Source organism: Jaculus jaculus, chromosome 18 (genome assembly GCF_020740685.1).
Source record: "Jaculus jaculus isolate mJacJac1 chromosome 18, mJacJac1.mat.Y.cur, whole genome shotgun sequence".
NCBI lineage: Eukaryota > Metazoa > Chordata > Mammalia > Rodentia > Dipodidae > Jaculus > Jaculus jaculus.
Window position 1 is genome coordinate 2,615,971 of NC_059119.1, and position 72,089 is coordinate 2,688,059.

Genomic DNA, 72,089 nt, shown 5'->3' on the forward strand with positions numbered 1-72,089 from the left:
ACACGCATCTTCTCGAAGAAGGGGGCATCCCTCCAACCAGACCTGGGAGAGGAAATTAGAGCTTTACAGAAGTCGAGTTTTCACCCAAATTTCCTTGTTTTTCCCCAATCAAATGGGGACACATATGTGGTCTATGTGCCTGCAGGAGCAAGGAAGATCCAGGCCAGGAGTTCCGTGCTCATCCTCCTGGACCACTCCCAAGCCCAGATACCTCCAGCGCTCTCCCAGCCCTGCCTGACGTCATGGCACATAAGCAAGACAGGCCCAAGTGTGAAGACTTCCACATCTACTCCTGTCTTCACAGCCTATTGCCCTTCTGGGGGAAGGGGATCTGGGACCGCTTTTTCTTCTCCACATTGTGGAAGCCCGGAATATGGATCCCCCCACTTGTGAATGTTTTAGAATGGTCTAGGGATTAAAGGATATTATTTTAAAGGTAATCTTTGATTTTATTACCTTAAATATAGGGATCCTACCCTTTGTTGATATTAGAGAAAGAGACAGGTAAGAAAGAGCATGTCAGGGTTTCTAGCTGATACAAACTCTAGACACATGTGCCATCATATGCATCTCATTTGCCTGAGTGGTGGGAAATAGAACATAGGTCTTTAGGCTTCCCAGGCAAGCACCTTAATTGCTAAGCCATCATTTACTTGATGTCTTTTTTTTTCTTTTTCTTTTTTTTTTTTTTTTTTGAGGTAGGGTCTCACTCTGGTCCAGGCTGACCTGGAATTAACTCTGTAGTCTCAGGGTGGCCTTGAACTCACGGCGATCCTCCTACCTCTGCCTCCCAAGTGCTGGGATTAAAGGCGTGTGCCACCATGCCTGGCTTGATGTCTTTTATCTTATCTTCTTATACCCTGATATACAGTTTAGGTAAGTCTGATGTTTCTTATGAAAGGAGTTTGTAATCTGGTCAAGTACCTTGATTCAGTTTACCTATTTGGCCTTTTGTTTAGTGAGAAATCTTATCTAGCAGATATGACTTTAGGTGTTCAAAAGAGATGAACTATAAAGACAAACAAAGTTATATGCTGTTTGTCATTTTCTTTTCCTTGTCAAAGACAATTGGCCATTTTATCTCCAGACAGGGTCTGGGGGACACATGGCTTAAACTTTCATGGGGTCTGAGATAAAGGGGACGCCATCCCTTTCTCCAGAGTCCAGCTTGCCAAGACATTAAATATCACATAACAGTAAGCAAGAGCAAAAGGAAATGACAGAGCAGAGAGCTAAGCATCCTGACGTTCCTTGTCTTACTCTGAAGTTGTTTGTTTTTACCAAGGAAATTCATTTTTCCCATTTGTAATACACAATGTGATAGGGTCTTATCTATGTCTGACCTGGTTTGACCTCCAAAGAATATGAATTACATTTGTGCTTATGACTTTGTGACCCATCTAGCATAGAACATTACCTGTGTCTAATGTAAGCTGAACTTACATTAAGTCTATGCCCCTGCATAAAACTTTTAGAGCACCCTTAAGAGTCTGTAAACAGTCAAAAAGCCTTTAACTTTAGGCATGGTGTTTAGATTTAGCCTGAAAATTGGCTTTCTGTTCCTTATAAAAGGAAATTAATTTTAGGCAAAATTTGGTCTTTTTAAATCTCTTATATCTTTCCTACATACACACACCTTCATCCACACTAACATTCTGATCTAAGTTCCACTCAAAAAAAAAGTATTTTTAGCAAACATTCTATGTCCAACATTGAAAGTTTTCTCTCTAGTTCCTTTAGCCATCTCATCTCAGCCCATAATTAACCATCTTTCTTATAAAATTAAGAGAAGCTACACCAAATTGACTAGTCCTATTACCAGCTGAAAAATAAGAAAGTAGTCTAGCTTCAGAGAGTTCAAAAATCTCTACCTGACAGTCAGAGTTGCTGTATAATACCTCTATATACACCTACAGATTTTATATAACCCACTGACTTGAGATATCTCTGATTAATAAATTCCATGAAATACACTTTCTATGAATACAGGCAAAACATGACAACTGTTTGGGGGATAATCTTTATCAATACCTCTAACACACTTGGAAATGTTTTTATTAAAACTAAGGCAAATTTTTGTTTATGTCTTGAGGCAGGCTTTTTTTTAAGTAACAGGATATTATAATCTTTTTAAATACCTGGCAAATTATGAGCCATCACCTCAGAGAGAATTTTGTTGTTTTCAATAATCTTCTATGTAAGTTGAAATTGACCTAGAACATAAACTCAGTAATTATATTATGAGATCATGTAACAAAGTATGGCTTTGTTTACATATAATTTCAGCTCACCAAAGGCTTTAGTTAAATCTGACTTTTAAAGACAAAAACCAAAACACCTTGAAATAAATGTCAACAAAAACTTTAGGAGAGACCTGTTGGACTATTTGGATTAATGAAGAAACCAAAAGGTGTCTATAAACAACATCTTATTTGTTTAAAGCCCAAACAAAAGAGAAAATATCAGGCACAGTTCTAATTAAAATTATGTATTTATTTCTATCAAGCAATTTAAAAGTCATATGGTTTTTAAATGTGGGATCAAGGCTATCATTGGTGATCCTCCCTTCTCAGCTTCCTAAGTAGCTAGGATAATAGGCCTGTACCATCAGGCCTAGCTGATTTTACTACTTATAATACCTGTATGAATAAATGATTTACAGTTACACAGAGATATATTTGTCATAGAGCAATTTGGCAAAAAATCATGGCAGTTAGCAAGCACCATCAGTCATGTCTTTCCCATTGTGTCTCTGTATTTTTCTGAGAGGCAGTGTGGTCATCTCCCCTACCCAGTTGACATAGTCCCTGTCCTCAGCTCCATAGGTTGAAGAAACCTTTCCATACGAGCACTTAGGCTTGGGGCTTGGCTGGAGCATTTTCAGTTTCCCCTTCATTCATGCAGCCAAAGATGCACAGTCTCTGGCTGGCAGTGAGGTTTAGGTCCTGCTGCAGGATGGGAGGAGCCCAGAGCAGGGATTGAAGCTCCATCCTCCCACCCCCCCACAGGCAGCTGTGTGTCTTGTGGTACAGTGGCTTCTAATGGAAAAAGGGAAAAAAACCTAGAAGGCATTCAGGTCACGGGTCTTTGGTTCTGGGCCTCCGTGTGGCCATGGGGCCTGTCTCCTCAGCTCAGCAGAAGCAGCTCTCAGGCTCTGGAGGAGTTTAGCCTTGGGGTCTGAGCTCAACCCAGTGCATCTCCCTACAAAAGTTGTCACCTTTACAAAAGATTCCTGCCTGGCTTTATACCAGAGTTAGTCAAGGGAGAGAGAGAAAGAAAAAAATGTAAACCATAAATCAGATGTTTGTTACTCCCAGAAACTGATCTGGAGTACCTGTGGAACCAATGGAAGCAGGAGCTGGAGCATATCAGTGGCTTATTGAAGCACAGTGGAAACCAAATAAAAATGTGGTCATTTGTATGAAAATCATTCTCAAGATATCTCGGTGGGACCTCCATTATGTAACAGGAAAATTGGGGTTCTGGGGTGCTTCCTGGTTCATATCTGCAAACTAACCAAAGAATTGGCAATTCCAGATTCAAGAGAATGATCTTTAAAATATCACAATTTATTCAGAGTTTACAAAGGAGTGCAGAAAGGGGAAGTCTGGGAGGTAAAGGGAAACAAAATAGGGAGAAAAGAAGTACACTACGTGAAGCCCAAAAGCCCATACGGGCCACATGTAGCCCAGGAGTCCATGTGACCAGATATGGATCTGAGAAAAAAGTGTGGAAAGAAGAGAAAATAAAATTCAAGGAGCTTCTGCCATGTGGAGAGCTGGAGATGATAAAGAACCCATGTGGAGAGTAAAAGCTAGGAGGCCCTCCCAGCTGGGCCTCAGCTAGGGCCTAGGCCAAGCCCCTACCAGCTAGGCCTGGCCTGAACCAGCCCAGCTGAGGGAGAAAAGTGATCAGAGAGGCAGGAAGCCTGCTCCCTCCTTGCAAAGGTATTTATAACCTTAGGGTGGTGGGCTGTCTTTTGGTTAGGGATAGGGGCTGTCTCAGGAAGAGATGAGCTCTGAGGCCTGAACTTGACCAACCACACTGTTTAAATCCTGTGAAAGTTCTGCCTCCCAGGAGGGGTCCTGGCTGTTTGTGGTAAAACAGTTCTTTGGGACCAGACAAGAGATAAGAAAAACTTTCCTGCCCTTTTTACATCTCCAGGGGTCCAGTCACCCTAACTCTACCCTCCTTCAATATATTTTTTAAAATATATTTTTTATTTATTTACAAGCAGAGAGAGAGAGAATGGACATGCCAGGGCTTCTAGCCACTGCAAACAAGCTCCAGATGCATGCACCACTTTGGGCATCTGGTTCTGTGTGGGTGCTGGGGAATCAAACCTGGATCATTAGGCTTTGCAAACAAGTGCCTTAACCACTAAGCCATCTCTCCAGCCCCTATGTCAATATATTAATACTGCTCTCACTTTTGGTTAGAGAAGCTTCCCTTTTCAGATTTTGGTGACCTCTGGGGAGACTCAAAACTCATCAGAATACTAAGAAGAGACAGTGGCATGTTCAGCACTGAGGCATCTCTTTTACACGTTCCAAGGCTCAGGGACCATTGCAGATGAGGTGGAGAACAGAATGAAAAAGCCAAAGGAAGAGGAGGAGTGCTTACAATACTGTCTTCCAGACACAAAGTGGCCTTGATATTCATGACTTCACAGTGGCTGACATACCGACAGACCTGCATAATAGGAGGGAGAGAAATGATGACATCAAAGGAGAGAGACTACTTGGAAAGAAGAAGGGAGGCAGTGGTGGGGGGTCGGGAGGGGAAGGGGTGCGGTGGGAGGGGAGGGGCCATAGTATATTGTGTGTATGCATGGAGGTTCTCAATTAAAAAGTTATTGTTATTATTATTATTATTATTTGGTTTTACAAGGTAGGGTTTCACTCTAGTCCAGGCTGACCTAGAATTCACTATGTAGTCTCAGAGTGGCCTCAAACTCACAGTGATCCTCCTGCCTCTGCTTCCTGAGTGCTGGGATGAAAGGCGTGTGCCACCACACCTGTCTCTTAAAAAGTTATTTTTTAAAGCAGCCATTTAAAGGAGTGAAGCAGATATTTCTATACTGGTCTGAGGCTCTCTACAGTACATATGAATCAAAAGGAAGCAAGGTGCTGAAGATAGGCCTCTGCTCTATTCATAGCCACCATGCGTGTGATGACTATATTTGTATGTGAGTGCACATATATAGTAGTTTAAGTGTCACAAGCTCTCAAGAAAAATCAGGGCCAAATTTTATTCATAGATGCCATCCTATAAATATTGGTTACATTGTCTACAGCGGCCTTGGATCCTGAAATCAAAGCCTAAATTTAAGACTGCTGGAAATCATTGATTCTCCACTAAACAAATCTATCATGAAAATAGCTAGCCAATGCCCATGAGCACAAGGAAAGAGCAAGACCCCACCTCAAAAGAAAGAAAGAAAGAGAGAGAGAGAGAGATGGAGAGAGGGAAGAAGAAAGGAAAAAGGAAGGAAGGAAGGAAGGAAGGAAGGAAGGAAGGAAGGAAGGAAGGAAGGAAGGAAGGAAAGAAGGGTACCCAGGGAGGGCTGGACAGATTGTTCAGCCATTAAAGTGCTTGCTTACAAAGGCTGATGGCCAAGTTTGATTTTCCAGTACCAATGTAAAGCCAGATTCACAAAGAGGTGAATGCATCTAGAGTTCGTATGCAGTGACAGGAAACCCTGGTGCACCCATATGCTGTCTTTCTCTCTTCTTATTCTCTCTCCCTCTCCTTGCAAATAAATAAATAAAAATTAAAAAAAGAAAAGTGTGTAAGAAGACCAAAAGGACCTGCACTGTCTTCTCTAAGCTGGTCTCTGAAAATTAAATTATTAAATTAAATACCTAGTTATTACTATTACTAGGTGTTTAATTTTTATTTAATTTAATTTATTAATAGCCTGTGGAACAGAGATTTTGTTTTTGTTTTTTCGAGGTCTCACTCTAGCCCAGGCTGACCTGGAATTCACTATGGGGTCTCAGGGTGGCCTCGAACTCAGCGATCCTCCTACCTCTGCCTCCCAAGTGCTGGAATTAAAGGCGTGCGCCACCACGCCCGGCCAGAGATTTTTTTTAACACCGTTTTACAAAACAGATGATTTTCAGTGATGTCATAAAAAGAAATGATAATGGCTACAATAGTTTCTCTCTCTCTCTCTCTTTTAACTTCCCTATTCTCCATCTCCTTCCTCTCCTTCTCCCCCTTTTCCTTTCTCTTCTCTTCTTTGTCCTTTGGCTCTCTGAACTCACCATTTTCCTGCCTCATCTGCCTGAGTTTGATCCCAGCACAGTCAGAAGAATAATGGCTTACACATCTTGCTTAGTTTGAATCTACTGTTTAAATGGGGCATATATGCATGACAGGAGTCAAAGGCAAAAACTGCTCAGAACCCTCAAACAAGCTCCCACCATCACAAACTCATTTTCAAAGCAAACATGTGGAGCTAAATTTGATTAAGTCATCAGTCATCGATGCAACTAGAAAGTCTCCAAATTAAGTTGCATGTAAGTCACAAGGCAAGAAAGGATTAGCAAAGGTTATAATTCCGAGCTTGCATCTTTAGAACTAAGTTGATGGTGAGCGTGCTCCAGCGGTGACACAGCACACCTCTACAGATATAATAAACTAGGATTACCCCATGGTGTGTGAATTGTGTCTATGTAAAGACTAGGGTGAGGGACATACCTGTGAGAGGAACCGCTGGATTGTTTAGACCTTAAATCCGTGGTAACTGATGGCTGACGCTGTACAGAACTATGCAAAGTTTTCTATTACTCGTCCATTCTCTGCAGTGAGCCTTCCATAATCAGTTGGCACCCACAGTGAATAGCACCCCACATCCCCACTTGACACCCACTGTCTTCCTAATTGCACCCCATGTAATGTAGTTGATACTAAATCCTACTCCTGCCAGCTGTAAACCAGGGGTAGGGGGTCCAAACGCTCGCTGTGCATGCTGAGATTGTCCAGATGCACAACCCTGGGAACGCAGAGCGTGGCAGCATCCAGCCCAAGTGACACACGCGCTCGAGGATAGCTTGCGATTTCCCTGCCTCAGACACGGCTTCTCCGTCCACTTAGCCTTAGCCTTAGCCTTGGCATCTCTGTCTCTCCTTCACTCTTTCTCCCCCTTTCCAGAGTTTATTGTTAGAAACATCTTGAAAATTATTCTAAGAAGCCTAATGTTCTAAGACCTGTCAGTTGCAAGAGAGTTTTTAGCACCAGCCGGAGAAGGTGATCTTTCCTTTGGGAGGTGTGACAGCTAGACAGCTGTGGTTCTAGGACGCCTGTGCTCACACTCACTGCCCTTCTTTTCCTGCTAGGACAAGCGCAGCTGCAATCAGGCAGAGTGCTGGCTTTGTCTCAGGGAGGTGGAGTGCTCATGCCACAATGTGATTCAGTGGTTTTTCCATCCCCCACCAGGGCGATGGGGGCAGGGAGGAGGGTCAGAAGCTCACAGCATGTAGTCATTCAGCTACCCCAACCCCTTCATGGCATGTTACTTACTGTCAGAACCCAGGGACCATGGCTCTCTGCCTGTTTGTTTCTCAGTTCTTTGCTCTGGGTCTTTAACCTAGCAAAAATTAGAATTTAGCATGCATGGTAATGATCCTTTAGCCAATAAAGAAGCTCAGCCCAAAGTCTCAAGCTTTTTTTGTGTGCAGTCAGATGTATTTTCCTGAATCGAAGCACTCATGTTCTCAAGTTTTAAACAGTGAGGTGAGCTTCTCATCATTACTCTCTTCTCACCTCTACCATTTTCTCTCTCTTTTAAAAAATATATTTTATGTATTTATTTATTTAAGAGAGAGAGAAAGAGGAAGAGAGAGAGAGAGAATAGGCAGACCAGGGCCTCCATCCACTGCAAACAAACTCCAGATGTGTGTGCCCCTTTGTGCATCTGGCTAATGTGGGTCCTGGGGAATCAAACCGAGGTCCTTTGGCTTTGCAGGCAAATGCCTTAACCACTAAGCCATCCCTCCAGCCCTTCTTTCTCTTTATTAAAAAATGTGTGTACAGGGCTGGAGGGATGGCTTAGCAGTGAAGCGCTTGCCTGTGAAGCCTAAGGACCCCGGTTCGAGGCTCGGTTCCCCAGGTCCCACGTTAGCCAGATGCACAAGGGGGCGCACGCATCTGGAGTTCATTTGCAGAGGCTGGAAGCCCTGGCATGCCCATTCTCTCTCTCCCTCTATCTGTCTTTCTCTCTGTGTCTGTCGCTCTCAAATATATATATATATATGACATATATATATATATATATATATATATATAAAATAAAAAAAAGTGTGTACATGTATATGTTCATGTGGGTGGGGGTGCATGAGTGGGTGTGTGTGCACAAGCATGTTGAGGCCAGAGGACAATCTTGGATGTTGTCCCTCACACACAAGCCACCTTTTTTTGAGATAAGATTTCTCACTGGCTTGGAACTCACCAAGTAGACTACATTGGCTGGCCAGTGAGACCTAGGGACCTGACTGTCTCTGCCTCCCTAGCCATGGGATTACAAGCATGTCACAACCACCTTTGTTCACATGCATTCTGGGGATTGAACTTGGATCCTCATGCTTGCAAGACAGAATTAAGACATAGCCCCAACATTTAGTTCTTCCATTTTCTGGTCCCTTGTTGCTAGAGTGGTTCTCTTCCCCAGGGCAGCAATGGATGGACCCCTCTGACATGTGGAAGCCATGGGAGACCGCTACACAGAGAGGACTGGCTCCCAGAGTACACGGCAGTAAGTAGGAGGCGTCAGGAGCTCATCTTGGCCTGATACTGTAAGGCCAGCCAGAATAGGCTGAGAGAAAGCCAATTCTAGCCTCAGAAAGAAAAACTAGTTTTACAAGCAGGGGACTCTAATGGGGAGGAACACAAATTTTATAAAAGCATAATAAAGTGTAACTGAGGACATTGCCAAGCTCAGTCCCTAGATGGAATGTGGTGTCACAAAATTATTTTTCTCTCTTTTTCTTTGTGAACATGATGTATGTACACTCATGTGCATGTGTGCACATTTATACATGGGTCTGCATGCACATGTGTGACCATGCAGAGGTCAGAAGTTGTCATTGGATGTCTTCCTCAGTCATTTTGCTCTTCATTTACTAAGGCAGGGTCTGTCACCTGAGCCAAGAGCTCATCAATTTCACTAGTGTAGCTAGCCAGCTTGCCACCCCCCTGCATTCCCTTGCATCCCCTGTCTTTCCCCTGCAAGGACTGAGGTTACAGACGGCTGCCGCACCCACCTAACACTTACGTGGACGCTACAGGTCTGAGCTACAGACCTTGTGCCTGCACAACCAGCACTTTGACCACCAAGCCATCTCCTCTGTCTTCCCTTTTCCATTCATCTCTGCATATGAAAAGCAAATGAAGTCTTTCCTTTATTGAAAGGCAGACATTTTTGTATTCCAGCATTTATGAGGTGGGGATATCTTGCCATACTTGCTGCTTGACATCACATAGAGTGATGGTTAATATTGATTGTCAACTTAATAGGATCTGAAATCACCTAGGACATAAGCTTGTGGGCATGTCTGTGAGAGAATTTCGAGACTGGGCTAATTGAGGTGGTAAAACCCACCCTAAATGTAGCTGGCACCATTCTATCGGCTGGAATTCTGGGCTGAATAAAAAGGAGACAGAAAGCAAAGTACCATCATTTATCTCTTCTGCTTCCTACTGTGGACACAAGCTCAGTCCCTCAGGCTCCAGCCACCATGACTTCCCCACCATGATGGACTGTATCACCTCAAACTGTGAACCAGAATAAATTCTTTCTTCCTTAAGTTGCTTTCATCAGACATTTTTATCTCGAGCAGAACAGTAGCTAATGTGCATGTGTGCTGGCGACCAGCTCCCCTGACACTGTTCACTGATAGGAGCTTTCTCCTTGCACAGGTAGGAGGGGCATGCTAGAATCCGTGCAAGATGAGACTCTGTGACTAGGTTAGTAGGGCATGGGTTGTGGGGACGTGTGTCTGACAAACTCCAACTTGGGCAGAGCTGGAGAGACCATCCCCTGCTCCCAGAGCAGCCTGGGCAGATGCCTCCAGATGGCCCCCCTCTGTCCTACTGTAATATGATAATGAGGTATAATTTGCATATCATAAGACTCACCCACTTTAAGCAGGCATGTCAATTATATTTTACTAAAAGGTTTTAGTACAGCTATTATCATCCTTCATTTACATAACATTTCCATCACTTCAAAAAGTTTCTGTACTTGTTTGCAATTAACCCACAATTGCATTACCAACAAACTTTGTCTTTTTCATCTGGCTTTTTTCTTCTACTCAGCATAATGTTTTTTTTTTTTAAATGTTCATTTATGTTGTGGCATGTATTGGTAGTTATTCCTTTTATTGCCTAGTAATATTCCATTGTGTGGGTTTACCACACTCAGTGTATTCACCATTTGTTAAACATATGGTTTGTGTCCAATTTTTGTCTGTCATGAATAACAGTGCTATGAACATCCGCATATGTGCCTTTGTGTGGGTATATATTACATTTCTCCTGGAGAGATTCCTAAGTGTGAAATTGCTGAATCCTATGATTTCATTAGGTCAAATTCTGCAGACACTACAGAGCTTTTCCAGTAGTCATGAGAATCCAGTGTTTCCACATCTTCACCAACACTTTGTCTTTCAATTGACTCCCTTTTAATGTTTGTTTAGTTTTTATTTTTTTAACTTCATTTTTTAAAGATTTAAATTAATTAATTTATTTATTAATGAAGAAAGAGAATAGGACACCAGGGCCTCTTGCCATTGCAAACAAACTCTAGTTGCATACACCATTTTGTGCATCTGGCTTTACATGGGTACTGGGGAATCGAACCCAGGCCATTAGGCTCTGCAATCAAGCACCTTTAACAATTAAGCCATCTCCCCAGGCATTTTTTAAATTTAAAAATATTTATTTATTTATTTAAGAAAGAGAGAGAGAGAATGGTGCATCAGGGTCTCCTGCCATTGCAAATGAACTCCAGATTCATTCACCACATTGTGAATCTGGCTTTATGTGGATACTGGGAAATTGAACTCAGACCAGTAGGCTTTGCAAGCAAATGCCTTTAATTGCTGAGCCATCAGCCCCTTGTTTGCCTTTTTAATAAGACATGTTGTTTTTAAAATTATGGTAAAAAACAAAAGACACATAAATAAAATTTCCCATCTTAACCATTTCTAACACACACCTGAGTATCCACACTGTTGCGCAGCCTTCAGAGCCTTTCCATGAAACGACTCCCCACACCCCTCCCCACTGCTGGGTCCTGGAAACCACCCTTCAGTTTCCATGACTCCGACTACTCCAGGTACCTCTGGTAAGTAGAATCCTATGCACGGATCTTTGCCTGACCTACTTATTTCCCTCAGCACAACATCCCAAAGGAGGCTCACCTCATGCTGTAGCCTCAGAATCCCCTTCCTTCTGAAGGTGGGTGTGTTTCAAGGCCTAAAGGCTGAAGGCTGAGAAAAGCCTCTGCTGAGCCTGATGTAGGAGCAGAGAAGAGAAGGGGCTTGGGGAAGAAAGGTTCTGAAACCTGAAGAACAGAGATGAATCAGGGATTCTCTCTCATAAATAAATAAATAAATAATTTTTTTTTCTTGGTTTTTCGAGGTAGGGTCTCATTTTAGCTCAGGCTGACCTGGAATTCAATATGTAGTCTCAGGGTGGCCTCAAACTCAAACTCACGGCGATCCTCCTACCTCTGCCTCCCAAGTGCTGGGATTAAAGGCATGTACCACCATACCTGGCTAATAAATTGTTTTTAAAAGAGACTATAAGGGGCTAGAAAGTTGGCTCAGTGGTTAAGGTGCTTGTCTTCAAAGCCTAAGGACCCCAGTTTTCCAGTCCCCATGTAAAGCCAGATCTACAAGTTGGCACATTTTTCTGAAGTTCATTTGTAGTGGCTCAGAGTCCCTGGCATGATAATTCTTTCTCTCTCTCTTTCTCTCTCTCTCTCTTCTTTTCTTTCTCTCTCTCTCATTCTTTTTCAAGTAAATAAATAAATAAAATATTTTTTAAAAAATAAATGAATCAGGGACATACATTTCATAGTAGGTTTTCCTGGAATAAGCCTAGCTAGCAAATCCCTTCAACACTGCAAACATACCTTTCTCCCTTTACTTAAAGGCCCTCCTAGGTGGGCTGGCTTCAGGAGTCCTTCTCATTCTTAGTGGGTGGTAAAATTGGCTCTGCATTTTGCCTGTAATTAGACCCTCAGAGGCTTTGCAGAAAACACAGCCATCCATGACTCAGGGTACTTGGAAGGAAGTTTGTTTGTTTGTGGACTGTATCATGTAGACTTGTTCAACAACTTTTACAGCTTTAACATGTGTATTACTGTGCAAGCTGGAGGTTAAGAAGACAAGCTTCTCTGTGTGTCAGCAAATTGCAATATATCATCCTGGAGTCCTTAGAGAATGAACAGTAAATGTGGGGAACTCATTTATTGTCCCAAAGAACAGTTGATGGCAATGTGTAATTGTGCTACAGAGAAAAAATAATTCCTCAGAGTAATGGAGTGCAAAAAGATAAGGTTGAAAGGCCCTATCTAGAATTTATATCATATCCCAATATGAAAATTCATATCCAAGAGAAAAAGGCTAAATTTCTGAAAATGTGTACAGAGTCACAAGATTTCTAGGCATCAGAGAAGCAAGAAAAAAAAAAGGTGCATTTTAGCAAAAACAGTGGACCAACCGTGATTCCAAACTTGTTTTTCAAGTACAAGAAGTGATTGTTCTAATAAACTATAATCTGGATGTTAACTCCAGGTAGTACACATTTCTTGTTTTTAAATATTTTTTAGTTTGTTTATTTATTTGCAAGCAGAGAGATAGAGAAAAGAGAGACTGACAGAAAGAATAGGAAATCCAGGGCCTCCGGCCACTGCAAACAAGCTCCAGATGTGTGCACCACTCTGTGCATCTGGCTTTACATGCATACTGAGGACTAAAACCTGGGCCATTAGGCTTTGCAGACAAGTGCCTTAACTATTGAGCCATCTCTCCAGTCCCAGGTGTTACACATTTCTGACATGTACTACGTTCTCCATGGCTGAGTAAGCATGCATTTCCACCTCTCACCCATCAAAGTCATCTGCTTAACCAATTTCTATAGGAAGAATCTTTCCTAAGTCTGTTCAATTTAAAAACAGGTTAAAAATATAGGTACATATTCACCATTGCAATGACAATAGAGAGTGAGAAGGGCCTAATACCTTGTCCACCCTCACCAGCTCTGTGGCCTCTGACAGGAGCCTATCTACTGTGCTGAAGATGGGTGAGACAACTGCTTTGCTTGAGACAGGGTCTTATGTGGTCCAGGCTGGCCTTAGACTCACTATGTAGCTGAGGCTGGCCTTGAACTCCTGGTCCCCCTGTATCCACCTCCTGGGTGCTTGGATGACAAATGTGCACCACCATCCCAGGTTCATGAAAACATCCCTGAAGTGGGGCTGAGGAGATGTTGCAGTCTATAAAGTACTAACCCCCACAAATGTGAAGACCCGAGTTTGAATCCTAACACTCACATGAATGCCAGGTAGAGTAGGCAGAGTCTACAGTGTCTGTAACCTCAGCTTCTCCGTGAGCTCTGGGTTCAAGTGAAAGAGGAGAGTGATTGAGAAAGACATCTGACGTCTGCTTCTGGCCTCCACACACACATACACGTACCATACGCATGCCTTTCCTCCCACAACAGCCACAGAAAAGATCTCCTTCACAATCTCATCAATCAGAAGACGTTCAAATTCTCTTCTCTGGCTATTTGGTGTTCAAAACTGGCTTCTATTAATGGAAAAAAACCCACCCAGGGCTGGAGAGATGGCTTAGTGGTTAAGCGCTTTCCTGTGAAGCCTAAGGACCCCGGTTCGAGGCTTGGTTCCCCAGGTCCCACGTTAGCCAGATGCACAAGGGGGCGCACGCGTCTGGAGTTCGTTTGCAGAGGCTGGAAGCCCTGGCACGCCCATTCTCTATCTCCCTCTATCTGTCTTTCTCTCTGTGTCTGTCGCTCTCAAATAAATAAATTTAAAAAATCTAAAAAAAAAAAAAAAAAACCACCCAAACTAGATAACAAAAGAGCAGAACGAGTCCTGAAAGGGTTACAGGGGTCACATGAGAAAAACACACCCTCCTGAAAGCACGTGTCCCTCCACGCAGTTTCCAGTGTGGTCCACCGCCATGGGGGCTCTCCCGTTTGTTGCTCCCCCAATCCATGCTTCTGCCCCTAATTTCAAATAGACACCCAGACAATACTGGCTCCTACCCCTATAGAGATGACAGAGGACATAAGGAGAGCCATGCGCTAATTCTGGATCTCACCCAAGAATGTTTCCCAGGAAGATTTCTGGTCTGTAGCTGACAGAGCTTGTTGGATCTGTGAGCCAGCCCACACAGCTGCTAAAAACTCACAGCATGGGGTGGATAAGGTTGGAATGCTCAGGTACCAAATACCGTCCCGAGCCATTCTCAGATCTCCTGCCCAAAAGCTACTTCCTAGCAGTATTGGTTTTACAGCTAAGGGACTTCTGAGCCACAGGAGGAAGGTCTAGCTTTATCTGGAGGCCTGGGTGGCCTATATGTCTAGTTGCATTTTAGGACTAACATGAACTTTCACTAGCACCCAAAAAGCAACATGTGGAGAGATCCCAGAAGCCTTGGGTGGCCCCCCTCCAGACAATAGCAGCTGCCGAAACAGCACAGGCTTGGAGAGACAAAAATAAACACTGCTCCGTAGAGACCATTTGGAAGAGAAGCCAGTTGACAATCACCAGACCAGTCAGGAGGCCTCTGTCCCAGAGAGGGCAGAGCTGGGGCCTGACCATGACGAGCTGCAGTCCTGGACACCCAGGTGGTGTCCTGCTCCACCGTGTCACACTGAGCCTGCGTCACTCAGCAGCCCTTCCTGTTCATTCTCTTTAAAGTTTCTGGCCCCATCCATGTGTCATGGCCTGCACAGTCTTCACCAACTTTGACTCTACAAGTCTGGGTGAACACACCCTGCCTGGTCCCAGGAAGATCCTTGTTCATCTCTTCCACTTGGCGAGGTGTCCTGCAATGGTTTATATTGATTGTCAACTTGACAGGGCTTAAAATTACCTAAGCAACCTTTGGGCATGACTGTGAGGGTTATCTCAATTAGGTCAGCCCTGGACAGGTCTGTAAGGGATGTTTTAGATTCAGTTCATTGAGGCAAGAAGGCCCACCCTACCTGTGAGCGGCACTATCCCATGGGTTGAGGTCCTGGTCTTGTATAAAAAGGAAAAGTCAGGATGGAGAGATGGCTTAACGGTTAAGCACTTGCCTGTGAAGCCTAAGGACCCTGGTTCAAGGCTCAATTCCCTAGGACCCATGTCAGCCAGATGCACGAGGTGGCACACGCATCTGAAGTTTGTTTTCAGTGGCTGGAGGCTCTGACACACCCATTCTCTCTCTCTCTGTCTCTTTCTCTCTCTCTCTCCCCTCTCCCTCTTTCTCTGTCTGTTGCTGTCAAAATAAAAATAAATAAATGAACAAAAAAAATTAAAAATGTTTTTAAAAGGGAAAGTGACATCTCTGTCATACTTCACAAGGCTCAAGAACCATTGCAGAAGTGGTAGCAAAAAGATTGTAAGAGCCAAAGGAAAAGGGAGCATGCTAACAGTAGTGTCTTCCAGACACAGAGTGGCCTTGATAAATTCATGATCTCACAGTGGCTGATGCTATCTACACAAGACCTGCAAAACAAGAGGAAAAAAATGGTGACATCAAAATAGAAGAGACCAGTTAAAAATAAGAAGGGATTCAGTGGAAGGGGGTTGAGGTAAGGGTAGTGGGAGGGGATCATGCTCATAGTATATTGTTTATATTTATGGAGGTTGTCAAGTTAAAAAAGGTCTAAAAAGTGAGCTGAGTATGAGCAGCCATTGCTTGCTTCCTCACTGTGAACTGCATGTGACCAGCTCTGCTTCACACTCCTGTCAACACACTGTGATGGACTGTAACCTTGAACTTTGGCCAAAATAAACCCTTCCTCCCCTAAGTTGCTTCTTGACAGGCATTTGGTCACAACAAGAAAGTAACAATTCAGATTCTATTTCCCAGCTGTGTTCATCTCCTTCATCTGACTTCTTCCTCTGCACCATAACCTCCTCCATCAAGGTCCAGAAAGCCACATATTCTGGGTTTGGTGGGGCCATGCCCAGGAAGGGTCCTGCAGAGCTGCATGTGGAGCCTCTGCCATGCCCCTGCCCCCCCTTTGAATGCCCTGCCTTCCTGGACACCCTGTGCTGCAGCTTTAATTCCCCCACATGGCTATAGCCACTCAGAACACAGACAGGGTGAAGAACCCTGACCTCACACATGTGGGAGCTGAAAATTCTGAGCTCTTAGTATTTTCCTTACTTACAAAGAGGAGACTATGGAAATGGACACTGAGAAAGTTGGAGACACTGCTGATCTCAGTAAAAATCTAGGGAAAAGAGTGATTAGAATGAGACATAGCGATTCAAATCCTGATGCGGTCAGAATTTTCTTTTCCTTTAGTAGTTTTATTGAGATATAATTATATCCTATGAAGTTCAAGTGTATACTTTAGTGGTTTTAGATATATTTACAGAATTCTACAATAACAACCATCATCTAATTTTAGAACAATTTCGCCATCCCCAAACAAGCCCCATTCCCATTCCCTTCCAAACGTGCCTGCCACTCCTCCCTCAAGCTGTGACAACCCCTAATCTGCTGTCTAACCCAGCACATTTGCTTGTTTGGAACATTTTGTATACATGGAACAACACGATACATAATCTCCCCTGACTGGATTCTTTCCCTAGCGTGTTTTTGAAACTCATTCACAGTGGAACATTCATTCTGTTTTCTTGGTGAAGAATATACCACATTGTGTTTTCCAAATACCAGTTAATGGACATTTAGGTTAACTACACATTTTGTCATGAACAAGCCTTCACAGACAGCATGTACGAGTTTCCCCATGGATGAACCTTCTTACTGCTCTTGGCAAATTTACATTTAATATTTAGAGAAACTGCTAAACTCTAGACCATCTTATAGTCTTACCAGCAATGTATGAGGGATCCAGATATTCCATGATTTCTCCAATATGTCTTACTTTAAACAATGATTCATTCAACAAGTTTGTGGTTTTGTGTGTATGCCTGCATGCATGTGCATGTGCTGTGGATTGAACTCGGGACCTTGTGCGTGTTAAGATGCTTTCTACCACCGAACTACTTCCCCAATGCCCAGTCCTTTTGTTTCTAATGCTTTATTTATTTATTTGAAAGCACATACAGAGAAGAGAGAAAGACAGAGAGGATGGGCACACCAGAGCTTCCACAAATTCCAGATACATGTGCAAGCATGTGCATCTGGCTTTACATGGGTACTGGGAAATCAAACCTGGGTCGTTAGGGTTTGCAGGCAAATGCCTAAATCACTGAGCCATGTTTCCAGCCCAGTCCTTGTTTTGTTTTTTTTTTGTTTTTTTTTGGTTTTGGTTTTTTGTTTTTTTTTTTGTTTTTTTTTTTTTTTTTGGTTTTTCGAGGTAGGGTCTCACTCTAGGGACGGCTGACCTGGAATTTACTATGGAGTCTCAGGGTGGGCTTGAACTCACAGTGATCCTCCTACCTCTGCCTCCCGAGTGCTGGGAATAAAGGTGTGCGCCACCACCAGTCCTTGGTTTTTAAAGACAAGGTCTCCCTATGTAACTCCAGCTGCCTTTAACTTTTTAAATCCTACTACCTCAGATTCATGCGCTAATTGTCCCCTATATCTCTGCTTTGAAGACATGTCTGATAAAATCTTTTGCCCATTTTAAAATTGGTTATTTGCCTTAATATTATTGAAATTAAGATTCCTTACATATTTTGTAAACACACCCCTTTTCAGATGTGTGACATGCAAATTTCTCTTAGTTTATGTGGTTTTTTTTCTTTTTTTCTTGATGATAACTGATCTTTAATGGTTTGTTGCATACAGATAATCCTTAACTTATGATGGAGTTAAGTCAGATACACCCATCAGAAGTGAAAATGTAAGCAAAAAATGCATTTAGGTCCTGTGACTATAACTCAGTGGCAGATCATTTGTCTAGCATATGTGAGGCCCTGGCTTTTGTCCCCTCAAAATCAGTGCATTTACAGAGCAGTGACTGATGCTGTAGTGAACACTCATTACAAAGGTGCTCCTGACTGTGTTTTCCCCAGTCTTGGTAAACCACCATGGTCTATTCTCATCAGTAAGGTATGAGGGACCCAGTTTCTCCAAATCATCTCCAGTGCTTGTTATCTTTTGTAAAATGGGGGTTGGGGAGAAAGCACTTGTTGCACAAGTGTGAGGACCTGAGTTCAGATCCCCAGAGCCCACGTACAGGCTGAACACAGTGGCACACATCTGTAGCCCAGCCCTGGGGAGGCAAATTCAAGAAGAGCCACGGGACTGGCTGGCCAGGTAGTCTAGCCAATTCAGTGGGCGCTGGGTTTTCAAGAGATGCTTTCTCCAAGAAATAAAGTGGAGAGTGATCAAAAAAGACACTCAGGATTGACCGCCTGCCTCCACCTGCATGTACACACGTAGGTGCTAACACACACACACACACACACACACAAATGGCTTATTCAACTAGTGTGTTTGCTGCCCTGGGGTTTGAATTTCAAACTCTGTGTTCTTAGCATGAGTTGGTTGGTCTGATCATGGGCCTGACAGCTCACAACTCTACCAGTCTCAAATTATGATTCTCTCTGACTATCTTGGAGTACTAGCACAGGCTAGTACCTGTCCTTCAAGTCCTTTCCACTCCCTTCTCCCTTCTCTGTGCTCAACCTCTAAGAAGCAAGACCTCTACCACCTCCACTTCCACCAAAATTTCTTACTCCCTAGTGTCTAGACTTTGTTCTCTTCCACACTGAGCAAGATGACAAGTGTGACTTCTGAGGGATGACTAAGAAAACATTGGGACTTTCATTACAGAGGACGTGGTGGATTAAATATGAGTGCTGCTTTCACTGCTAGCTTGAGATCCTCTTCCAGGGAGATGGCAGTAGATACCAAGGAGACTCAAAACTCATCAAAGTAGAAAATCAGATGCTGCCAAGGGCTCAACGCTAATGGACACTTATAACATGTCCACCAAAGCTCAGGGGACATTGTGGAAGAGGAGGAGGAAAGATTAGAAGAGCCACAGGGTGGGAAGAAGAATCCTGAAGCATTGTCCCCTCAAGAGAGACTTACTGGTGCATTCATGACCCCACAGTGAATGCCAATAACCCCATTAAGGAGAACCCTCAGTGGGATTGGGGCAGAGAACAGGAAACATAACAGTGTAATACAATGGGAATATGACCAATTTTCAATATGTTCAAGTATTCAGGTTCCCAATAAAAATTATTTTAAAATGTGATAGGGAGGTGGATATGATCAAAATGCATGAAATGCATATATGGAAAGTTATATTTAGACCTACTTTTTTAGCCAAGTCCAACAGACTGATATTTTTTTCATGTGAGAGAGCAATAGGAGGAGAGAGAGAGAAAGAGAGAGAATTGTCACACCAGGGCCTTCAACCACTGTGTTCGAACTCAAGATGCACGTGCCACCTTGAGCTCATGTGCAACCTTGTACGTTTGTGTCACTTTGTGCATATGGCTTATGTGGGACCTGGAGAGTTGAACATGGGTCCTTAGGCTATGCAGGCAAGTCCCTTAACTGCTAGACCTTCTCTCTAGCTCTAAATCTATCTTTTTAGGCAGTCAATATATGCTGATAAAGATAGAAAATAATAAAATAACATTAATAAAAGAAACATTGAGACTTTCACCACTTTCCTTGGTAAAAGGAATGGGGAATACCAGCTGCCACATTGGAAGGTCACTTCCACAGCCCTATAAAACCAACCTACTAAGCCAGGAGTGGTGATGTACACCTTTAATCCCAGTACTCAGGAGGCAGAGATAGGAGGATAGCCATGTGTTCGTGGCCACCCTGAGACTACATAGTGAATTCCAGGTAGTCTAGGCTACTGTGAAACCCTACCTCGAAAAACCAAAAGATAATAATAATTAAAAAAAATAAAAACAGCCTGCTGACCATCAGCACAGCTGATCAAGAAAGGACCTGGTTTCTTTAGCCACATGATTACATGGTAACTGGCGCATGCGTCTCACTGTCCCACTCAACTACACAAGACTGTCTCAGACCACATCTGCCAGGCTGGAAAAGCAGGCAGTCTTCTTGCTGCTTGGGTAATATGATGAGTCGAACCAGCAAAGACCAAGGAGCATCTGCGCTCACTTGGTAGTGTTGGCAGGTCATCCGTACGGTAATCTTGTCCACTTCTCTCCTGTTCGTCATAGTACAATGATTCTGAAGAGTCCCAAAGCAAAGATGTTTTTGAGACTGTAGGTTTCCAAGAAGATTCAGAAGAAAAACAGGAGGGAATGTGGTAGGGGTGAGACAGAGAATAGAGATGAAGGGCTAACACTACACATTAGAGTGCATTCCAGAAAGTGATGTCTAGAAGGCAGATCTCAGGCAAGGTCAAAACTGGCCAAATTCCACTTGTCTTGGGTGGTGCTGCATGCTTGACACAGCACCTCATGTGCCAACAATAACAAAAACAGAAGGGACTATATGAATTCTCAAATATGAGAATTACTCCCCAAGCAGCTGGTGCCCAAGACTGGACAAGATACTCCTCACTTCAATGACAAGGACACTCTTGGGGAGGTGGTTCCAGTTCTAGAATACAAGCATGGAGCTTGGGGTTCAAGCCAGTCTCCACACTAGCCTCTGCAGAAAGTAAGATGCTGCTGGTGTCTTCCAGAAGCCCATTTGACCAAGACACATTCGCACATTCTGCAGTGAAGGCTGGTAGTGTAGTTCAGTGGTCCATCCAGGACCAGAGTTCCATGAGTTGCTTGATGAAATGGTTAAGTTGTGCCCATCAAACTGTCCTCTAAATATTTATGTTTATGCTTGTAGATAAGGGTAGCTTTCCCCTTCGGTCAGAGAAATTTTCTTTTGCTGTTAGTGGTGATTACAGGGGAGATTCAAAATGTGTTCAAATTGTGGATGATGTTGGATGTTCGGAGCTAAATGAGACATCTTTTTTTTAAGAGACTGAGAGAGAGAGAGAGAGAGAGAGAGAGAGCAGGAGAGAGAATTGGCAGGACGGGGCCTCAGCCACTACAATCGAACTCCAGCCACTTGCACCACCTAGTGGGCATGTGCAACCTTGTACTTGCCTCACCTTTGTGCATCTGGCTTACATGGGATCCAGAGAGCTGAACATGGGTCCTTAGGCTTTGCAGGCAAGTGCCTTAGCCGCTAAGCCATCTCTGAAGCCCACTAAATGAGACATCTTTATCACCCCCTCCAAGGCTCAGGGAACACTGTGGAAGAGTTGGTGGAAAGAAGGTAAAAACAACAGGATGTGGAGGAGTGCTGTGGAACATTTTTTTCCAGACATGACATAGCTGCTTCATTCATAACCTCACAGAAATGGTCAGTACCTGCCCAAGATTGGGCTTATCACTGTTCTATCATGGATGGCTGAGGAGTGTGTGAAGCCCTAACCTCCTTGGGAAGTTATTGGCAGTTAATGGTTGCTGAGGGAGGGGGGAGTCATTTTCTTTGGTGGGGTGGCCACCGATAAATTACCCATGTTCCAGTAAACCACTCTCCAGCTGCTAATGCAAGCAACCCTAACTAAACTGAAATGGGTGGCACTGGCGCGTGAACACGCACAACATCAAAGCAGAAGTGAGGCGAGTTGGGAATAAGGGGTTCAGTGGGACAGGGTGGGGACAAGAGAAGGTAATGAGAGGTGAATGTGCTCAAAATACATTATATATATAAATAAATACAAAAAATTAAAAAGGAACGTGTCCACCACACACAATGGGCCCCAATCCATCTCTGATGAGGATAAAGGGGTGTGTTCAATGCAGTCATGGAGTGTAAGCTCGATGAACACGGGCTGAGCATAGAAGCCGCTTGTCAACAGGCAAAGCAAGCTCAGAGAACTGAGGGATTGGGGTGCGTGCCGGGGGCTGCACCCGGAAGGGAATGACGGGGCAGCCCATAGTCTATTCATGGTACCCAGGGCCTCGGGCACACCCCGGGAAGCACAGGAGGGCCCCTCTCGGTGAGCGCTGAGAAACAGAAGCAGCATTTGGGAAAGACAGTGCAATCTGCAAAGGTAAAAATGTCGAGACTGTGTAATCTCTAAATTTAAACAGGTGACCCGAGCTCTGCTCGGCGGTCCTCGTTTCACAGGAACTCGGACGGGACTCGGTGCCCTGCGCTCGCTCGCACAGAGACGGCGGAGAGCCCCGCCCCGCCCCGGCCCGCGGCCGTTCCGCAGGATCGAGGTCACCCGTGGGCGCCCCGGCGGCCGACGCCGAGGCTGGAACTACACTTCCCAGTGTGCCAGGCGGGGCGGGGCGCGGCGGGGAGGGCGCAGGCTCCTTCCCAGAAGCAGAAGCGGAAACAAAAGAGCCCGGCCGGCGTCCCCGCCCGCCGCCCGCCGCCCGCCCGCACACCCGCGCACCCGCGCCGGGCGCACACGGAGCAGCCGAGCGCCCCGAGCCTGCGAGCCACCCCGCGCGCGGCAGGCAGCCGGGGACCCACCGGGCCGAGCCGGCCGCGCCCCGCACACCCTGATCCATGGCGCTGAAGCGGATCCAGAAAGTGAGTGCCAGCCTGGGCCGGGCCTGGGGCGCGCACATCCGATCGGGGGGTCCCAGAGCCGGGCGCCAGGGAGGGTGGCCACGGTCCTCCCCATCCCCCAGGCTAGGGCACCAACCCGGACGCCCGCCCCCGAGGAAGAGAGGTGGGAACCCGGCACAGCCTGGGTGGCCCAGGGTGCTTGGAGACTGGGCAGTGCCCGAGCCCGCCGTGCGCTCGGCGCGGCTGGCTGCAGCCACAGCTCCAGGGTGCAGCGCCTCGGCGGGTACCCAGAGCTTCCCCTAGGTTCTGGCTAAGGGACCGGGTCGGGCTCTCGTTCTCCGGCCGCCGGCCGGCCCCGTTCCTGGTCACGCTGTGCGTTCTCACGCTGTGCCCTCCCGGGCATCCTCCCCTCCCCCGGACGGACCGGGAAGGTGTGCTGGGCCTGCATCCTTTCTTGTTCGAGCGTGGGGCTGGGTCTGTGTTCTGCACTTGGCTTTGGCTCAGTAGCCGGCATGGGCTGGAAAAGCCTGTTTGGGGCTGAGCAGCCAGAAGGCTCCTGCCCCTTCTATTTTGGTGCCTCTGTGGCTGCCACTTCAGGTCACATAGCTGTAGTGAAAACAGTTGCAGCATGGTGACCTGCTGGCTGTGATTCATGGCGAGTCAAGCCAAGCAGGTTTTTTTCTTCTTCTTCTCCTTTTCCTTCTCGTGTTAAACTTACATGTAAAGTTGGACGAGACACAATAGAAACGGACTCACATTAAATGATTTTGATGCTATGACACATGGGTACAGAATGAGGAAGACACGCGTGTGGTCATTCTACAAATAGGATTGTCTTCTGTTTGTGCTGTTTGTACAACCCTTCCAGATATGAACGTCTTGCAGAATGGAGCTTGTCTCCCTGCTCCCCTTCACTTTAGTATTTCTTGTTGGACTGATGGTCTAGGTTCTGACCCAAGTCTTAAACTTTCAGTTTATAGTGCATGCTGGGAACATGAAGTGCTTGTGAGTCGTTTCAAAGTAAGCGAAGCCAACAATGGACAGCGTGTAATTTACTTATTTGTGTGAGTGTGTGAGTGTGTGTGTGTGTGTGTGTGTGTGTTCGTTCTTTTATAGCTGCAGAGGAATGCCTGTCCATCTTTATGTCCGTGGTTGGGAAATGCAGTCCTGGGTCAGCAGGCTGTGCCAGCAAGCACCTTTAACCATTGAGCCATCCCTCAGACCCTACTCAAATATTCTATCAGGTTTTTTTTTTTTTCAGCCACAAATTCAGTACTACTGTTTGTGTTAGATGTATCCACAGTGGTCCACAGGATGGCAACTTTTAGCCTTAGCCAAGTTTTTGTTGCTTTTTGATACAGACACTAAATCAGTGAGTCATTGTTTTTCTTTGTGCCATGAAAGGACCAACTCTCTATAAAATGTATGGCTAATCTGCATTCATTAACTAATAAGGTTTTCTCTTTTGGAGGTCACACAATTGCACATTTTTGTATAAAGAATGTGTCCTAATTTTGAAGCCTGGTTAGCATCACCACACCTAGCAGACTTATTATTAATTAATAATTAGTAATAATGTATTGAAATGACGTGATACAAGTTCATGTTTGGATCAGACAACACACATTTTTCCAAGGAGCTTTTCAAACTCTGTTTCTTCCCCTAGGAGATTATGAGACATTTTCCTGTGACTTTGCACCGGCGGTAGCTTGTAGAGATTGTGGGGTTTGTCCATAGTTAAGTGGCCAGTCAGAGAAATACGGGCGCCCGTTGTAAATGCTGTGCTGCTGTCCGTCACCATACTGAGACACTATGTGGATATGTAATGACATACATCCTTATCTCTTTCTCATTCCCATGTGAAACTCTGGCTGCTTTTTCCTGTCATGAGACAAGGTGCCTTAGATAGGAAACACTCATCACCCATTCAAGCCATTCTCTCAGTGTGACTGAAACTCTGTCTTCCTCCTTCTGTACTTACTACCTTGATGAGAAGCCATGTCTAGGTTTGACATGCTGTTGGCTCCAAGAACAAGGACAAAGTCCTCATTGATATCCTCAATATTTAAATTACTAGAATCTTGCCTGTTCCAATTTTGCATGAAGTTGTATGCTAACTTTTGGCACCTGTTTTGGGGTACCGAAGCAATTGTATCAAATAACTTCCTGTACCTCAAGTGACAGGCCTTGAAGCTTATGGGACCACCACCCCCTGCCCAGAATGTGGCCTGTGGCAGAGGGTACCAGCTAGGAATAGCTCCTAGGGCACGGTACTAGAATCACCTTTGGCTCCACACTGTTGACAGTGGAGAGAAGTTGAGTCGTTGAATCCCTTAATTGGGCTGGGGTTAGGATATAGGAAAAGGTCAAAACTCCCCAGTGTTCCAGTCTGTTCTCCTTATCCAAAGAAGGAACCCAGGGCCTGGAGTAGGTAAGTTCTTTGCCCAGTGTTGATCTCCTCAGAAGTGACGTGACATATGTGCATACAGTTTCATGAAAAGAATGAAGATGGTTTAATTAAATTAAAATTCTATCTGTATATAAAGAATTTGGACATGAGTGCTTAAAATACATTCCTACACTAGAGTGTACTAAATGATTTAACCTTCTAATTTAGGCATCCTGTGCCAGTTTTACATTTCAGCTCATAAATTTACACACCCATGCCCTATTTTTAGACACAGTGAAAAGACGTTGTTGCAGTTACCTAAATCACTACCAGGAAAAAAGTTCCAACAAAACCAGGAAAGAAACCTGTAACATACCTATAAAATGAGATCAGATTTCAACTGGGTCTCTCTTGTCTTCTAAAACTGATTTCCAAGTGTTCTATAAATACTCTTTTTAATCCTTGGTGCACTTTGTTTTGGGAAATCATTTTTAAATTACAAATTGGATAACACATGCTGAATGCATTGAATATTAGGAGGAAAAGAATCCCAATACAGCCATCCTCTTCTGAGTGTCTGACTGTACTTACTTTATTTAATAAAGAATTTTCATGTCCTGATCATACTAGCGTGGCAACTGATAGGCTTGGGCCTATTTGTCTTAAAATTTTTTAAAAATATTTTGAAGCCGGGCGTGGTGGCGCACGCCTTTAATCCCAGCACTCGGGAGGCAGAGGTAGGAGGATTGCCATGAGTTCAAGGCCACCCTGAGATGACAGAGTTAATTCCAGGTCAGCCTGGACCAGAGTGAGACCCTACCTCGAAAAACCAAAAAAAAAAAAAAAAAAAAATTTTGTTTGTATTTAGTTATTTGAGAAAGGGGGGGGGGAGAGAAAGAAATGGGCCCACCAGGACCTCTAGTCACTGCAAATGAACTCCAGACGCATGTACCACCTTTTGCATTTGGCTTACTTGGGTCCTGGGGAATGGAACCTGGGTCCTTTGACTTTGCAGGCAAGTGCCTTAATGGCTAAGCCTTCTCTCCAGCCCTTGTCTGTTTTTTTTTGTTGTTGTTGTTCATTTTTTATTTATTTATTTGAGAGCGACAGACACAGGGAGAAAGACAGAAGGAGAAAGAGAGAATGGGCACGCCAGGGCTTCCAGCCACTGCAAACGAACTCCAGATGCGTGCGCCCCCTTGTGCATCTGGCTAACGTGGGACCTCGGGAACTGAGCCTCGAACCTGGGTCCTTAGGCATCACAGGCAAGCGCTTAACTGCTAAGCCATCTCTCCACCCCCCTTGTCTGGTTTTTGAAAAGTAAAATAAGGGGTGGGGAGATGGGAGATTGTTCAGAAGTAAAAAAGAAACAAAAAACGTTTGTTTGCAAAGCCTTATGGCCTGGGTTCAAGTTGACAGTACCCACATAAAGCCAGATACACAGAGTGGTGCATGCATCAAGAGTTCATTTATAGTCTGGTGTGCCCATTCTCTTTCCCTCACTCCCTATCTTAAATAAATAAATATTTTTAAAAGAAAAGTAAAATAAGAGACTTTTGTTTCATACATATAGCAACACCCATAGCCTTTCCTTAGTGTAAAGGAAAATGGAACCTTTGGAGTGAACAATGTAGCTCAGTGGTAGAACGTGTGTGCCTTCCATATATAAGGCCCTATGATCAATCCCGAGCCCCAGTCAAACTGCATGAGGTTCCAACACTGGGACATTTGAGATTTTCTTTATAATTAAAGTATACATATGAGCATGAATTAAAGTAATTAAATGTAAATGTCTAGAATTTTGATTTTTGCAGTTTTACATTAGTCTGTTTATGTCCATGTAGTAAAACAAGCTATTTTGAGACAAATCCTGCCCCTCTGTGGATGGACCATCAACTAGGGAAGAAGATCCTGGTTTTTATCCCTGGCTCTGTGGCTTCCTGACTTGTTTCTTACTCACAAAGTGGATGCCCATACCCAGCATGTATGTGATGGTTACTCTATACATGACGTTCCTCTGAGTGTTTGACGTATTTATTTGTTGGGCGAAGCCTTAGTAAGGCTCAAGAGGTTAAAAAAAAAAACAAAACTCCTCCCATTTTTCAGTTGCTGAAACTAAGGCCTAGAGATATGTCAACTAGTTTACTGAGGGCCATGTGTCTGGTGGTCTAGGGTTCTGAGTCACACAGCCAGCTGTAGAGATCGCGTCAGTGTGCAGCTTCCCACCCTCAGGCACTTAGGTAGTGTCTGCTGCAGTTAAGCTGAGCCGAGAGGGTCGTGTTTGTGATGGGTACTTTGCAGCTAGAGTGTTCAGTGTCAGTGTAAGGCGGTGTTAGAACCAAGACATGACACAGTTAGCCAATGTGTTGGTGGTACCCTGTCATCTCTGCTCCAAAACGAGAGTCCTAGATTGTTTAACACTATAAATGAACTGCATAGCTTTGTTCATCTTTGGGTATCACTGCAAGTTTTTTCTCCTCCAAAAAAATGTAGAAAAATTAGGTTCAATTCTTAAATGTTCTGTCAAAAATATCATTTCACTGTGAAATTAGTCTGACACAACTGTTTATGAATTGATATAATTTTTTACTTCCTATAATTTTGAGTACTGAACAATTCAGATTGCAAGATTAAATCAGAACTTCAGTTCTTTCAAGGATATGGGGCTGGAGAGATGGCTTAGCGGTTAAGCGCTTGTCTGTGAAGCCTAAGGACCCCGATTCGAGGCTCGGTTCCCCAGGTCCCACGTTAGCCAGATGCACAAGGGGGCGCACGCGTCTGGAGTTCGTTTGCAGAGGCTGGAAGCCCTGGCGCGCCCATTCTGTCTCTCTCCCTCTATCTGTCTTTCTCTCTGTGTCTGTCACTCTCAAATAAATAAATAATTGAAAAAAAATATTAAAAAAAAAGAAGGATATGGCCAGGCATGGTGGTGCACACCTTTAATCCCAGCACTCTGGAGAGAGAGGTAGGAGGATAACTGAGTTTTAGGCCAGCTTGAGACTAAATAGTGAATTCCAGGTCAGCCTGGGTTAGAGCAAGACCCTACCTTGAAAAACCAAATATACATATACATATACATATACATATACATATACATATACATATATGCATGCATGCATGCATACATATATATACATACACATACATACATATATATAACTTAAAGGAAAAAAATAGGACACAGTCCTTATATTATTACATAAATGGTTTGCCTTGAGATAAGGAAAACAAAGTTCTTTCTCTGGAAAGCCACAGTATGAATTCTTATGCTTTTAGGTCTTTGTAATTAAGGTCAGGCTTTTGCCCCATATGTTCTTTTCTTCAACGCAATAAAGGTACAAAAAGATGAGATAAATTATTGAAGTTTAAAAGTTCTGAGATTCCTTCTCTGTGGAAATAAATAGCATAGAAATAAATGAGACCATTTATGCCTATTTTAGGAAGCCACACATATTAATGTCCTCCAGAAAGCAGTGGAGCATCCTTGCTCCTCTGGTTCTCTGAAATACACATGGAAAATATTTAGGCCATTTTTACTAATTACTAATATAAAGTTATACCTTAGTACTTTATTGACCAACTGTGTTAATGTTTGTCTGCTAATTCATTAATACTATTTAATTTTTATTTGTTTGTTTGCATGTTTGGGTGTGGGTGTACCAGGGTCTCTTGCTGCTACAGATGAACACTGATTGCATATGGATGGATGGATGGATGATGGGGAATTGAACCTGGTCCATCCCACTTTGCAAGCCAGTGTGTCCTCCCCAGCCCTTCCTTAGTCATCTTTTTAAGTAGTAGATAAACTGATAGTTCATTCAAAGCAGGTATTTTGTTACCTGCTGGGGTAAGTAAGTCTAGAATATATTAAAATGATGAGATTTGAAGTTTGGGGCTCACTGGAGTCCTCAGGCCACCTCAGAACACGTGTATGCAGGAAGGCAAGACAGATTCTATTTGTGTTCTGTCTTGGTCCACACAGCGTCTGGGAAGCTAAGGCATGGTGCATTTAATTTCCTTCTAGGATGGTTCCGCATAGTAGACAGTAAGTAGTGAGGTTTCCATGGTCAGGAGTTGTCCATAGTTGGGGAAAAGCTCCATCTGGAAGCATGGGGTCACACCACTGTGCCCTGTAGCCTCCCATCTTTCTCCCCGTGGATGTTTTGTCTCTTTCAGTCTGTACCACAATCGTCTATGGATTTGGAGTACAGATTTTATACATATGTACATATATATGTCATATATGTATCACACACACACACACTTTGAAAATGTCTTAGAATATAAACCCTGTCCTCAGACTTTAAGAAATGAGGTTGCTTCTAACCTTTTTTTTTGTTTTTTGAACAAATAGGGATCTTGGGAGAGATGAAAAGAATTTCTTTCATTCATTCATTCTTCAGTCTGTTTCTCTTGAAGATGTGAAGAATGTGCACATGCCTTACTGTAGTCAGCACAGGAGCTATGTCAGCAGTGGGGTGCTCTGCTTATCATGGCCCCGTGGTGAGAACAGAGCTGGGGTGGTGGGATGGAGAGACTGCTGAGTAGACAGAGGTCCCGTGGGTCTGAGCCATTATGCTAGCTTTAGCTTTGTGACCTTGGCCCACAAAGTCAGTCTATTTTTCTCCTCTGGAAATTCAGTGAGCGTGAACTTGATCATTCCTGTGGTTCCTTCTGTGGATTTACGTGCTGTGTGTCAGTATACACGTGTGTGTTTTGTGTCTGTATGCATTAGATTCATCTTCTGTCTATATACCTGTTGCAGTCAGGTTCACATTGCTGGTAGAAATCACCTGATCAAGAGCAGTTTGTGGAAAAAAGCAGTTTATTTTGGCTTACAGGCTTGAGGGGACGTGCCATAATGGCAGGGGAAAACAATGGCATGAGCAGAGGGTGGACATCACCCCCTGGCCAACATCAGGTGAACCATAACAACAGGATAGTGTGCCAAACACTGGCATGAGGAAGCTGGCTATAACACCCATAAGCCCACTCCCAACAATACACTCCCTCCAGGTGACATTAATTCCCAAATCTCCATCAGCTGGTGAACCTAAATTTATGGGGGACACCTGAATCGAACCACCACAAGACCCCTCTTCATCATGTTGGAGCCTGAAGCTAGGTCCTCCTACATACTAGGCAATACCCTCTACCACTGGGTGAGATATCCAGAGCTCCATTTATAATTTTTAAAGGTAGGGTCTCATTCTAGCCCAGGGTAACCTGGATTTCACTCTGCACCCTCAGGGTGGCCTTGAACTCACGACAATCCTCCTACTTCTACCTCCCAAATGCTGGGATCAAAGGTGTGCACCACCACACCCAGCTTTTCATTTATAATTTTAATCAAACTTAAATAATGCTATTTTTTAGTTTGTTTTGTTCAGCAAACATCAAAACTGGTCACAAAATGCTGTGTTCTGAACCTATGTGAGGTTCGGTAAGTCTCACTTACTTTGAGATATAAGCATTGTAAAAAATGTTGGCACCTTAATGTACAATACAATGTCAGTAAGTCTTACCCTTGATTATAAATCAATTATTTGTGATGCAAATAAGATGTATTTCCTTTATGCACTGATAACACAGCATGCTTTTCTAATTCATTTCAGCTTCCATCTGTTTCAGAGGTGTCTGTCCTTTGAAGGTTGTTAAGTGCGCATATTTAGAGCACTGCCATGCACAGCTTCCTCACGTAGCAAGTTTTTAGAGATCCCACGTAATGCATTCACAGAGCACCTTTGGATACCAGACATACACTAAGTGCAGTAAGAAGATATGTAGAATAGTAGATATAACCAGTAATCAGGGCAAGAAAGCACGGTAACCATAAATAGATGAACTTAGGGAAGTACTGCAAGAAAGGAACAATATATTTATGCGGGAAGGAAGTCAAAGGGGGGCCAAATTTATTTGGAGGAAATCTATGGAGAAGATAGACATAGGGAATTTATATCTGTACAGAAAGCAACAGAAGTAGATGCTAGAATTTGCACAGTTGGTTTGGAAGGAGCAGATCATATTGCTTCAGGAACGCCTGGGCTGGTGGGGCCAGGGTAGTCACCCTACTCTCTTTCACAATGTGGAGGGCCTTGAAGGATCAGGCTGAGAAATGTCTACTTAGGGCAGAAGCTTGGGGAAGCCCTGAAGGCTTTTGAACTTGGAAGTGGCATCCTTCCTCTCACAGTAGGTATGCATCCTGTCCTCGTAGAACTCAATATTATTCATTGTGATTGTAATTCTGATGACTGTCCGGAAAAGGGGCACACAGAGTACCCTGGGAATAGAGCAGGCATTCAGTTAGACGCAAGGAAAACCTCCCTACCGAAGGTTTAAATAAGACCTGAAAATAATGAAACAGTAAGTGAAATGAATGAATGAGAGAGGGAGAGGATGTGTTGGGAGGAGAAGAGATTAAGAAGTTTCATTAGAGGAAGCAGTTAGAAATAACAGGCAAAAGAAGATTCCTCAGTGGTTAAAGGTGCTTGTTGTCAAAACCTGAAGGCTTGGGTTTGATTTCCCAGTACCCACGTAAAGCCAGATGCACAACATGGCACATGTGCCTGGAGTTGTTTGCAGTTGGCAGAGTCCCTGGTGTATCTATACTCTGTCTCTCAAATAAATAATAATATTTTTTTAAAGTGATGCAAGCACCTCGTGTTTGTTTGCAATGGCAGGAGGCCCTGGCATGCCCATACACATATAAACAAGTAAAAAACATGCAGGCAAGACAGTATTTTGCAGAATTAGAAGCATTTTGGGTGGTGCAGGGAATTTTTTGTTCATTGAGATGGATTCTAGCTATTTAGGTCAGACTTGCCTTCACCTCACTATATATCCCTGACTAGCCTCAAGCTTGGAATGCTGGGATGACATGCATGCTCCATCATACTCAGCTATAAATCGTGCTTTGAGCTGAATGGAAAGTATTGCAAGGCTTGGCATGGTACCTGTAGTGGCTAGATTCAGGTCCCCCATAAAGTGAGGTGTTCTGAATGCTAGGTTTCCAGCTGACAGAGATTTGGGAATTAATGCCTCCAGAAGGCAGTGTATTGTTGGGGGCAGGCTTATGGATATTATAGCCAGCTCCCCCTTGCCAGTGTTTGGCACATTCTCCTGTTGTTATTGTCCATCTGATATTGGCCAGGGGGTGATGTCCACCCTCTGCTCATGCCACTGTTTCCCCCTGCCATCGTGGAGCTTCCCCTGCGTCTGTAAGCTAAAATAAACTCTTGTTCCCACAAGCTGCTCTCGGTCGGGTGATCTCTGCCAGCAGTGCGGACCTGACTGCAACTGTACCTGAGATGACAGTGGCAGCAGTGAGTACACGGCATTGGTCCAGGGCTCTGAGCCAGGGTGATGGCAGAGGGCACAGGAAAGAGTCACCTGAGAATGACAGGGGCTTGTTCTCCCTGCTCCTCTGGAGTTGGTCTGACCTACTGATGCATGCTCCTTGTGTGGCCTTTCCAGTTTTAGAGGCTCGCTCCTTCAGGAGTTTCATCAACCTTCCTGTTCATCCATCTGCTCCCAGATGCTTTAACGGGGTCTGCCTGGCTTCCTGTCTCAGTAGGTCTCCTTTCTGGCCCTTCCTAGATGCCTTTGTCCTGTAGACCTCAGCTGCCTTGTATGGAGCACCTTCTAGAACAGAAGGGGAATCTGAAGTGGTTCATTTAGTGAGGGGTGGGGGACTAGAGTAGGGAAGGGAAGGAGTCAGGTGGTGGTCAAGGCGGAGAGTGAGGGCTACTGGGATGAGTACTTGTATGGGGGCTGGAGAGACGGCTTGGGGGTTAAGGCGCTTGCCTGCAAAGCCAAAGGACGCAGGTTTAATTCCCTAGGACCCATGTAATCCAGATGTACAAGGTGGCGTATGCACCTGAGGTCATCTGCAGTGGCTGAAGGCCCTGGCACACCCATTCTCTCTCTCAAATAAGTAAAATAAAATAAAGTGAATTAAAAAATACTTACATTTTTACTGTAAGACTTCCTAAAGTAGATTCAAATGTAGCTTGTGCCTGTCTATTTTTTTAAATTTATGTAACTCCTCTGTTGAAACTGTTACATATAAATATATACATATATATATACATATATATATATGATATACATTCAAGTTTGTATGAGAGAGAGAGAGACTGAGAGTTTTCTATCTCAAAGGAGGCTATGTTTGAGACTCAAAAAAATATAGCAATTGGGAAATCCAAGCCATTATGCAACATTCACTGGGAACGTGGGTGCACCTGTGATGTGATGGGTAGGAAATATCCCCAATCTTGACCTCACACTTGGCCTCGATTGCATTCTTTATAGCTCATGTGCAGTGAATATTGCTCAGACACAACACAGTCAGCAGGATAATTTCTTTTCTCTTCCTTATGTTGATGGGATTTGAGCCTACATGTTTGTGGGTTGCAGGTCAGCAGGTAAAGTGCTTGCTGCACAAGCATGAGACCCTGAGTTCAGATCCCCAACACCCATGTAGGTGCTGGGTGTAGTGGTGTGCACTTCTGCAATCCCAGCACTGGAGAGGCGAGACGGGAGGATCGCTGGGGCTTGCTGGCTAGCGAGCCTCACTTAATGGGTGAGCTTTGAGTTTAGAGGAAGACCCCGTCTTGAAAAATAAGTGGAAAGCCCAGAAGAAGACACCTGACTCCACATGCATCTATCCAGGTATGCCCACACACCTAATGTGAACCCACACATATACAACACATGTAAACACATGTGTAACACGTGCTACACACATCCACAAGATAATAGATTAGTTAAGGGCCAGTTTGTCGAAGAGAGTCTGGCCCCTATAACTTAAAAATATATATTTATTTATTTAAAAGACAGAAAGTGAGTTTGGATACACCGGGATCTCTTGTACTCCAGACACATGTACCATTTAGTGCATCTGGTTTTACGTGGGTTCTCTAAGCCCATGAAATGTTCATTTACAGACAAATCAAATTTAGCTCATCCACCCACTTAGAGGCAACAAAAAATATATAAATAAATAAACCAGTAAGAATCACTTGCATATTTTGGGAGTTTTGAGGTAAAAAGGTGATTATATCCCATTTCTTCATTGCTCATGGGGCCAGGGCTTTTGAAATAATGCTTTGCTGTGCTTTGGGGTGAATAAATTTTAACTTGGGTCCATAAATCAGCCCAGTACAGGAGCTGTGAGACGTCCTTAGCACTCATGCAGTGTGGTATATATCATATCTATTATGGTGATTCACACCGTCTGCCTGTTAAAGCTGGGGAACACCAGGAGCATTTTCGGTCTGGCCAGCATAAGTTTGGGGGGGAAATTTACTGCATGGTGTCATATTAAATCTCATGGTAAAGGAGTGTTTACTTGTTAGTGTTCATTCTCCAGTGTTTGGATGGGGTGGGCACTCTTCTGGGAGCCAGGAGATGAACACAGGCCCCTTTTCTTACACTCCCGTCTTTATTGCTAGGTGTTTGTTTTCTTTCTTTGAATTAGACAGCTTCATCTACTTTTAGATGTTAAGTCCCTGAGAGGCTGGGGCTGTGTCGAGGTTGTTTTTGTGGAGAACACTCAGCATATTGTGGGGGTGTTATAAACATGCCATCTGTACCAATTTAAATTCAGTTCCAAGGCCTTTCAGTACTTTTCTTTGTGTCTTGCTGGTTATAGAAATCTGAACCAGAATAGAAGTGCTTAGCCATGGAAGGCTGTATAAATCCACTAAGTACACATTTTTGCAACCTTCTAAATGGTTTTATGTTTCCAGTCATGGTATAAAGACACTACCCTGTCATCCGCCACTCATTAATGGTTCATTGCATGGTTAGAAAATCACTTCATTGGCATACACAGCTTTTCTCTGGGGAGTGTTTTCACCACTTTGATTCTATTTTTTGCTTTATCTATCTTTAGGTATAGGGTTGGTTTATTCTAAGCGTCTCTGTCTCAGATGTAAGAAAATCATGGGCTCAACCGTGCATTTCAGTTTTAGGCTAAAGGCAACTGGAGATGAAACTAAAATGTGTACATACATGATACAGGCATCACAAACCCAGCATTCTTGCTATAATTAGTTATTTGTGGATTTGTAACTAGTCTCATTAATCATATTTTACATAATGTGAATTCCATATATCCATGTCTACCTTTGGAAATTATCACTTAGGAAAAACACGTGTAAGGGCTAGGATGATGACTCCTCAGTTAAAGGCACTTGCTTGCAAAGCCTGCTGGCCCAGGTTTAATTCTTCAGTACCCATGTAAAGCCAGATGCACAAAGTGGTGCGTACATCTGGAATTGATTTGCAGCAGCCAGAGACGCTGGTCCACCCATACTCTCTCTGCTTATAAATAAATAACTCATTTAAGAGGATACTCAACACATATCAAAGCAGAAATCCAGAGGCTCCTAAGAGCTAATCACTAAAGTAGACTTAAAATACATCATCCAACCAAGGCTCATGAATTTTGCGGAAGGGGGGCAAAAAGACTGTAAGAGTCACAGGTTGAGATGTCATGCCCAGAGGCACTGCCTCCTCCCAATAACTGACTGCTGCTCTCAAACTGTATAACCCACAAAGCTAGGGGTTATACCAGCAACCCCACTGAGGAGGGCTTCCTGTGGAATGGGGCAGGGAGGTGGGAAAAGATGGCACCAATACATGATGTATCCATACAAAGTATGTTCTTACTACTTGTACTAATAATAAATAAAAATGGCAAAAAGTAATTCATTTAAAATGTTAGAATGGGGCTGGAGAGATGGCTTAGCGGTTAAGAGCTTGCCTGTGAAGCCTAAGGACCCCGGTTCAAGGCTCGATTCCCCAGGACCCACGTTAGCCAGATGCTCAAGGGGGCGCACGCATCTGGAGTTCGTTTGCAGTGCTAGAAGCCCTGGCGTGCCTACTCTCCTCTCTCTCTCTGCCTCTTTCTCTCTCTGTCACTCTCAGATAAATAAATAAAAATAAACAAAAAAATTAAAATGTTAGAATGTAAACTTTTGAAAAACTATGAAATACATGCATAAAGCACACAGGGATTGTTTTTTACAAAGTGCAGACAACCTTAAACCCAGCCCTTAGTCAAAAAATAGCATCACCAGGCCACCCCGCCCCTCCCTCTTAGCTTCATCTCGCTGCCCTCAGCTAAGCTGCTCTTGTGACCTTCTAGCACCAGGGTCAGCTGCGCCTGTTTTTGGCCAGTATGTGAAGGGAATCATGTGATGTGTCTTTTTGTCGCTGGCTTCTGTTGCTCAGTGTCTTTGTGAGGCTGGAGGGCAGCTTCATGCAGCCGCAGTGTGTACATGCCCGTTGTCATCCTGTTGGCCATGGACATTTAGGTTGTTTTTGCTTCAGGGCCTTACAAATAGTGCCACTAAGGTGACGTAGTATGTAGATTTCCATCAGGTAAATACTCAGCAGAACTGCTGTGTCTTACAGTGTTTTTATAGCTATCGGATGTGGTCAGCTGGCAGAGTGTTAGAGTTGTACTTACTACTCACATTTGCCAGCATTCATACTTTCTTCTTTTTGTCTTTGCCATTCTGTTGGGTGGAATAAAATTTGCATGTCCTTGAGAATAAGGAAGCCGAGCCCCCTCTGGTGTGTGTGTCTGTGTATTTACATCATCTGGATGATCTCATATAATAATTAAAAAAAGATCCATAGTTATCTGTCATGGCATTGATCTGGATGAGTCTTGTCTAATACGTATATCACAGATATTATGTTTGACTTGCTTTATCACTGGTTTAATGTCTTTTGAAAAGTTTTATTTATTTATTTGTGTGTCTGGGGGTATATGTGTATTTAATACACCAGAGTCTCTCATTGCTGCAAACAAATGCCCATCCTACTTTACATGGGTAGCTGGGGAATTGAACCTGGACCAGCAGGATTTGCAAGCAAGCCCCTTTAACCACTAAGCCATCTCCCCTGCCTCTGGCTTAATGTCTTCATAAACAGATGCATTTAGTTTTAATCAAGTTCAAGTGTCTTATTTTTTTCTCTGTGGTTACTGCTCTTGGTGCATTATTTAAAATTCTGTCTTCCCTCGGGTCGTGAAGATATTTAATATTTTTATAATATTTTTATTTATTTATTTGCAAACAGAGAGAAGCATGTTAGGGCCTCTTGCCACTGCAAACCGACTCTACACACATGTGCTACTTTGTGCATCTGGCCCTAAGTGGATACTGGGGAATCAAACACCCAGGCCATCATGCTTTGCAAGAAAGCACCTCTCCAGTCCCACATTTAACATTTTTTAAAGCTTTGTCATTTTTCTTTGCAAATTTAAACCTACGCTCACCTTAGAATTGATTTCTATATGTTTTGAGGTAGGGAAGTCAAGTGTGTGTGCAGGCCAGAGGTAACCATTGTTGGGTGTCTTCCTCAGTTGCTCTCCACTTTTTTTTCTTTGAGACAGGGTCTCTCACTGAACCTTGAGTTTGCCAGTTCAGCTGGACTGACTAGTCAATGAGCGCCAGGAATTCCCTCTCTCCACCTCCCTAGTGCGTGTATCACAGACATGAGCCACTATGCCTGACATTTTACATTGGTTCTGGGGATTTGGACTAGAGTCCTTATGTTTCTGTGGGAAGCACTTTACCCACCATCTCCCCAGCCAGCAATCTGGATGCCTTTTTTTTAAAAAAATTATTTATTCATTTATTTATGAGAGAGAAAGAGAGAAAATGGGTGCACCAGGGCCTCTAGCCACTGCAAACAAACTCCAGATGCATCTTGTATGTGGCTGGGTCCTTTGGCTTTGCAGACAAGTGCCTAAACCACTAAGACATCTCTCCGGCCTGACTGAATGCCTTTTAACAAGCTTATTTATACAGGTTGTAGCACCTCCTGCAGATCCCACAATTCATCAGTGCCCAAGTTCCTTTTATAAAGTGCCCTGGTATTTGCATGTAATTCCACACTTCATTGCTAGATGACTTCTATCACCTGGTACAGTACCGATGCTGTTCAGTCAGTTGTGATGTTATGCTGTTTAGGGAATAGTGAGGAAAAGTTTCTGCACTTGTTTAGTACAGATGCAATTTTTTCCCCCTGAATAATTTCTAGATATAGTTGGTGGATAGGAAAGGCTGACTGTATTTAAGAATAGAAGTTGAGAAGAGTAGATAGGAAGTGCATGCTGGGGCAGTCCTTATAGCTTCAGAATTTACCAGACCATATAGCCTGACTTCCTGAGTGTCTCTGTTGGTCTGCATGTTCTACTTGAGGTGGCTTTCACACAGGAGCTGATTCTCCTGGCCTAGGAGGGGAACAGACTCAGAAGGAAACCCTTGACTTGGCAGGCCTCGTGCCATGTTAACTTGGAGATATGACCATAATAGCTACTGTTAGCCTTCTAGAATCTACACGACTGCCTTTTAAGACCTCCCAAACTGCAATTTAGGGAGGGTATTTTTGTTTTGCTTTGTTTTGTTTTTCCGTACAAATGTGTAAGTTTGCCTTGAATTGCATACTCTGGTTTAATCATCAACAAATGTACCTGAGCAGTGACCTGAGAGGTTCTTTATTACCATTATAATCTGTTTCCATTATATTAAGTCTTTAAACCCTAATGCTGAAGGGTAGAATCTGGATGAAATCATAAAATCAGAATGTTTGCTAGAAAGGCTGTAGAAATACTTAATGAACACTTATAGTTAATACAGCTGGTTAAATTTAGCATGCAGTGTACTTTTTAAAAACTTAGCAGGGTATGGTGACACGCACCTTTAATCCCAGCACTGGGGAGGCAGAGGTGTAGGAGGATCACTGTGAGTTCAAAACTAGTCTGGGACTACAGAGTGAGTTCCAGGTCAGCCTGAGCTAGAGTGAGACCCCATTTCAAAAAGAACCTCTGGGCAGTGCTGTCCCTGGGTAAGGAGTTGATGTACTTTGAGATGAGGTTAGCCCAGCACAAGTCCTTACTCCTCATGGACAGCCAACCACACTGAAAGTAAGTCAGCAGCAAGACCCTGAACACTCAGTCCGGAGGAAACCTTTAGAGCTTTGAGGATTTTAAAACTACAAACACTAAGACAAAACATTCTAATGGGAATTCCATGTGGCTTTGGGGACTTGACTAAAATGTGTCACACCTTCCATAAACTGGAAATCCAAGTGATAGAATATTTCAATAATTAGTAGTCTCTTGGTGGCCATTTTCAGATGTCATTATGTTTAGTGACATATTATCTAAAAGGCATCCAGAGTGTTTGAGTGGCTCACCCTGTTCTCAGGTAAGTGTGAAACCTTTTAGTATATGCAAACTACAGAACTGTGTAAGGAAGGAAATGGTTCTTATTTTATGGAAAAATACAATTCTTTGCATTTCTTCTAAAATGACTCAAATAATACTAAACACCTACATGTAGAAAGCACTGTGCGAAATGTTTAGAAGAATCCAGGATGGAGAAGCAAAACAATTTTTTTTTTTTTTTTTTTTTTTTGGCTTTTCAAGGTAGGGACTCACTCTAGCCCAGGCTGACCTGTAATTCACTCTGTAGTCTCAGGATGGCCTCAAACTCATGGCAGTCCTCCTACTTTGCCTCCCAGGTGCTGGGATTAAAGGTGTGCACCACCATGCCCAGCTTAGCAAAACAATTTTGCTCTCAAAAACATTCTGAACTGGCCACAGGTCCCAGCACAGAGGTAGACACCAGAAAATGATGAGTTTGAGACCCATCTGAACTATACAGTGAGACTCAAAAACTAAAATAAAAAGCAGTAAACAGTCTGGTGAAAGAGGAAAGGGTGGGTAAACCTAGCATTTATCTTATATGCTGGTATTGCCCGAGGCACATACTTGCATTCTCATTTACTTAGTATAGTTCTTCAAAATAGCCAGTGATGTTTGCATGTAACAAATCATGTGCTCGAGACTCATAAAGGGGCTGGAAAGATGGCTCAGTGGTTAAGGTTCTTGCGTGCAAAACCTAATGATCTGAATATAATTCCCCAGTACCCACATAAAGCCAGATGCACAAAGTGGCTCATGCATCTGGAGATTGTTTGCAGTGGCTAGAGGCCCTAGTGCACTCATTCTGTCTTTGTCTCTCTCTCTCTCTCTCTCTGTGTGTGTGTGTATGTGTGTGTGGGTGTCTGCTTGCAAATAAATACAAATATTTCTTTAAAAAAACTTAGAGAGGGTGAGTAGCTTGCTCAAGGAGACAGGGCTAGAAAGGTTCAGCAGAAGGCTTGACTTAATCCAGATTTGACTTCAAAATGAGTTGTTTTATTGTGCATGTAGGTGTGTGGGTATGGGTGGGTGGGTGGATATGTGTGATGTGTGTGGGTATGCACATGCCACAGCACACCTATAAACAGCACATGTTCGGAGGTCTTAGGCCAACCTTGGGGTGATTGTCCTTTCTCCTTGCACCTTGCTTGAGACAGGATCTCCCTTGTTCTTGCTGCTGTGTGTGCCTTTCTTGTTGGTTCATGAGCTTTTAGATTCCCTCTTCTATATCCTTATATGCATTGGGATTACAGATGCATGTGCCCCTTTGTGTCCAGCTGTTCATCAGTTCTAGGGAATTGAACTTGGGCCGGCAGGCTTGCAAGGAAGCACATTGAACCACTGAGCCATATCTCCAGCCCCAAGACCATTGTTTTTCAAAGGAGCATTTGAGGACTGGAAGCGGAGCTCAGTGGCAGAGTGCTTGCCCTGGATGTACAAGACTTGAGTTCAATCTGCACTGTGTTCATAATTAATTTGAAATAAAATCTTTTAAAAAATTGTTGTTTATTTATTTATTTATTTATTTAAGAGCAACAGACAGAGGGAGAAAGAGGCAGAGAGAGACAGAGAGAATGGGTGTGCCAGGGCTTCCATCCGCTGCAAACTCCAGATGTGTGTGCCCACTTGTGCATCTGGCTAACGTGGGTTCTGGGGAATCAAGCCTCGAGCTGGGGTCCTTAGGCTTCACAGGCAAGTGCTTAACCACTAATCCATCTCTCTGGCCCTTGAAATAAAATATTAAAAAGCATTTTATTTATTTTCTTGAGAGGGAGAGAGTGTGTGTGTATGAGAAAGAGAGAGATATAATGGGCACAGCAGGGTCTCTTATCACTGCAGACAAACTGCAGATGCATGCACTACTTTGTATATCTGGCTTTACATGGATACTGAGGAATTGAACTTGGGCTGGCAGGCTTTACAAGCAAGCATCTTTAATTGCTGAGTCATCTCTCCAGCCCCAATTTGAAATAGTTTCTAATGCTATAGAAAAGTTATAGTCTTCACCTAGCCTCACTAACGTTCACAGCTTATATAACTATGCTCATTTGATAGTCATCAAGATGAGGGAAGAAACTGGTAGAACACTGCTTAGCAAGCCACGGATGGAACTCAGCTTCACCTATTCCCCTCTGTGTCCTTCCTGTCCCAGTTTGCAGCCTGGGATGTCACATTGGACCTACTAACCCCCAATCTGTGACTGCAAACAGTCTTTCATTGTTCAATAAAAAGATTTTATTGAAAAGAAAAAATGCTTGAAATATACATGAAGTTTTTTTTAAAAAGCAATGTTGGAGCTAGGGAGACAGCTCAGTTGGCCTTGCAAGCATAGCAACCTGACTTTAATCCCCAGAACCTACATGAAAAGGCTGGCACAGTAGCACTTGCTCGTAGTCAGAGTGTTTAGGAGGCAGAGGCAGGAGAATCTCTGGATTTCACTGGCCAAAAAGTCTAGCCTGCTTGGTGACTTCCTGGTCAATGAGAGAGCCTGTTTCAAAAAAAAAAAGTGGAGAGTATTCCTGCAGATTCACAACCAGTGATTATTCCCTACACATCCACATGCACCCTCACCCCCAGAAACATAAACATGTATGGCCTTATATTTTTATTTACTTGTTATTTACAAGAAGAGAGATTGAATGGGCATAGTAAAGCTTCTTGCCACTGTAAACATTCCAGATGCATGTGCCACTTTGTGATTCTGACTTTATGTGGGTGCTGGGAAACTGAACCCAGGCTGGCAGGCTTTGCAAGTGAGCACCTTAACCACTGAGCCATATCCCCATCCCCAATGTGTACATTTTTTTTTAAAAGCAGTGTCATTTCTTGAGCTGGAAAGATAGCTTAGCAGTTAAGGCACTTGCCTGTGAAGCCTAAGGACTCATGTTCAATCTCTCTCCAGATCCCACGCAAGTCAGACTCACAAAGGTGACACAAGCACAAGGTCGCATTTGCCCACTAGGTGGCTCAAGCATCTGGAGTTCCATTGCAGTGGCTGTGGCCCTGGAATGCTTATCTATCTCTGCCTATCTATTCTCTCTCTCTGTCTCTCTTGCTCTCAGAAACTGGGGTGTAGGGGGCAGACCTGTAATCTTTGTACTCTGGAAGCTGAGGCATGTGGATCTCAAGTTAAAGGTCAGCTTTGGTACATGGAGTTCTGGTCCATCCTGAGCCACAAAGTGAGCCCCTGTCTCAAGCAGCAACAACAAAAATCCAAAGTAACCAGCAACAGTGTATTCTAGAGATGAGCAGTGCCCACAGATGGTGTGTTGTTTTTTTTTTGGTTATTTTTTTTTGTTTGTTTGTTTGTTTTTTTGAGGAAGGGTCTCACTCTAGCCCAGGCTGACCTGGAATTCACTATGTAGTCTCAGGGTGGCCTTGAACTCATGGCGATCCTCCTACCTCTGCCTCCCGAGTGCTGGGATTAAAGGCGTGTGCCACCACGCCCAGCTTGTGTATTGGCTTTTATACCTGTGCACTTCATGTGTAATTTATGAGAATATTGTATAACTTGTAGTTTTCATTTAAATATATTCTATTCACTCAGCATTTTTTCAATATCAGCATATACATTTATGATGGTAAAATGTCCCCCATAGCTTCACGTGTTTGTGCCTATGCCTCATGCTTATCATCTGGCTGGAGGAGTTGGTGCCTTGCTGGAGGAGGCGTGTCGCTGGGCGTGAGCCTTGTGTTGCAGGCCAGCCCTGTCTGCGCTGCATTCAGCTCGCTCCTCCCATGCTGCCGTGGAGATGTGGTGCCCTGGCGATGTGGTGCCCTGGCTGTCTGCTCCTGCCATGCTTTCCCTACTGTGATGACATTTCCCCTTGAAACTAAGCCAGGAAAAAAAAAAAGTCAAAACTCATTCTTTCCATAAGCTTCTCTGGTCAGGTATTCTGTCCCAGCAACAAGAAGGTGAGTGCTACAACACGTGTCTCATTCTTTTATGGCTGTCCAATATTTTGTACTGTGGCTGTGTCATTTTGCAAAACCACCTTGTTACTGATGGACCACAAGGTCATTATTAGTTCTTCCTTCTGATACAAGATGCTGTACTGAGCCAGGCATGGTGGCACATGCCTTTAATCCCGACACTCAGGAGGCAGAGGTACGAGAATCGCTGTGAGTTTAAGGCCACCCTGATGCTACATGGTGAATTTCAGGTCAGCCCGGGCTAGACCCTACCTCGGAGGAAAAACAACAACAACAACAACACTGTACTGAACATCTCTATGAGTGAACTTTTCTTTCTTTTTTAAATAAACCCCTTATATACTATTTGGTAGTCTGCCTATTTTTAAAATTTTCTTATGACAGAGAGAGAGCGCGCGCACGAGAATTGGCATGCCAGGGCCTCCAGCCACTGTAGTTGAACTCCAGATGTGTGTACCACCTTGTGTGCTTGTGCAGCCTTGTGCCCTTGCATTACCTTGTGTGTCTGGTTTACATGGGATCTGGAGAGTCAAACATACGTCCTTAGGCTTTGCAGGCAAGCTCCTTAACCACCAAGCCATCATGAACTCCAGCCCACATGCACTTTGCTATCCGCACGTTTGTTTCTAGGTCAAACTGCTGGCCTGGTGACCACGATCACTTTGCACTTTCACAGTCATCACTGTATTGCCCTTCGCAGGATTCTTGCAGCTTACTTTCCTCCAGCAGACAGTGGCACGCTTACTTCCCAGTGAGACGGTCAGTGGAGGTGTTCTAGTCAGTTAACAAGGGCTTGCTTTGGGTGGTCCGCATGGGTGTTTTATCCATTGAATGTTCTGTTTCCTCCACAAATCACTGTTTTGCTTTTATAACATACCACATGTAGGTGCAATAATTAATTTTAAAAAAGAATGGTTTTTAATATTTTGTCCTTGCAATCTTTTAACTTGGTATTATAGAAAGTCTGGCTGTGACAAGGTGTAGTCAAATGCCTGAGGGCCTCATGAAACAGTTATTAGAAGGCTGTCTTCGGGGTGCACCTTAGATTCGGGATAGGAGTGGTACAGTAGGAAGGACAATTAAGAAGGGGGAGACTTGCTTAGCAATGGGAACATGGAGCTGGCTAGCCAAGCCCGTGCAGGAAGGTGGTGGACATCTTCAGCAAGGTGAGATTCAGTGCTGGTTCTCAGGTTGGGGGAGAGGGCCAGAGACTGCTGAGAGGAAAAAGCAGGGTTTAGGTTTGTTTGGTGTTTTTTTTTTGTTGTTGTTTTTTTAAATCTGTATCTTGTCACTTCATTAACATGCTTTAGAATGTCCTAAAGTGTCCTCAGTTTTTCAAGCACCTTCTCTTTGCAGGCAGTGGATGGTCTATTGTGCCCTTTGTTTTCTCCCGGTCATTCTGCCTGCACCTGTCCCACGGCTTTCACTCTGGACTGACAAGCAGTGTGACGGAGAGGATTTAGGAGCAGTCCATGTACTGTCAGCTCTCTCCTCCCTGTAATCAAGGGTCAGTGTTGAGTGGACAGTTTAAGGGCCGTCATTTACTTGTTATGCTCTTTTCCTCAGTGTTGCAGTTCCAATCTCGTTGCTGGCACAGAGCACCGCACTAGAGCAGCTAGTGGGAGGGAGGAAAGGGTTTATTTTGGCTTACAGTCTTGAGGAAACGCTTCACGATGTCAGGGGAAAGCGTGGCATGAGCAGAGCCTGGATATCATCTCTGCCACAGCAGCTGAAAAACTGCAGCGGGAGAGTGAGCCAAGTTCTGTAAGGAAGGGCTGGCTGTAGTACCCCAAGCCCACTCACAACAACATACCACACTTCCTCCAGCAAGGCTCCACCTCCCAAGTTACCATCAGCGAGAGACCAAGCATCCACATTAAGCATTCCTTCTAATAAGGATGTAGAATAGGACATTGAAAACATAACAAGAACAAGATTATCTTTCTCATTTATTTATTATTTGAGAGAAAGAAAGGGGGGGCAGATAGGGAATGGGTGTACCAGGGCCTCAGCAAGTGAACTCCAGACACATGCGCCACCTTGTGCATCTGGCTTAGATAGATCCTGGGAAATGGAGCCTGGGTCCTTTGGCTTTGCAGGCAACCACCTAAGCCGCTAATCCATCTCTCTAGCCCATCTTTGTTTTTTAATTATTGTATAATACTTCAAAGAGATTTGAAGGATAGCCTGACACTTGAAATTTAAATATGATTCAAAGCTATTCCAACTACGATATGTGTTGGGTTCATCTTGTTAATAAACTAAATTGGTGTATATATTTGTGTATGTGTGTTTATTCATGTAACATTATATCTATGCACACAAAATGCAGTTCATTAACATTTGCTAAAACAGAGATTTCTGTTTTCTGATTAACTAGTACCCTAAGTAAAATGAGCTCCAAGAAGTACCACTTTTACATTAATGTTTAGACGACTCAACATAACTAATTTCAGAAGCAATCTTTCCAGAGCCCAAATCAAAAAACTGTTATAAGGCAGTCATTCTCAAATAGGGTGGTGAGGGTTGGGGATGTGGTTCTGTGTATGAAGTGAACATTGTGAAAGCAGGAGGACTTCACGTCAGATCCCTAGAACCTACATCAGATGCCAGGCATGGTGGCAGGGCATGTGACTGAAATCCTAGTGCTGGGGAAGCAGAGATGGACACATCCTGAGGGCTAACTGCCTAGTCTAGCCAAATCAGCGAGCCCTGGGTTCAAGTAAGAGACCTACCTCAGTAAATAAGGTGGGGAGGGATTGAGGAGGACACCTGACATTCTTATTTTGCCTCTACATGCACACACACACACTCATGCACACACACACCCACCTCAGTGCACTCGGAATGACACTCCACGCCTCCAATGGGGTGTCTTGTTCCATTTCCTGCCTGACTTCTGCCCACCTTTCCAATCTCATTTTATGCCACAGCAATGCTTCACATCACCCACCTCTCTCAGAACTAACTCCCACTCATCATTAGTTTACCTTAGAGTTCACTTATTTTTTCTTTCTTTCTCTCTCTCTCTCTTTCTTTCTTTTTTCCCAAGGTAGAGTCTCACGCTAGCCCAGGCTGACCTGGAATTTACTATGTAACCTCAGAGTGGCCTTGAACTTGTGGAAATCCTCCTACCTCTGCCTCCTGAGTGCTGGGATTAAAGGCGTGTGCCACCACGCCTGGCTTAGATGTCACTTTCTATAGGCCAGCTGCAGTTTTCCAAACTCATTTCGATTCTTCAGTTATACTTTCTTCAGCTCTTTTTTTTTTAATTATTTACTTACTTATTTGAGAAAGAGAGAATGGGTACATCAGGGCCTCCAGATACAGCAAACGAACTCCAGATACATGCACCACCTTGTGCCTCTGGCTTACATGGATTCTGGGGACTTGAGCCTGGGTCCTTAGGCTTCACAGACAAGTGCCTTAACCACTGAGCTATCTCTCAGTCCACATTTTTTCTCTTTTTAAATCCTTTTTTTATAGGTAGAGAGAGAAAGAATGTGTATGTACATGCCAGGGCCCCTTGCCACTGCAAACAAACTCCAGATGCCTGCACTACTTTGTACATCTGGATTTAAGTGAGTACTAGGGGAATGGAACCCCAGGCCAGTAGGCTTTGCAAGCAAATGCCTTTAACCTCTGCAGCATCAACCCAGCCTCTTTTTTTCTATTGTGCTGGGGATTGAACCCAGGCTTTTGTTCATACTTAGCCTTGGTATAACCTTTTTTGTGTTAATTATTTTATTTTTCATTTGTGACATTTCCATACATGTAAACAATGTATTTTGACCTTAATCCCCCTCAACTCCCAGTGACCCTGTCTTAGCTGGCATGATCTTTAGTGTTGTATCCACACCTTTCCTAATATTGGGGATAATCACTTCCTTCTCAGCTGGTTGAGGGACCCCCTGAAACTGTGCAAGGGTATAGCTAGCTATGTTTGAAATCCAGGGCCATGGCTGGCCAACGTGAAAACCAAATCTTTCTGTGATCTTTCCTTTGATATGTAAGGATAGGGGAGAGCTTGTGAATCAACACTCTTGGTTTCAGAGCATGGGCCAGGTTCTGGGAGAGAGTTCAGCACTTAAGGGAGTGTGCTTGCAAAGCCTGCAGGCCCAGGTTCATTTCCCCAACCACCTTCAGAAAACAGGATAGGCATTTGTTTGTGGTGGCAAGAGATGCTGTCTCTCTCATATATGAATACACACACCACAAATAAATAAAACTTACAGATGACTGTTCTCATTTTTCCCACTCACCCTTCAAGCCGTTCCTTATATATATATCTGTCTTTCCAAGACTCCACTCCTTCATTAGATTGTAACTCTTTGGAAGTAGGACCTGTTTGACCCAGGGCCTCATATCTGAGGTCCCCAGCCAGGACCTACTTTTTAAATGTGTATGGTCTACCTAGCAGTGATGTAAACTACTTTGCATGCCATAAATGATAATTAAGTGCTTTTTGTCTTGGGGATGTTAAAGAAAAACAGTAATTTGATCTGTTTTAGTCTTTTCATGGGCTGTATCTCCCTCATAAAGGAATTTAATATCTTCCATCTTCTTCCCTGGCAGGGGCAGAGCCCATCTTTGCTTTCTTCTTTTGAATAGAATCTGCCTAAAATTATCTTAAAGAGAAGTTAATAATTTGTATCTTAATACATAATTATGTCTGTTTCCTTGGAATGAAAGAAGTAACAGGGACTGGAGAGATACTCAGTAGTTAAGGCACTTGCCTACAAAGCCTAACAACCCAGGTTCAGTTCCCCAGTATCTACTTAAAGCCTGGTGCACTCATTCTCTCTCTCTCTCTGCTTGCAAATAAATAAATATTAAAAGTAAAATAAGAAGAAATAACCTAAGTATGTTTTTTTCTTTCCTTCAGGAATTAAGTGATTTACAGCGAGATCCCCCTGCTCACTGCTCAGCCGGGCCCGTGGGAGACGACTGTAAGCGCTTGTCTGTTGCTCAGCTTTTGATGCCATTAAAAAGTGGCTTTGAACACCTGTAACTAACTTCCACATTCCTGTGTTTGTTTCAGTGTTCCATTGGCAAGCAACAATTATGGGCCCCGTAAGTATGATTCATATACATGAAATTAATTCCCTCAGTCAGCCAGTGTTCGTTCGTGCTTTCCGACCTGTGATCAGCTGTTTGAGTCAGGTTGAGTGTCCCCGTACTCTGAATCACTCTGGAAGCAAACCGTGATGTAGGCTTTGTGGTCGTTTTCAACAGCGTTCATGGCAGATGCCTGCTGGGGTCAGTGACCATTTCCTTACCACAGCCCTGCTCCTCCCACCTGCTCGTGGGTCACGCAGACTGCGCAGGCACACTGTGTTTGCTCTGATTGTTCGAGAGGTGGTCGTTCTTAAGCCATGGCTACTCTCACACATCCGTTTCCATAGGTTTGAAATGAGTCTAACCCAGAAACGGAATTCCTGAAGGCAGAGTGCACTGGTGTGCGGTGAGTCTCCACACTGCGCCTGTCACAACCAAAACTCGACGTGCCCCAGCCACCTGCCAAGATGGCTGCTTTTCATTTAGTCACACTGCCTTAAACTCACAATCACTACTGTTCTGTAACATGATTTCTTCCCACATTTGCGAGCCAAGGGCGACTTGAACCAGGCTTTCCTTTCTATGAGCAAGGCTCTGATTGAGAGGGGCGGGGCACTCTCTGGGTAAGAGGACTCAGGTGACATTTTCCTGACCACAGCCCTCTGAAGGAGCATTATCCATAAGTCATGGCTTTGTTTGTTCTTTATGCATGTGCGTATGTGTTGGGGTACGTGCTTGTGAGTATGGAGACCAGAGGACAGCCTCGAGTGCCATCCACTGTGCCCCTCCTTTGAGCTAAAGTCTCTCATTGGCCCTGGAGCTCACCAATTAGGCTGCACTGCCTGTCCAGAGGACCCCAGGGACCCTCCTGCCTGCACTGCCCCAGTGCTGAGATTACAGGTACATGCCTGGCATATCCAGCACTCAATGCTTGTAAAGCCAGCATTTGGCCCACTGAGCTATCATCTCCCTGAACTCAAAGCATAGTCTTGAATCATATCACCTCGTGTTGCACTTAAAACTAAAAGCAAAAATTAAGTAAGTAAATAAATACTGAATTTCAAAGAAAAGGTGTTTTAGGAATTATCCCAAATGACTAAGTTGCTCTGTTTTTTATACTAAACTGAAAAATACAACATACTTAGATGACAGTTTTCCATAGGCATCCAGCTATTCGTGTTTGTTTCATTGCCTCCTCTGAACCCTCCAAGTGCTGTCATCGGAAGGCCTGTTTGCCGCCAGAGTGCTGGTTGGCCACAAATACTTCTCAGGTGACTCACAAGTGGCCCTGATTACAGTGATGCTATTCATACTCGGCCTTTTTTCTTTTTGAGTAACATAAACACAATCTCTATAGAGTTCATTTAATGTCACTTGACAACCCAGGCATCCCATATTTATCACTGTGATTTGCTTACAGTTTTTACATTCCTAATGATTTTGGTCAGCTAGAATTCAAAATGTGTGTGTGTGTGTGTGTGTGTGTGTACAAATAAAATGTTTATATATATATATATATAATACATACATATATATTATAAAAACACACATATATATGAATAATAATTATACAATGTGCTTCTAACCTTATGCATAAATTCAAGGAAAGTAATGACAGTCTTGCTTTTATCACCCACATATTAATATGACACATTTCATTAAATATGAAGAAATTATGATGGAAATTTAGGAATATTTTGCTGTCATTTTTTTCTTTCTAAATTTTTTTGCTTATGTTATAATTTTCTTATGACCATTTACAAAGGTGGCCACATTTAAATTCTCCCCATAAAGTTAATTTCTAATTTGATATACCATGAATATTGAGTTTATTTAACTTTGTTTTGGACATGTGTTTCCTGTATTATTTTTAAAATTATTACTGAATAGTTGAGGGATTGGTTGTGTAGTGGTGTTACTTTGACACTTCATAACAGTCTTTTCTATTAAGTGGACATCAGAACTTAAGTTTTGGAAATAAAAAAGGTAAATACTAGTCCAAATCTTTTCAAAGTACTGGTTATGAGTGGAGAAATGGCTCTGTGGTTAAGGTGCTTGCCTGCAGAGCTTAACGACCTGAGCTTAATTCCCCAGTGCTCAGTAAAGCCAGATGCACAGGATGGTGCATGAATCTGGAGTTCATTTGCAGTGGTTAGAGGCCCTGGAATGCCCATTGTCTGCCAGACAGTGTGGCACATGCTTTCAGTCCCAGCACTCAGGAGTTAGAGATATGAGGATTGCTGTGAGTGGGAGTCCAGCCTGAGACTACCTAGTGAATTACAGGTCAACCTAGGCTAAAATGTGATTCTACCTTATTAAAAAAAAAAAACAAAAAACCACTGGTTACATGTTGCTGGTATATTGGTCAGCATCACCGCCTTCCTTTTAAAATGCTGCCTTATGGGCTGAGCCTGCTGGCGTACACCTTTAATCCCAAACTGAGGTAGAATTGCTGTGAATTTGAGGCTTGCCAGGACTACAGAGTGAGTTCCAGGTCAGTGTGGGCAAGAGCAAGACCCTACCTCAGAAAACTAAGATAAATAATATCCCAGAGCAGATCCGGTATGTTTTGTTCATGCTTCATGCATTGTTCTGGCTCTAGAAAATGCTCTTTTCTCACAACAACCTGAGTATTGCGACTCATGAACAAGCATTTGTTTAAGTCACACCCATGCACTGTCTCTGTTCTTTTTGTTGTTTTGTGTTAAACTTTGCTGGCATGTGGTTGAATACCCTCCTTCCTATCTGTCCAGGGAGTCTCTTCTCAAGGATAATTATTTGAATTTGTGACATAATGATAGCTTTATTTTGCAGAATGATGTTTAATGAGAGCATTTAAAGTAGTGTGGCATTGTTTTTCCCATTGTTAACATGTGGGGAAATCCCTTACAGTGATTAAGGACGTACAGTGATCAGACATCGATGCACACTGTTCTGTCATTTCAGCCCGATAGTGCATATCAAGGTGGAGTCTTCTTTCTCACCGTGCATTTCCCAACAGACTATCCTTTCAAACCGCCAAAGGTATTTATGAATATCACTGATGGGTCTCAAGTCAGGGGCTTTACTGTTTTCCATAAATGGTATCCTGATGTCACAGACCATGGGGCGGTTAGTGTGGGCAAGCTATCTTTTGCAAAACCACTGACTCTAAAATATGCTTTCTTACTCACACATTATATTGTGTCTGCTAAACAGAAGGAAGATTAATTTGTAGAATGGCAAATACCTGAATTCTTGAACTTCTTTGGCTTCTTATCAGATATGTATAGTTTGGGATATTTCTTATGGCCAAGAATCAGACTTTTTCTGTTTATTGGGTTTTCTTTCCAATGCTGACCCAGTTTTCTTTCATACGTATCTAGTAAACATCTGCTGGGGACCTAAATGCTCTGCTACAATAGAGGACACCCTAGCAAGTATAACACAGCCATTTCATTTAATGCCTGAGGCGGATAAAAGCATTTTTTAAAGATTTAATTCAGATGAGGTCCAAAGAAATGATGGGGTTTTCAAGAAAGGGAAGTGGACAGAGGAAGGACACTCAGGAAATAATTATGGCAGATTAAAAAAAATGCCTGACGAGAATCACATGCATGGCATGATGTAGAAGATGAGGATGGTCCTGAATTCTAGGGCAGGTGACAAGCTGAGGCATCTTGCTTTTGCCCTACAGCATGTCAGCACCCTGACTATAGATGCCTGGGCTACTTCCATGCTCTGCTGATGGTCAAGGATGACTCTGAGGGGTCATGAAGAAGTCCAAGATAGTGACTGCAGGTGCTCCCCAGCCAGTCACACCTGTTATCGCAGACATAGTCACTCCACACTCCAAAGCACTTCTCAAACAAAGTGATTTTTCTTTCAAATCTCTAGTAGTGACAGTGGTCTATAGTCCAGGGTCAACACTCCTTCCACCTGTGTGGGATGCATTCTCCTCCATGGCTGTGTACAGCAGAGGATGCCATACCCTAGGGCAGGTCAGGTCTGTTTTGCTCATACTTCGTGCACTGTTAACATTTCTTTGTTCCTATACTCAGATTGCTTTCACTACGAAAATTTATCACCCCAACATAAACAGTAATGGAAGTATTTGTCTCGATATCCTGAGATCCCAGTGGTCACCAGCTTTGACTGTATCAAAAGGTAATTTAATTGATAAAATTTTAAACAGCTGGGCCTATGGACCTAGGTTCGATTCCCCAGTATTCACATAAGCCAGATGCACAAGGTGGTGCATGCATCTGGAGTTCATTTGCAGTGGCTTAAGGTCCTGGCATGCCCATTCTTTAAGAAAAAAAAAAAATTAAAACAGCTGAGAACAGTGAGAGAGGAGAAATATAGTCTATAGACCAAAGTTTATTTACTTGAGAGAGAGAGAGTATGGGTACACCAGGGCCAATTGCCACTGCAGACAAACTCCAGATATGTACTCTGCTTGTGCATCTGGCTTTATGTGGATATTGGGAAATTGAACCCTGAGACAGCAGGTTTTACATTGTACATTTGCAAGTAAGCCTCTTTGACTACTGAGCCATCTCGTCATCTGGTTTTGTTTTTTTGGTTGTTGTTGTTTTTTAACAATCTACAATGATTAGTTCTGTTCTGGTTTTGCTTTGGTCCTTGGAATGTGAGGTATAGATGGGCACATCTAAATGAAATTAGATATTTAAAATATCAGAGCTAGAAGTTCAACATTAAGCCTTTCATATCTACCCTTCTAGCTTGGATTTTTCTTTTCAAAAGAGAGAGTAAAGTATAGTAGTGGTCAAAACACTAAGAGAGTAAGAACCAGGCATGGTGGCGTACATCTTTAATCCAAGTTCTTGGGATGCTGAGGTATGATCACTGTGAGTTCAAGGCCAGCTTTGGCTACTAAGTGAGTTTCAGGTCAGCCTGGGCTAGAATGAGTCCCTGCCTCAAAAAACAACACACACACACACACACACCCCTGAAGGGAGGGAGGAAGAGAGGGACAGGCAGGCTTTGGGACCACTTGTCCCATTCACTAAATCAAACCTTTGGTAATGAATAAAATTTTTTAGCAATTTGGCCTTGTCCAAGAAAACATAACAGATTTGGGTGGTAAAATTCGTTGTTTTAAAGGAAAGCTACACTTCAGACTTGAGGTTAAAGCCAGAGAAGCCGCATGTTGATCTAAGCTCAAGTAACCCGTAGCATCGTTGTGGCTGACACCTAACCCAGGCTGATGCTCAGCTCGCCGAGATAATACCGCATTGTTCTCAGCTGCAGCCAGCTGTGTACACAGGTCCCCAGAAGCCCATGCAAGGTCCTATGCCAGCACTCTGTGTTTGTTGCTCTCACAACCTGACAGCTGGGAGGTATTGTTTGGGTTTCAGGCATCTGCCCCTGAAATGACAGCCACGGTTTTTCCTCTTTTATATAAAATTCACGGCAGTTGTTTTTCTTGAAGCATTCATAGGAAGATACTCCAGTTGTTTCTTAATTAAAAAAAAAAAAAGACTACCCAGATATATAGCCTGTTTTAAAAGGGAATTGTATGTCTAGGAAGCAGGGTCCACCAAGGGCACTGAATCAAGCCTTGGTTGGGTAAACCAAAGGCCCTCAGGCTAATTCTTTATGATTAACTTTTCTGACCTGAAATGTTCATACAATGCCTTGATTTTGAAATCTTTCACATAATGAACATATTATGAGCTGAGTAAAGGAAAGATCCCATGTCAGATGATTATTGAAATTAATATACTCTCTTCAAAATGAGTGTCACTTGGCATATGTAGCAAAGCCCTTGTCACTTAGAAGCAATGGCAGAGTGCCAGATGCCAAGTGCTTATCTGCTGACCTTTGTTGCTTTTTATTTAAAAAAAAAAGGAAGTATTGTTAGCTTCTCGAAACAATCCTTTGGGAATTTAAGCAGCCTTGATTTCCACCCTCACAGGGGTAGATTAAGATAGTTTCAGCAGTGTGGTCACTGTCACCTGGTGCAGGGTGACCAAGTGTTTCCCTTCTCCTTAGCGTTAGGTTTATGGGCATGGAAGAGAGGTCAGGGTGAATGGGTACTGGAAGAGGAGTGGGGAGATGAGGGGTTTCATTCTGGGTGAACACCGATGAGGAAGACAAACACTAGCATTTTCCTCAGTTCTTTGTGTTCCCCTTTCCCTGCACTTAAGAACACATACTGCTGAAACCCCACCTTTAGACTGGAGAGAGCAGGAGCAGCTACGGGAGCATCGTAGAGGAGGGTAGGGGTGCTGCTCCCGGTTCCATGAGAGCACTCAGAAGTGACTGCATGCACGAAAAGCAAATGCACAAGCCCGGAGAGGACCCGTTCCTCCTTGTTCAGACACATAGATGAGTTTGCTTTGGTTTTGTTTTTGAGAAAGGGTCTTACTGGTCTGGGCTGACTTCCAGTTCACTATGTAGCAGAGTGTAGCTATTAGAATTTGGATTTGATATGATATAGCAACAAATAACTTAAATTTTACATTTATATCCTAAAACACACATTATATAAAAATAGTTGGTCGTTCTGCTGGGCATGGTGGCACAGCCCTTTAATCCCAGGACCTGGGAGGCTGAGTAATAGTATTGCTATGAATTTGAGGCCAGCCTGACACTACAGAGTAAAATTCTAGGTCAGTCTGGGCTAGAGCAAGACCCTATCTCAAAACAACAACAAACAACAACAACAAAAAAAAGTTGTTTGTGTTACTTGTTAAATGCATAGAATCAGATGTGAGGTATATAGATGATTGTTGGAAAAAAAAAACATATCAATCAGGACTATATGTGTACATGTATGTACACATCACACACAGGAAACTATTGGGGGGAAGAAGGGAGTGAGTGGGAGGTGAAGGTCACAGGAGTGCTTGGGGTGAAGGTCAGCAAAGTGCAATTACATATGTGTATGAAATGTCATAGTGAAGCCCATTGTCTTGTATGCTTACTAAATAAAAACATTAACAGGGAAAGAAAACAAAGAAACCTTAGAGGTCTCCCTTCTTCATAGATGGCCTAAAGCACTGAGCCAAAGAGCACAGTGACTTGATTCTGCACTGGGTGACTTGACTGCTTGTAGAGCTCAATTGCTCTTCACTCAAAGGATTGTTGAGTGGTTAAAGACACTTGCTTACAAGCCTGACAATCCAGGTTCAATTCCCAGGTACCCATATAAAGCCAGGTGCACAAAGTGTTACATGCACCTAGCATTCATTTGCAGTGGCAAGAGGCCCTGGCATGTGCATTTTCTGTCTCTCTGCTCATAAATAAGTAAATACATAAATAAAAATTTTAAATGGCTGTTAGTGAGTACTTTAGACAGTCACATTTTAAAAAACAAATAGACTCTGCCAGGCGTAGCGGCACATGCCTTTAATCGCAGCACTCAGGAGGCAAAAATAGGAGAATTGCTGAGTTTGAGGCCAGCCTCAGAGTATATTCCAGGTCAGCCTGGGCTAAAGTGAGACCCTACCTCAAAAAAAGAAAAAAGAAAAAGAAAAGAAAAAAATGCTGTTTGAAAAAGTAGAAATTCAAATAGAATTTAAAACTTGAGAAAAGATCAGTACATTTTTATTATCTACATTTGTGATAATTTTATAATTTTAAACATTAGTGATATTTGTATGTGAACAAAAGCTAGTATAAAGTGTGACCTGATGGGTGGTGTTTTTGTTTTTTTCATTTGTGTTATTTTGGGGTGGTGGTGGTTGAGTACTCCTCAACTGAGCTGCGCCCCTTGCTGGGGAGGTTTTCCTTTTCTCTTTTGTTTTCTTTAGACTCAGTACAATTCTTTTTTTTAAAAAAAAAAAATTATTTTCAAGCAGAGAGAGAGAGAGAAGTGAGACAGGCAGAGAGAATGGGCACAATAGGTCCTCCAGCCACTGCAAACAAACTCCAGATGCATGTGCCACCTAGTGCATTTGGCTTTATGTAGGTCCTGGGGAATTGAACCTGAGTTGTTAGGCTTTGCTGGCAAGAGCTTACCTGCTGAGCCACCTCTCCAGCCCTCAGTACAGTTCTGTTCACATGTGTAACTGCAGTGATGCAGAAATGTCATCATCTATCTAACACATGCTCTCTTTTAACTCTAGTGTTATTGTCCATATGTTCTCTGCTCTGTGATCCCAATCCAGACGACCCCCTAGTGCCAGATATTGCACAGATCTATAAGTCAGACAAAGAAAAGTAAGTGTGCACTTACCTACTTCCTGCTGGGTGCCTTTTTGTCTACTCTGCCAGGCGTGAGTGTTACCAGGATATCAGAGTCCATTTAATTATGCTTATATGAAGATCATCTCTTTCCAATGAAGTAGACCTCATTTCTTAAACTCTTCTAGGTTTTCTACAAAAAAATTAAAACTTTTTAAAATTATTCCTTTCTAGCTTACTAGTACATGCTATGTGTTTGCACAGTACATAGTTCTACGCAGTGAAGTAAGCCTGGACTAGCTTAATCAATGGAAACTGGGAAGAAAAGTTATTTTGATACCCACCCCGAATGACCATCCCATTCCATACATGCTCACTGGCATCTTGAAGATAATACACGTTTACAGCTAGCTTTTGCAGATTTGTTAGAAATTGGTTTCTGTGTTTTGTTTTGTTTATTTTTTTTCTGTGTTTTAGTTTTATATGTTGGGTACCTTTTTTACATAGGTTTCAGGGTTATCCATGAGTTAAAAATCATTTTTTGTTGTTTTATTTATGCCTGTGTTTATGTAACTTTGACCCAGTCACTGGCATGTGTGTGGTCATTATAACTAAGCTGAGAAGGTAAAAGACACTCTTCTATATACAGAAAAATGTATTCAAAGATTAAATCTGTATGTTTTTACTTTATCTCTTTTGTATGCTTACAGATACAACAGACATGCAAGAGAATGGACTCAGAAATATGCAATGTAAAATTAATTAAAAAGAAACCTTCACCTATACCAGAGTACTGTAAAATCTAGGTTATTTTCAACATTAGCAGTAAATTGAGCACTGCTTACTGTCTCATTGTACCATGAACCCTTTGGTTTTACTCATCCTAAATGTGTTTCTGAAGCAAGACAAAACAAACTTCCAAAAATACCCTTGAGACTGTGATGAGAGCATTTATCATTTTGTATGCATTGAGAAAGACACTTGTCATGGTTTCTGAGATGCTTGGACATCTGCGCCTTCAGCTTATGAGATACACAACGCAGCTGAAAAGCAACCAAACTATTTTTTTGCTGAAACTAGATGTTTTTACATGAGAAATACTGTATGTGTTGTCTAAGATGTCATCACTTTTATAAGTCTGTATTCAGATTTCATTCTTGTTAGCTCACTTTATAATTTGTATTTTTTTACTGTATAGACTAAATATATTCTATTTACATGTATGTTGACTCATTGCTTCTTTCCTGTGAACAGTATTGAAGACCCCAACAGCTGATAATTAAATGAATTAACTGTGTCTCCCTTGTCTTAGGATATTCCGTAGATTGACTGCAGATTTCTTAAACCCGAAATGAACTTTACACTGTAATGCTCAGTATGCTGATATGATGGAGAAACACTTGTTGTGATTTTGTTATACTTGACTTAACTTTATTGCAATGTGAATTAATTGCACTGCTAATTAGGAAGATGTGTAACTTTTACTTGTTGCTATCCACATCTGAATTTTTTTCTGTATAGGCAATATTATATTGACACCTTTTACAGATCTTACAGTAGCTTTTTCCATATAAATAAAATGCTTTTTCTACTATTTGTCTGGATTGCTTAATGAAAAAAAATATTTGCTTTATCCATAAGGATCAAAACTCTATACAAAATGTTGCATGAAAATCGTTTCCAAATTGTGAAAATGGGGTCTATTAAAAATCACTATGAATTATCTATCAGTTGTACTGTGTTAGATTAGTACCTCTTTGCCCAATTGTTTGTGGTTACGTAATTTACCTGGGCTTCTTGGTGTAGATGAGAATTTAGAGTTAGGGTTTCTCTTAGATCACATCTACGATGATTTATTGGCAAGTCTCAGGAGGAGTGTGAGGCAGTATTACTTTAAGAATAGTCTACAGTGCCAGGTATGGTAGTGCACGCCTTTAATCCCAATACTTGGGAGACAAAGGCAGGAGGATTGCTATGAGTTTGAGGCCATGCTGGAACCATAGAATGAGTTCCTGGGCTAAAGTGAGACCCTACCTCAAGAAAACAAAAACAAAACAGTGTATAAGTATGAGGAATTGCCAGATTAACTCATGAAAATACCCCTCTTGTTATTGCTGACATTATATTTCTTAACACTTTAATATATAGAGTAGAATTTTAGGACCATCACAACTAGAAAACCATCCATCTCATACTATAGAAGCTATCACACATATTCCAAAAAGATGCTTCCCTCTGTTTTCATAAATTGCCAGCTAAAAGCAATTTCAATAAGCAGGTTATCTTAGTGTATTAAAGAAAACGAAGTTTTAATGTTTTAACTTTGGGAATAGACATCTCGTTAACATTTTGCATGCATATCAGCGTTAAGTGTGTCCTCAAGAAGGGGTGTAGAGCTCTTGATTACTGCAGTAGCTAGCTGTGTATGTGATTAAGAATCTGATGGGTGTAGTCATTAGCAAAGCATTTAAGTCCCTAGGTTATTTTATCACGACTATTACTGAAGCACAAAGCACCCTATTAAGGGATCTGTCTTTATGAGTGGATGTAAATAATTTTAAATGAATTGTGAAATGGATGCTTAAGAAAATGCAGGCTTTAAGGAGTAACTGTATGAAGTGATATCTTGAAGTAGCCATAACATGAAAGAAACACTTGACTACCTGTACTGTTCTAAGCAACATGTGCCCTAAAGTTGGACACTCAGCACCATTTGATTTTAAATATTTAGTATATTTTGAAAGTTAAGGGTTCTGTTTCTTGCATATCTCACTCACTTTTATTTTTCTTTTTTGAATCCTTCATTTGTGTCGCAGTTCTTTTTGGAAGTGTCTTTTTTTTTATTATTAAAGGTTTTGAAACTTGCCTAACTCTTGCTTGTCCTTGCTTAAATTTGCTGAGTTGTGTAAGAAGACCCCTCCCCCCCACCAGTATTGTGCACGTTTTCCTAACCAGCTAAAAGTCTCATGCTCAGCAGTGGCCCAGTGACCAGAGAAATCAGTGCGGTGGGCGCTGTCTCTTCTTCCTGCTCACAGAGAACATCAGACTTCAACGTCACTTGGTGGCATGGGTGTGTGCACAGAACGTGGTGTGTGATGTGATGTGGATATGGTGTGTTGACATACGTGGGCCCGGTATGCATGTGTGTGAAGGCCAGAAGAGAAGGTTAGAAACCTTCCTCTTTGTTTATCTGCTGTTTCCTCGAGACTGTCTCTCAACCCAGAGCTGCTGGGTTCGGTTCAGTCGGCAAACCCCAGCAATTCTCCCGTCTCCCCCGGCTCCCGATGTGAATGGGGTTTCAGACTAGCCTGGCCATGCCTAGGAGATCAGAAGATTCTAAGCCTGCCTTTTCTTAATTAGACATTAATTTAAGGACTTTAATGGGCTGTTGAAGGTGGGTGGCCTTGAGGGTTTACGATCTTATCTCTAAAAGTCCTGGATGATTTTGAGGCACAATCAAAAATCATATTCATATTAGACTGTGGAGATTTGAGTAATGCACATGTAATCACTCAACCATAGGTGTGGTAAGTGATACCTGTCCTCTGTTCCCAGCTGTCTCAACAGCTTGGGATTCCCAAAAGACACATTTCACACACATACTCGTGCAGTCCATATCGAATCATTCGCCTTCTTTATTTCCTGTTTCCACTCCTGGCCCTAAGCTGATAGGGAGAACTGAGCGTTTACTTTGTAAGTCAAGTGCATTTCAACCTTGAAAGATCACACCACCTGAATGCAAGGGCAACCCTCAGAGCTAATATTCATTTTTTGAATTTAATTTACTTATTTGAGAGAGAGAGAGACAGAGAAAGGGGCAGACAGAGACTAAGTAGTCTCCTGCCACTGCAAACGAATTCTAGTGCATGTACCACCTTGAGGGTACTAGAGAATCAAACCTGAAGCCATCAGACTTTGCAATCTCTCCAGCTTCTGAGAGCTAATATTCAGTTATCTACCTAAAAAATAATAATGAACGAGTTTACCACATTGTGGTTTTATATTTATCACAGGAGAAGATGGAGACCCTGCCCTCTGCCTTCTGGGTAAGCACTCTACTACTGAGCAATGCATCCAGCCCTTGCTTCTGTATTTTTTAAGATGAAGAGACTAGGAATATGAATTCTATGAACTCTCCCAGATCCTTGTTTATGAAGTTGTTTCTATTATGTCTGTTTACTGGTGTCAATTTGAACTAGACTCATGTTGATGAAGTTTTAAACTTGAGCTCTGGGGACCGGGGAGATGGCTCAGTGGTTAAAGGAGCCTGCTGGCCTGGGTTCAGTCCCCAGTTGCCTGGGTAAAGCTGGACAGGCATTTGTTGGCAGTGGCAAGAAACTGGCAGGCCCATGTATACATGACATGCAAATACATAATTTTTAAATAGTTTGAACAATTTTAAGTATTTTTATGGCAGGAAGGCCACGAGTACTGCCCCTCACTCTTTAGAACAGGCCGTGGGAAACATGATGAGAGCTGCAGCGTGGGCCATGTGTGCAGTCTCAGGGACACCTGCTGCTGGAAATACCACCACTCTTCCCAGTTGTATAAGTCCCTTAAGTGGTTATGAACATACAAGAATCTGAATTTCAAAGAAATTTAGTTTTGTCATATTATCAGTCATAAACTGTGAATTTCAGAATTTTTTGGTGTGCACGCAGACACGCGCTGCACATGCACGTGCATACCCACGCATGTGGAGGTCCGAGGAGGATGCCAGGGGTTCTGTTGCTCTTCCACCCTGTTTCCTTGAGACAAGGTCTCTCCCTGAGTTGCTTCTCAGACTGCCTAACCAGTAATCCTCCAACCTCTGTCCCGTCAGCACTGGGATGGCAGGCTTGCATGGCAACTCCTGACTTTACGTGGGTGCTGGGAATCAAGCTCAGGTCCGCATGCTGTACAGCAGGTGCTGCTGCCCACTGAGCCGTCTCTGCACCCCGCCTCCCCCAAATTTTCCTTAAAGCAGATTAGTCACGATGTACTCCTAAAATGTCCTGTGGGTTGTCACCATTGTTAGTGTTGGGGATTGACATGAGGGCATCTCACACGCTGCGCACATTTTCCACCACTGGACAACACCTCCAGCACGCCTCCACTCCCCAGTGCTTTCTGCTTTTCCTAACAACTCCACAAATAAGGCAGCTGGTAGAAATTCACATTTCACTTCTGAAAAGTACTGGGTGTAAGCAACTACTCATTTCGATTCTTCTCAATACTTAGTAATATCTATAAGCTTTTCTTAAACTTTGCGACTAAGTCAAGTTTCACCAGAATTTTTTGGTGTTTTTGAGGCAGAATCTCACTTTAGTCCCAGGCTTGCTGGGAACTCACGGCGATCCTCCTACCTCACTCAGCCTCCTGAGTGCTGGGGTAATAGGTACGAGCCTTCACTTTGGGCTACAGAAATTGTTTTCAGTAGTAATTATAATTTTTAAAAAGTTCTAAATAACTGATGTTTGGGGCTGTAGAAATAATTTGTAATGCAATGCTGACTTGGCAATATAATATATATTATATTGGTATACTATGAAATAGTTATATTTTGTTACATTAAAATTAGTTTCACCCATCCTGTTTTATGAGTGTGCTTTTTCAAAAATATTTTATTTATTTGAGAGAGAGAGGCAGATAGAGTAGAAAGAATGGATGTGCCAGGGCCTTCAGCCATTGCAAACAAACTCCAAATGCATGCACCACCTTCAGCGTCTGCCTTATGTGGGTCCTGGAGAATAGAACTTGGGTCCTTAGGCTTCACAGGCAAGTGTCTTAACTGCTAAGCCATCTCTCTAGCCTAACAGTGTGTTTTTATATTGTAAAAGAACATAATAAAAGAGAGAAAATTTACCTAAAAGTATTAGTATTGGTAATATTTTGCTCAATAAAACTTATTGACCATGCATGGTAGCACACACCTTTGCCAGCACTTTGGAGGCAGAGGTAGAAGGATCACCATGAGTTCAAGGCCATCCTGAGACTACATAGTGAATTCCAGGTCAGCCTGGGCTAGGGACCCTACCTTGAAAAAAATGAAAAATATATTCATTGAAGCTTAAAAATGTTTATTTATTTGCAAGGAAGGCGAGAAAGAAAGAATGAGTTGCATGCCACACCAGGGTCTCCTGCCACCACAAACTCCAGATGCATGTGTCCCTTCGTGCATCTAGCTTTACATGGGTACTGGGGAATTGAGCCTGGGCCATCAGGCTTTGCAAGCAAGGGCCCTTGACTCCTGAGCCATTTCTACAGCCCATATTGCTGTTGTGGAGGGTGCTATGTGGTTTTGCCAACTCATGAGGTGTTTTTATTGCAGTGGCACAAGTGAGGTCTGGACTATGCTTTCCTGTATAGTTTACTGACTGGGAAAAATGGGGGTGTTGCTTAGCACTAGAGCTTACTAATTTGAAAGGGGTTTCATACATGCCTACAGTTTTCTTTCTCAAATGCCCTTGCCAAATTTGATACCTCAGTCTTTGCTGTCCTCATAAAAAAAATATATTGGGAAACATTTTCCTATTTATTCTGTGGCAGAGTTTGTGTAAGAGTTTGGATATTCCCTGAATATTTTGAAGAATATTCTGAAGTTTTTTTTATACATATCTGAAGTTTTAGAGACTTGGAGAAGACAGAACAGCGGGTGTGAAACCTTCATTTGATCACTCATAGGAAGCCACCATAAGTTTGTAACCAGCAAATGGCACAATGAAAACACTTGCTGAGGAACGTTTACTTAACACTGTGTGCAATTCAAATTGGAGCAATCTGTCAATCTAGGACTCTTATTGCATGGCTTGTTTGTGCTTACCTGGCAGCTGATGGAATTCTGCAGGTTGTATGCAGAAATGCCTCTGGCTGCGAGCCAAGCCAACGTCTGTCCTCAATCCCTTCTTTGGGCGAAGCAACATTCTCCTCTGATTGTTTTTTCTGACCTGTCACTCTTCCATCTCTCCTTACGCTCCTACCAAGGAGGTCTCCTGAAACCAAGCTTAGCTGTGCCGCTAGTCTGTGAGGGACGTTGTTGGCTATCTCTAATAACAAGCCTGCCTCTTGGCATTCTAAAGTTAGTCTTTCGCCAGCTAACCTCACCTGACCTCCCTTGTCGAGCTGCTCCTCGGGCACATGTGTTTTGTTCCTTTCAGCACACCAGCCCTCACATCTATCTGCCATTTCACATGCTGTGTTCTACAGAGTACCTCTGCTTTTCTGCACTTAGGAGGAAAAAAAGCTCGTTCAAGTGTCACCTGCTTCATGAAGCCAACCTCTTGCTCTCCCAGGCAAATTTAAACAGATGGATCATGCCTTAGTCATCTGTGTATTTTTAGAATTTATCACAGTGTTAACATAGCACCGGCCTGCCTTAGGAACCAAGTGTTTTTTAGTTATTAAGAAAAGAAAAGATGTATGCTTTGATTAAATTTTAGAAAAAGTTAAAATAATAAAAGAATATAAAATAAAATTATAAAATGAAGACTGGTGTGGGGCATGGTGGTGCATGCTGAGGCAGAGGTAAGAGGATCACCATGAGTTTGAGGCCACCCTGAGACTACAGAGTGAATTCCAGGTCAGCCTAGGCTAGATCCTACTTCAAAAATCAAAAAAAAAAATTTCAAGATATCTGAACAAGACATATGAAAGCCTACTTTTTTGGATAATGGCATATCCAGAAGCCATAGATTGCTACTAGAGAATTTTCAGCGCCAGGGATAGGATACTTTACAGTGAGTTGTTGGCCAAGGAGGTCCCTGTTGCCTCTAAAACATTACAGTTTATTCCCAAGGCCCTTGGTTTCCCATGAGTAACAGATGGTAAGACCCTATTTCTGAAAACGTCACATGCCTGGGTGGCAAGGTCACTGAGAAATCAAGCTTGTGCTAAGCTGTAAACCTCCCTGTAGAGCAGCCAACTAAAACCTGGAAAAAGTTGCACTGTATGCAGCTCTATGGGAAACAGAAGTCACCAGCAGTTGAAACAGTGGACACTGGAAGCCTCAAATTTGGCCAGACAGGCCAAATAACTGAACAAGTGCAATAGTGGCATGTCTGCTCTGGGGAAACCAACTGCTCTCCAATTGGACTGGAGGCCTGCTTTATGGGAGGGAATACAAGCCTGGTACTGAAAACCTGATCAAAAGCCTATGGCCAAGGAGGTCATGAGCCTTAGGGGTATAAAGCCTGCTCTTATTTGGCTAAATGCATATGTTACTCTAATCAAACTGCCCTATAAGCACTACACTTAATGTTCATATTCATATGTTAGTGCTACTCTCACTTTTGGTTAGAGAAGCTTCTTTTTTCAGATGACAGTGACCACTGGGATGACCCAAAGGCACCATGCATGGTGCTGAGAAGAAGTGACAGAAGAAGTGTCCAGTATTGAAACATCTCTATCACACCCTCCAAGGCTCAGGGTCCATTGCAGAAGAGAATGTAAGAACCAAAGGAAGGGCACACTCCTTACAATGCAATTGTCCAGACTGAAATTGGCTTTGATATCTATGACCTTACAGTACCTAGCAATATACAAGACCCTCATAATAGGATGAAAAGATAACATCAAAATAAAAAAAAGAAAGAAAGACTAACGGAGAGAAGGAGATATGACGGAGAGTGGAGTTGTGAAGGGGAAAATGGGGGAGGGGATGGAATAATCATGGTTTATTTTCTGTAAGTACAGAAGTTGTCAATAAAAAATTTTTAATCAAAAGAAGGAAAAAAAAAAGGAATACTGCCCACCCACTCCTACAGTCTACATATTCAATCATCATGAGTCTAAATCTGTATTGTTCTGCACTGTTTTTATGCAAGAGCATCCATGCATATAGGTGTACATAGTGTTTTTTTTTATTTTAAGCCTTACTAAGTGAAAAAAGGAAATAAAGAGGTTGTACTAACAATCCACCCAGAAAATTCAAGAGTTTCGTTGCAAAAAAAAAAATAAAAAAGAGAGACTATAGACAGTAAGCATGTTAAACCTATAGCTTCTTTATGGATTTGCTTATATCATACCTACATAGAGTGAAATATAATTTTAAAATCTGCCCCTGGGGCTGGCGAGATGGCTTATCAGTTAAGCACTTGCGTGTGAAGCCTAAGGACCCCAGTTCGAGGCTCAATTCCCCAGGACTCACATTAGCCAGATGCTCAAGGGGGCACATGAATCTGGAGTTTGTTTGCAGTGGCTGGAGGCCTTGGCACGCTCTCTCTCTCCATCTCTCTCTCTCTCCCACTCTCTCTTTCTCTCTCTGTCACTCTCAAATAAATAAATAAAAATAAACAAAAAACTTTAAAAAGAATGAATGAAAGAATATAGATGGTAAAAAAAAATCTGCCCTTGGTGCACCCATTTTCTCTCTCTCTCTTCCTCTTTCTCTGTCAAATAAATAAATAAAAATAAAATATTTTTTAAAAGGTGGGGGGCTGGAGGGATAGCTTAGTGGTTAAGGTATTTTGCCTGCAAAGCCAAAGAACCCAGGTTCAATTCCCCAGGACCCATGTTAGCCAGATGCACAAGGTGGCACATGCATCTGGAGTTTGTTTGCAGTGGCTAGAGCCCATTATCTCTTTTTTTTCTCTCTGTCTCTTTCCCTCCCTCCCTCTTTCTCTGTCAAATAAATAAGAATATAAATTTTAAATTTTAAATCTGAAAACTGGATTCTGAGGTGGAAATCCTTGCTAAAAAGGTGTTAACAAGGAAGTTATCTTTGTGTATAGCTCTCTGAATACCAACTTTTAAATACTTGTATAGTAGAACCAATACCACCTTGCAGGCTTCATGTAAGGTTTAGATATATGTACAGTGCTTGGCACAGAGTTGAGCAATAAGTCACACTGAGCACTGATACTGACTACGTGTTTGCCATAATATGAGGAGAGACACAGTAGATCATATTGTCTTATTAATAGCATTATTCCTTTATTATAATCATTATGGATTTCTTCCAGCCTTTAGGTCAGCTTCCAGGAATTTCCAGTGATGGGAATTGAGGTCTTATGAATTTGCATAAAATTTTAACTGTCCTTTTTGTTTGTCCTATCTCCTGCTGAGCTACAGTATCAGCTTTAAGGAAGAGAAGCCACATTTATTTTTATCAATGCTGTTTTACAGCAATGGCTAAAAATAATTCTGACATGCTTAGATATTGGAGGCTATATGTAGACTTTGTTGTCTGGGAAATAATTCATAAGATAGCTGGTATGGTTGTTGGTAATTATTAGCTCACAACAGGTCTTACTTCTGGTGTCATATCCCCAACACCCATATTACAAGCCTACCATACCAGTAATCTCAGTACTAAGGAGTCAGAGACAGAAGGATCACTGTGGCTTGCTATCTATATAACCTAGCCTTATCAGTGAGCTCCAGGTTCAGTGAGAGTCCCTTCCTCAAAAAAATAAGGTGGAGGGTTCAGTTAAAAGTACTTGTTTGCAAAGCCTGCTAGCTTGGGTTCAATTCCCAGTGCCCACATAAAGCCAGATACCCAAAATGATGCATGAATTGGAGTTTGTTTACATTGGCAGGAGGCCCTGGCATGTCCCTATGCCTCTTTCCCTCTGTCTCTGTCTCAAATAAATAAATAAAAATATTGACAAAAAATAAGGTGGTGGAGAGTGACTGAGGAGGATGCTGCACATCGACCTCTGTGCTTCTACATATGTGCACCTGCATACACACATGGATCTCCACACAAAATATACATACACACATGCACACAGCTTAAGCATCAAAGTGACAAAATGACAGGAGTCTATGCATTACATCTATAATTTAGAAGACAATTTTAATGGTCTTTGAAAAGTAAGGTTTAAAAGTAACTTCAATTTACTGAGCCATTACTATGCCCTAAGAATCTTTTGTACACTAGGTACTTTTTTGTTTTGTTGTTTTTTGTTTTGTTTTGTTTTCAAGGCAGAGTCTCACATTAGGCCAGACTGACCTAGAACTCACTCTGTAACCCCAAGTTGGCCTTGAATTCATTGCGATCTTCCTACTTCTGCTTCCTGAGTTCTGGGGATCCAAAGCATGCATCATCACAACCATCTCAAGATTCAGCCATATTATCCTCATTTATAGAAAAAAATCTGGGGCTGAAGAGATGACGTAGAAGTTAAGGTACTTGCCTGTAAAGCCTAAGAACTCATGCTCAAATCTCCAGGTCCCACAAAAGCCAGATGCACAGTGACACAAGCATGCAATGATGTACATGCACCACAGTGGGGTGGATGTGTCTGGCATTCATTTCTAGTGGCTGAAGGCCCTGGCACACCCATTCTCTCTCTGTGTCTGCGTCTTTCTCTCATATAAATAAATAAAAGTCAACTAGAAAAACTCTGGGACAGAGAGATGGTCATGGGCAAAATTAGACATCTAGGGCTGGAGAGACAGCTCAGCAGTTTGGGTGTTCACCTGCAAAGCCAAGGACCCAGGTTCAATTCCCCAGAACCCATGTAAGCCAGATGCACAAGGTGGTGCATGTGTCTGGAGTTTGTTTACAGTGGCTGGAGGCCCTGATGCACCCATTCTGTCTGTCTCTCTCTCTCCTTCTCTTGCTCTCATAAATAAATAAATAAATACTATAAAAAAGATTAGAATCTAGTACATACCCATATATGTCTCTGTTCTAAGCTCATGTCCTTATCAACATCCATGATTTGAACATGTTGTAAAAAAACCAATTGTGAACTCATGGTCAAATGGTTTGATGACTGTTAAATTAGAAGAAGAAATAGAGATTTAAGTCATAAATTACTTTAGGAAAAAGTGGAGTACAGGGGTGGAGAGATTGCTCAGTGGTTAAGGTGCTTGCCTGAAAAGTCCAATGACTTGGGTTCGATTCACACAATAACCCAGGATTTGATTACCCTGTACCCATAAAAAGCTAGATGCAGAATGTGGCGCATGTGTCTGGAGTTTGTTTGCAGTGGCTAGAGGCCATGGCACACCCATTCTCTCTACTCTATTTGCCTCTCCCTCTCTTTCTCTTTCTTGCTCTCCTTCTCTCTCCTCTCTCTGTTTGCAAATAAATAAACATTTTCAAAAAGAGTGTAGTAGGGATAAAGCTACAGAGGTCAGTTCTTAGAGGATTTGCATGTCATGAGTGAGGATTTCAATTTGACTCTGCAGTTAATCAGGAGCCGTTGAAATTTTCAAGGACAGAAATGGAATCATTGCCACCTGGTATGGAACTGGTGCTCAGAACATACTCAGTGAACACACAAACAATTGGGTTGCCTTTTGGTAAGACTGACCTGTAACTGTGGGCTGTGCTTTGAAAGTAAGTGAGAATTAGTAAACAGTTCTAAGAGTTCAGGAAGAGATAGCAGAGCCTGACAAAGCAGTATAAAGGAGTCGGCAGGTTCTGCTTGGAGAGCTGAAACAGCTCATCTCCTCCCAACTTTGTATTTGGTGGCATCGGATTGGTAGCTTGATGTCTGCAATGGCAGGAGAATATGCCACGTGGTCAACACTACCTGAACATTTTGGAGGAAGTGATTGGCCAGTGTGTTACTGGCCAGAGCAAAGGCAACAGCAACAGGGCTAGAGAGGGGCAATGCCTACAGCAAGGCTGAATAGAGGCCCACTGGGAAACAAAAGTGGTAAACTTCACACTTCAGGAAAGATAGTGAATATTGTTTAGCAAAATTTGAAATTTGCATGTCTATGAGACATTATGGCACCAAAAACATAGTGAAGAAACTAAAAGGAGAGGTCTGGATTCGGTATACAGTGCCAACATGTGGAGGTTGTGAGGGACAGTGGAGGTCATGAGAATGGAACTACTTTTCAGAAAAGGAACAGAATACTGGGAAAGTCTGTGATTAGAAAAAGGTAACCTCTTGGGGTTGTCTTTATTCTGTTACACACTTTTAAATGTTAAAAACCACAGCAACTTGCTAGTGTACTACTATGCTGAGTGTCCACTTACATGGCCTTCCTGTAGCTTTGCAACACTGGCCCTTTGCAAACTCCTGCGATGTAATCCCACTTCTCCTTTTAAGTGGTAAACACTGACACCACTTCCTGTTCATAAACTCTGCGTAGAGAGGGACCTTCCAGGGCATCTGTTCAAACCCCACCTCACAGAAAGTAACAACTTGTGTTTGCTTGAATTGTTTCGGGAGTGTGTACTATGTGCAAGGCTCCAACCATACAGACAAAAAGGACACATTTTCCCATAGTCTAGTGACACAGGCAAAGAAACGATGCCATGCTAAGATAAAGCTAAGAATGGGGTATACTTTCTTGGTGTTGTTTTCAACAGTTAAAAATGTGCAACAGGGGCTGGAGAGATTGCTCAGTGGTTAAGGTATTGGCCTGAAAAGCCTAACAATGGGAGTTTGAGTCATCAAGTTCCCTTGTAAAGCAAGATATACAAGGTGGTGCATGTATCTGGAGTTCATTTGCAGTGGCTGGAGGCCCTGGCATGCCCATTTTTTCTCTCTTTCTCTCTGCTTGCAAAGAAGTGAAAACTGTTTTTTAAGTGTGCAATCCAAGGTAGTGTATATGTCTGGAGTTTGTTTGCAGTGGCTAGAGGCCCTGGTGTGCCTGTTATCTCTTTCTAAATAAATAAATAATAAATAAATAAATTTTAAAAATTATTTTAAAGAATGTACAACAGAATGAAGACTGTCCCAGGAGGTGGTTATGGCCTAAGTGTCATTCAATAGCTAGAAGTAGTCCTAGACACTTTGCAGGTTTCTACCTTTTTCACACCATTGTTTATACATAAAAAAAAGACATCTACATGACACAGATAAAAAATTGTATACCACCTTAATCATCCCCAAGGTGTCCTTGCCACATATCCTCAGGACTTTGGTTGGGAACACTCATCAAGTCCATGGGGGGGGGGGGGGTGAATGTTAGTGAGCGGAATACATTTTTGGGTTGTTATTATTAGTATTATTATTTGGGGGTTTATTTATTTATTTAAGTCAGAGAGAGAGAGGGAGAATGGGCATGCCAGGGCTTCCAGCCACTGCAAACGAACTCCAGACACATGGGCCCTCTTGTGCATCTGGCTAAGGTGGGTCCTGGGGAATTGAACCTGGGTCCTTTAACTTTACAGGCAAGCGCCTTAACTGCTAAGCCATCCCTCCAGCCCCTATTTGGGGATGTTTTTGAGAGAGGGTCTCTTGTGTAGTCCAGGCAGGCCTCATAGCTGAGGATAATAATTGAATTTCTGATCTTCCTGCCTCCAGCTCCCAATTGCTGGGATTATAGGCTTGGGCCACCACTCCCTGATCCAATGTATTTATTTATTTACTTACTTACTTACTTACTTACTGATGATCCATTTCTATTATATGGCATTGTAATGTGCTTTGTTCTTATTTGTCCACTCGCTGGCTTGTCCCCTTCCTCTCCAGCAAGCTCCCTTCTGCTTTCATGTCACAAGTAAACAATGGGACCAGAACTCAAATCTGCAGGCAACCAAGCTGTCAAAGTAGCCGCTACTCACAATCTAGTACAATCAGAGGTCCTATAGAAGTCTACGCAGGAAATGTGTTCGAATGGTCTAAAAATGTCCTATTACGGAAGGGGCTCAGAGGGAGGGGGACCATCAGTAGGCAATGGGAGGTCAATAGGATCAAAATATATACAGGTATAAAAATTGCCATTAGGGCTGGAGAGATGGCTTTGAGGTTAAGGAGCTTGCCTGTGAAGACAAAGGGCCTGGGTTTGATTCCCCGGGACCCACGTAAGCCAGATGCACAAGGTGGCGCGTGCATCTGGAGTTTGTTTACAGTGGCTGGAAGCCGTGGCGCGCTCATTTCTCTCCCTTCTTTCCCCTCTGACAAATAAATAAATAAAATTATTTTTAAAAATTGCCATTAAGTAAAAACTTAAAAATTAGAAAAAAATGTCATTGCTGTAAAAGTGCAGCCAAGACAACTGGCATAGAACCTATTAGTCCTAAAGGTGTGGGCTCCAGGCACCTGCACCATTTCTGACCTCTGAGCTCCAGCTGGATTTGATCTGGGGCATCATGCACAATGAGCAGCGCGCAGCCTCAGGCTGGACTCGGGTTGGGCTCTGCTCCTCCTCCTTCCGGTGGACCTGGGCTGGGTTGGGGTCACTGCTGCCCTCCACCTGCCTCCAAGCGCAGGTGCAGAAAGGACAGAAGTGCGGGCAGATGGCTCAGCAGCGCCCCCTTGAGGCCAGTCCCTCCACAGGCCCGCGCGCTGCGCGAGACAATAGCTCCAGCAGCGCCCCTTCGAGGCAGGGCCGATCGCCGCTCACCGTTCACCGGCGAGCGGGCCTCAGGGCAATCCGGGTCGAGGCGCGCTGACTGCGCTTGCCCTTGCAGACTCCGCCTGCTTCCTCGGCCCCGCCCCCCACGAAAAACGCCGCGGACTCGCGACTGCGCCTGCGCGCGCCCTCCCCTGCCCGCCCGCACACCGGATGTGGCTGTCTTCCCACAATGCCTCGCGAGTGGCGCGCACCCTCACAAACTCCGGGGCGGGCGCGACGCACGCGGGATGCTCGGGTCCGAGCGCGGCGCAGTCTTGCGCCATGGCGCTGCTGTGGGGCGCGCTGAGGGCGCTGGGTGGGCGGCGGGCTGAGCTGTGCGCGGGCTGCGGAAGTCTGCTGCCCTCCCCGCTCAGGTAGGAGCGGGCCGCGGGCCGGAGGTCACGGCCGCGCCGCGGGCCTC

At 43.1% G+C, this 72,089-nt stretch overlaps 2 protein-coding genes across 3 annotated transcripts in view; both read left to right on the forward strand.

Moving 5' to 3' along the window:
- The first annotated feature begins 22,619 nt into the window (after positions 1 to 22,619).
- Ube2d1 (ubiquitin conjugating enzyme E2 D1) lies at positions 22,620 to 58,034 on the forward strand. 2 transcript variants are annotated; one of them, XM_004657855.3, is made up of 7 exons: positions 22,620 to 22,721; positions 48,135 to 48,198; positions 48,291 to 48,322; positions 51,254 to 51,331; positions 52,348 to 52,453; positions 56,383 to 56,476; positions 57,151 to 58,034. In XM_004657855.3, exons 1-7 carry the CDS (start codon positions 22,698 to 22,700, stop codon positions 57,194 to 57,196), a joined length of 444 nt encoding a protein of 147 aa, XP_004657912.1. In that variant the 5' UTR covers positions 22,620 to 22,697; the 3' UTR covers positions 57,197 to 58,034. The 2 variants fall into 2 exon arrangements, with proteins under 2 accessions (XP_004657912.1, XP_044993480.1); XM_045137545.1 differs by lacking the exon at positions 22,620 to 22,721 and having other exon boundaries at positions 51,200 to 51,331.
- Positions 58,035 to 71,921: 13,887 nt separating this feature from the next.
- Tfam (transcription factor A, mitochondrial) overlaps positions 71,922 to 72,089 on the forward strand; it is a 16,150-nt gene continuing 15,982 nt past the window's right edge. The window contains exon 1 of the mRNA XM_004657781.2: positions 71,922 to 72,042. Within this exon, the coding sequence (XP_004657838.1) occupies positions 71,951 to 72,042 (92 nt within the window). The 5' untranslated portion in view covers positions 71,922 to 71,950. The remainder of the gene's footprint in view (positions 72,043 to 72,089) is intronic.

What these genes read in the sequence shown, in the direction of transcription:
- Ube2d1 (XM_004657855.3), top strand. Translation starts at nt 22,698, where the DNA reads ATGGCGCTGAAGCGGATCCAGAAA. An exon ending in CGCTGAAGCGGATCCAGAAA is followed by an intron (nt 22,722 to 48,134) that starts GTGAGTGCCAGC and finishes TCTTTCCTTCAG; the next exon opens with GAATTAAGTGATTTACAGCG. An exon ending in AAGCAACAATTATGGGCCCC is followed by an intron (nt 48,323 to 51,253) that starts GTAAGTATGATT and finishes CTGTCATTTCAG; the next exon opens with CCCGATAGTGCATATCAAGG.